This window comes from Protopterus annectens, chromosome 1.part1 (assembly GCF_019279795.1).
Source record: "Protopterus annectens isolate FY-2018-M chromosome 1.part1, PAN1.0, whole genome shotgun sequence".
Taxonomy (NCBI): Eukaryota; Metazoa; Chordata; order Ceratodontiformes; family Protopteridae; genus Protopterus; species Protopterus annectens.
The window spans coordinates 1,026,083,363-1,026,155,451 of NC_056726.1; positions in this window are offsets into that span (position 1 = coordinate 1,026,083,363).

A 72,089-nucleotide genomic window follows, 5' to 3' on the forward strand; every position below is an offset into this window, starting at 1 on the left:
AGTGTTTGCAGATTCTGTCTATACATGCCCCACTCCCCCACATCTGGGTTGTACTGCATTTGCTCTTGAACCGTCTCTAGGATTACTGAATTGGTAAGGAGACGGGAGCCTACAGTTACAATGAGTCATGTGAGTCTTTCCGTTTGGATCCGATGCATTCATCTGTGGCACAGCTGACTGGGCTCAGTGAAGAATCAATATACCTTACAAATCTCCAGATTTTCAAAAAATGTCCAGATATTTGCCTCATATTGCGGTCTGTTCCTCATAGGATTTGTGTTTTTCTGGCAAATTATTGAGGAGTGATGTAATTAAATAATGAGATATGCTTGAGTTTCAGATTTCACATCCTTCAGAAAATGGATGCCAACACACATACGCGCACACACACACACACACACACACACACACACACACACACACACACTCACACACTCACACACTCACACAAGCAAACACACACAAGCACCACACAAATATTAATCTAGCAACATCTCAAGTTTATAGAGCAATGGTGCTTTTCTCCCTCAATATTTTTGGTTTTGTCCAGATTCCTTGTGCTTAGAGGTTGAGAGGTACAGAAATCCTTCAAGGGTTATTTTCTCCATTGATTGAGTAACACCATAACATCGTCAGCTCCAGCATAGTGTCATGGGGTATAATATGTCAAACCTGTGCTACTTTGAATCTGTACTTAAGACCTACACACATACCCATATATAGAAATGTTTGTGTACAGTCTGAACAGATTACATTCATAGCATGTAGTATGTAATGTTTGACTATCTTGACCTCTGAGAAGCATGCACATATCAGCCAATGTCCTACCTGGATGAATGGGAAGGTTACCCCCATACAGTGAACCATATAGCCATTTTCTATTTTACTTGGAGGAATGTTAATCAACAGTGCTTATGACATCCACCAAGGACCACATGGTGACCATATGTTTATCTATGTGTCTGTGTACCGATGTTACCAGCAGCAGTACCACAAAACACTATGCATGAAATAAACATTGCCAGGACATCAGTGAAAACGAGGATTCTTCTAATAACATATTTAAAATGTATTATGAAAAAGATTTTTGACATGCTAATCTTTTAACTGTATAGTTGTTATATGTAAAAGACAAACTAGCACAATCTCAACTAAAAGAAAGAATGCACTGCTGTATATGGACAGTAGGCAGAAACAAATCTGTTTTTTTTTATTCTGCCACTGTCCTCGGTGGTCAGTACTGGCAGATTTGATTGCCCAACATGAGACCTGACCTGAGCAAGTTAAGCACAGAATATCCTGTGATTCATTTATTACTAATTAAGTTATACAACAAACTGCAGGTGGCTGTCCAGTGGTTCTTATCATGTTCTTTTCTTATTAGAACTCAAGATAAAATTAAGATAATTCTTGCAAGTAGACAAAATGTAGTGCTTTGTGCCACTGTCCTTCACATGTACTAGCACAGTTGTCAGTAAAAACATTGGGACTGCTAAATATTTATTTGCCTAGAAAGTCTGACTGAGGTAGTATCCCATTTTCAGAGGAGCCCTAGGGAAAAACACTCCACATTGACCTAATTTGGTTATGGTGAAATAACACAGAGAATTATGAGCACCTTACTGAACATAACCTACTCGTTGTGTGTTCAGGATATAGATGCCAAGAAATTAACTCTCTTGAGGTGAATATTGGTATCCATGTGGAGACCACATATTTAAAGGTTATAACCAGAGACCCAGTCACAATTCTTTGTTGTGCATGGAACTTTTCCTTCTACTTGCAGTACTGGTTGCAAAAAATTGCTAACTCTTTTACCAGCTTTCAAACCCGGAAAGCACTAAGCAGGCATTGTCAAAAAGTAACTCACTCTGGAATATTTGCACTCACCTTGACATGCTTCTGAACTGTACAGATTTTCACAGAACATCCAGATTTTTGCCTAAAATGTTCGGTGTGTTCCTGATAAAATCTTTGGTTTTCAGACAACTGTCTGGGGATTGAAGTTTCTAAGTTTCAGACTTTGTATTCTTCAACAAGTGCAGGTGAACACAGACATCTTGTTATGCTAGTAAATTTCTAAATTTATAACCGCAAATCAGGGACATGTTAATGGTACAATCAGGAGGCAGAAACAAATCTGTTTTTTTTTTTTATTCTGCTGCAGTCTTTCCTGGTCAGTACTAGCAGATTTGACAGCCTAGCAGAACTGACCTTAAAAAGCAGAGAACGCTTAACATTAAGATCAGGTCTCACACTATAGTAGGGTTTGACTGAGTTATCTTTTTCCAAATATTGGAGAGTAATCATCGTGCTCCATGCAATACAACTTTATTACAAAACCTAATACATAAGAACAACATATTAACTACGTAAAGAATCACAACTTCACTTTATACAATGTAAACTTATACATTTGTAGTGCAAATATTTGGACAGATATAAGGCGTCAGTAATTCAAAAATTCACAAGTTGTAGTTCATAGAAATGGTGTTAAGCATGCTGAGTACACACTTAGGAACACAGAACAGTGGATAGCATAGCCTAGGCAAAATTATGTTTCTCCTTTATCTAACAAATAGAGTGAGTATGTTGGGAGAGAAGGAATTAGCACAGTGTGCTGGGGTGGTGGTGGGAGGGACTAGTTCAGCCTAGGGTATAGCATACCTCCAGCTTATTTTTGACTGTAGCCTGAAGGTGATTTAGGATGAGTGTGTGTGTGTGTGTGTGTGTGTGTGTGTGTGTGTGTGCGTGTGTGTGGTGTGTGTGTGTATATATATATATATATATATATATATATATATATATATATATATACGTGTGTGTGTGTGTGTGTGTGTGTGGACATGCAGGACAGTTTTAAGGCTATCATCAATAATGACCAAGAAATTGTGTACTGGAGAATAGTTGAATTTAAGATTTTGATAGTGAAAGATTTTCAAATTCACTTTGTCAGAGGAAATATGTGATTTGGAGGAAAATAGCAGGAACTTTATTTTTTAGGGTTAACGTGTAGCTGGGCATTAGGGAACTTATTCTTAACTAAAGAAAAAGCTGCTTGTGTAATATGGAGAAGTTGAGGCAGTTTACTAGATGCACATATAAGCATGGAATCATCAGCATATTGTATACGACAGGCTGGACCTGCAGAGGTACAAAGATCATTGATAAAGATATTAAAGAGAACAGGATCAAGAATAGAGCTTTGGGGTATACCTGTGGAGATGTGTAGGTAGAGCATATTCTGTTATTTTACAGACTGAAACCTGTCAAATAAGTAGCCACTGAACCATTGTAATGAGGAAGGGGATGGTCCAAGTTGAGACATTTTGCACATGAGGTTAGGTTGAGAAACTTTATTCAAGGCTTTAGTCAGGTCAGAAATAGGGAGTAAACAAGTTAGTCTGAGTCATCATTGAATGTTAGTAGGGCAGCAGTTGGGCTGTGTGTTTGATTGATATTAAGAGCTGTCCTTCCAAGAGTTAGTTGGGGAGTTGTTTTCTTTCTTTTTTTAAAGATTTTTTTATTGTATATTATTACAGTATATAATATTCTATACTGTATATTTACAATATATATACAGAAATGAATAATTTCATTTTCACATAGTGTTATACAATCATAGGAATACATTGAATCAAGGTAATCTTATACAATTAACACAGTAAGAATCTTGGTATTTCAATAGCAACATTGCAAGGTTAGTCCAACCACTAAAGGTCTAAGATCTTATTCTGATCAATTCTTTTTCAATTTTACATAATATTTTTTTTTATTTAAAAATTCTTTGAATGTAGGAAGTGAGTTGGATTTCCAAATTTTTGGAATAACTTTTCTAGCACCTGCCAGGAGAGCCCAAAATATTTTTTGCTCTTTGGCTTTTATAGATACAGGAAGTGGAATGTTAATTAGTATTACTGATCTAGCTAAAGAACAATTATCAGACCATAACCCCTTAAAAATGTACTTACCTCTTCCCAATTTTTATTTACTTTTTTACAACCCATAACATGTGTGTCCAATCAGCTTTTACATCTTTACTTCATCTCCAACAAACTGAAGAAGTAATTTACTAAACTTAAAGATTATATAGGGAGTAACAAACATTCGATGTATATATTTACAGATAAAAACTTTCCAGTACAAATGTTTAGAAGTTTGACAAACTGACTTAAGATCATCATCTTCTTTCAGCTGTTACCATTAGGGGTCGGTACAGTGGATCTTCTGTTTACATTTCTTCCTGTCCTCTGCATCTTGCTCTGTCATACCATCCACCTGCATGTCCTCTCTCACCACATCCATAAACCTTATCTTAGGCCTTCCTCTTTTCCTGTTACCTGGTAGCTTCATTCTTAGCATCTTTTTCCCAATATACTCAGCATCCCTCCTCAGCACATGTCCAAGCCAACGTAATCTTGCCTCTCTGGCTTTGTCTCCAAACCATTCAACCTGGGCTGACCCTCTAATATACTTATTCCTAATCCTGTCCACACTTGTCACACCCAGTACAAATCTTAACATCTTTAACTCTGCCACATCCAGCTCAAACTCCTGCCTTTTTGTCAATGCCACTGGCTCCAACCCATATAACATAGCTGGTCTCACTACTCTCTTGTAGACCTTCCCTTTCACTCTTAGTGGTACTCGTCTGTCAGACATCACTCCTGACACTCTTCTCCACTGACTCCATCCTGCCTGTACTCTCTTCTTCACCTCTTTTCCACACTCACCATTACTCTGAACTATTGATCCCAAGTATTTAAACTCATCCACCTTCGCCACCTCTACTCCTTGTATCTTCACCATTCCTCTATCCTCCCTCTCATTCACACACATATATTCTGTCTTAGTCCTTCTGACCTTCATTCCTCTTCTCTCAAGAGCATATCTCCATCTCTCCAGGGTCTCCTCCACCTGCTCACTACTCTCACTAGAAATCACAATGTCATCTGCAAACATCATAGTCCATGGGGATTCCTGTCTGATCTCGTCTGTCAATCTGTCCATCACCATTGCAAATAAGAAAGGGCTCAGAGCTGATCCTTGATGTAATCCCACATCTACCTTAAATGCATCCATTACTCCCGCTGCAGACCTCACCACTGTCACACTACCCTCGTACATATCCTGTACCACTTTTACATACTTCTCTGACACTCCCGATTTCCTCATACAATACCACAACTCCTATTTAGGCACCCTGTCATATGCTTTCTCTAAGTCTACAAAAACACAATGCAACTCCTTCTGACCTTCTCTGTACTTTTCCATCAGCACTCCCAGAGTAAACATCGCATCTGTAGTGCTCTTTCCCGGCATGAAACCATACTGCTGATCACTAATCATCACGTCCCTTCTTAACCTAGCTTCCACTACTCTTTCCCATATCTTCATGCTGTGACCGATCAATTTAATCCCTCTGTAGTTACTACTGCTCTGCACATCACCCTTATTCTTAAAAATCGGTACGAACACACTTTTTCTCCATTCCTCAGGCGAACTGATTTAAGATACAAAGCTTTATTATTGCCATCTGTTGAGTCACTCAGTCCACCACTAGTTAAAACATTCCAGAATTTTGCATCAAAATCATTATTATTATTATTAGTAGTATTTATAATTAACTTATATAACTTGGACAAGCTTCCTTTGTATGCCAATCTACCCTTCGATAACAGCATTCATACATTCATACAATGGGGAATAATGTTCTTTTTCTCTTCACTTATTTTATCCACAAATTCATTTAACTTCTTATTGATGGATAATATTAACTGTTTAGCAGATTCACCCAACTTATATTCTTTCATTAAATATTGTGGGGATTTTGCTTTTCCTTTTTCAAAGCAATCAGGCCATAATAGTAAACTATTCTTTTTAATAAATTCATTTTAACATTGTTCTAAGTTTCCTTAATTATATCTGGAGGGATGTGCAATAGGAAAACACAAGCATTTCCATTTTGATACTAATGGAGTTTTAAAAATAACTGTTTTAAGAATTAATTTGATATATGCAGAGTTTAAAGACTGAAATGAATTTCCTTCTAAAGTATATTTTGTTAACCAGATGAAAAGATTATTTTATATTTCTAATTTATCATCTGTAATAAACTTAAACACTTTTAATTTCATCATATATACTGGGATTCTATAAATAATCTTTCATTTCCTTATATCTATAACTATATTAATACTTGCTACATTGCGGTCAGATATAGGACAAGAAATAGTTTTAAAATAATTCAGTTTATTAAGTAAATCTATAGAGGCATAAATCCTATTGATTCAAGTTTGTGTCCCACGTGCAAATGAATAATTAATAAAGATCAGTGACTTATGTTTTGATTTTACTAGTAAATCAAATAAATTATTATTACTGATGCATCTATTTAGTGCTTTAACCAATGCCAGTAATTTAGCTTTTTTCTGTTCACTTGTATCTTCTATACTACATATACAGTTAAAATCCCCTGCTAAAATTAAACTACCCTTCCAATGACTTTGTAATACGCTTGTGTGATCTTTAGCCATTCTTGCACCTATTCCAGGGATCCAATAAAAAATAACTAGTAAATAGACTTTGCCATTATATTTAATTATTACAAATGTATAAATTCCTTTAGGATCATTAATGGATTCCATGACGTTAGGCATTAAAGTGGATTTTCTCCTAAGTATAGCAGTTCCCCACCTCTTTTTGTTAAAAGAAGCAGATGATAACATTTCATAACGTAAGTTATTTAAATATTGTATACCTTTATCTATCAAGTGAGTCTCTTGCAAAATATAATGTTTCCTCTATTTAATTTTTAGATATCTAATGATTTCTTTTTGTTGCCATTATTTAGTCAATCTACATTAATAAATAATAGATTAAAACTATCCATACTTTGTATTTAATAAGATTTCTTTTAAAAGATAATATGACACATTTATCTACCTTATTAATTTAATTATATATAAGATCTAACACATTCCTCTGATACTGTCTTAATAATTCAGATGATTCTTCTGTTCTATAGGCTAAACTACTAAAATTTAAAAATAACAAAAAGAAAAGTCTGCAACTATAACTGTATATATTGCTAATAAAATGCAACCTTCCATGGATATCAAAGTTCCTGGTTGCCCTATGATATGGTCAAACACTATACTATTGCTCTACCTAGCAACACCTAAAAATTCATCATAAAACTAGCCAAAAGCAACTGTGACATACAAATAGTTATTATAATATCTATCTATATATATATATATATATATATATATATATATATATATATATATATATATATACACACATGTCAAAATAATATTTTGCCATTTAAAACTATTCCCCATTATTAAATACAAGTTTAATAATCCTCTTCTATTAATCATGAATATTAAATAATCCAACAAATAGCACACTATATGTCTATTTGTGTAATAGTATTATACATTACCCATTTAATGTTCCAAAATTATTCACTCATTCAACATTATTTTAACTAGATCTCTAAATAAATAAGTATAACAGAGTGGGACCTGGAGATATAAAGCCATCTATTAACTTTCAGGTCACATATAATCTTATCATACTAAACTATAACATGAAACAGAGATAAATGCACATAGGCTCATAGGTTCATAGGTGTGTACTAGGTTAATGGCCCTGGGAGCTTTACAAGCCTAGTCATAGAATTACCCTGGCATAGTGCCACCTGACCTATGTCCCAGTGCCTTTGTCGAGTATAGCCACTGGAGTTATCCCCAGGGTGAATTTTCTATTTCCCATCCACTCATCAAGATTTCTCTTGAAGAGTGTCAGCGAAGTGCTCTGCTTGACATGTATGGGAAGTCTGTTCCATAGCATGGGCAGTCTCTGGGTTATGAACTTGTCCCCTCCAGCATGTTCTGTTAATTGTGGCAATGAGGTTGAGGTCTCTGGAGTGTGTGGTGTGGAGAGATTGGGATTTCTTTAGATGTAGCATTTCTAACAGAGCTGGGTCAGATATGGCTTTGTAAGTCAAGCAGAGATCACCTCTAAGTAGGCGGTATGAGATAGAGAATTGTTGGAGTTTTTTGAGTCTGAACAAGTGTTTAAGGCCTAGGATCATCTTTGTGAGGTATTTTGCAGTCTCTCCAGTTGTTGCAGGTGCCTAGTGAGGTACAAGTCAAATGGGGCATTGTACTCGATGACTGGCCTAATGAGGGAAGAGTAGAGGGAGACAATGACGTCCTTCTTCCTGGATGAAAAACCTTTAGTAATGAGCTGTGCCACATAGAAGGACTTTCTGACCACAGTGGCAATGTGATGATCAAAAGAGAGGTTGCTGTCAACCTGTGTTCCCAGATCTCTTATAACACCTTCTGTGTTTAGTGGACTACCATCAATATGGTAATACATGGGAACTAGTTTTTTCCCAAATGGGATGATGACACATTTTTTTGGCATTGAGCTTAAGGCCATGGTTCTGACACCAATCGTTTGTCACAGTGAGGCCCTTCTGTAGGATGTCAAAACCACTTGGGGAGTTAATAATAGCTTCAAACTTGCAATTGTCTGCGAACTTTGTCAGCCAGAGTCCCTTCATTGTTGGCCTGGACTTCAGAGAAGTAGATACCAAACAGGAGAGGACCTAGGACTGAACCCTGTTGGACTCCACTCATGACTAATCAGCAGTCTGACTTGGAGTCAGCTACTTTCACACTGTGGGTTCTATCTGTCAGACAGTTTGTAACCCACTTAGTGATATAGGGGCTGATACCAAGCTTAGTGAGTTTTTCTATGATTCCTGAGTGGGGAATGGTATCAAAAGCCTTGGCCAGATCAGGGTAGGCTGTATGAACCACTTTGTCTTCACCCACAGCTCTGGTGACTGACTCAAATAAGTCAACCAAGTTGAGCAGGCATGATCTACCCTTCACAAAAACAGACTGTGTGGGATACAGTGTTTGGAGATTCCCTATATCCTTATTTATTAGGTCCATGATGATGCGTTCCATAGCTTTGCATATCAGGCTCATCAGGCTAATGGGGAAATAGTTCCCAGGGTCTGTAGTCACTCCTCCTTTGTGGAGAGGGATGACTGTAGCAGCTTGCCATTCAGCAGGGACAAAGCCTGAGGTGAGTGTGATTGAACAGGGCACACAGGTGAGGTGCCAGTTCACTCTGTAGCTCATGTAGAACACAACCAGGGATATTGTCAGGTCCCAAAGAAGCTGTATTCTTGTCATTGGACAGTGCTGTTTTAACCTGTGCAGCAAAAATACTGGGTGCCTGGCAATCTACTGGTATTGTGATTGGTCCTTAGGGGATAGAGGGGTAAAGTTAGCTCTGAATCTGTTGGTCAGTATACTGGCAATATCTGTTGGCTTGGTATAGGAGGTACCATTGTGCAGTAGCTCAGAGCAAATCTGGGTATTGTTGTGGAGATTCTTTACATAACTATAGAAGGCCTTGTGGTTGCCTTTACTATCTGCTGCAATTCTGTTTTCATACCTAGCTTTAGAGGATTTGATGAGGGATCTCAAATTTTTTTTGAGGCAGATAAGGGAATTTTTCCAGTCTTGGGACTTCACCTTATTCCGCATCAGTTTCCTCCTTACGTTGTATGGTTTGTTTATGGCAGGGGACCACCAGATTGGCTTCCTTTTTTTGGAGGAACGTGTCTTGGTTCTATTGGGTATGGTGAGATCCATACATTTGTTTAAGTGTTCGTACAGTGCATTGGTGTATGATTCTGCAATCACGCAACTATTCTCTATTTTCATGGGTGCTGTGAAGTTAGCCACCTCTGTTTTTAGGATCACAAAGTTAGCTTTGAAGAAGTTTTTCATGGTGATTACCTTTGCTGGGGTGGGTGGGAGGGATGTGGATTTCCAAGGTGATTAGTTTGTGGTCAGATCTAATGAGGGAGGAGCTGACTACTGGTGTAGAGCAATGGTCACCCATGTTAGTAATGACCAGGTCAAGGATGTTGCTACCTCTAGCAAGGGGAAGAACGAGCTGGTCCATGGCATTGGAATTAATTAACTCCAGGAAACGTTGGGCAAGTGTACTGGTACATGAGTAGTTTACCCAGTTAATGGAGGAGTAGTTGAAGTCGACTAGTAAGAGAGTGTTAGGTTTGACCCTAATATTCTCCAGGGTGCTTAGGAACATGGAGTGTGAGTTTTGGGACATGGGTGGGGACCTATAGCAGGCTATAACCTGAATCGCATCTTACCCAATGTTAGCTGCACCTGAAGTATCTCTAATGCATTATGTTGGGCTACCAGTCTGGAGGACTGCTCATCCTTTATGAATATGGAAACACCACTGCCTTTGGAGCTTTGGTCCAAGTTCTGGGGCTGAAAGGTGTGGAATGAGTTATAGCCTGGTAGCGCAGGGGTGTTTTCTGCTACCTTGAACCAGGTCTCTGTTACAGCACAAATGTCGTTCTCCATTTTAAGGAGTGCCTCGAGCGAAAGCATTTTGAGATTTAGACTTCTAGCATTGAGCAACATGACCCTCAGATTGCATTTGTTTGTAGCTGTTACAGTGGTAATTTGATCTTTGGAACACCGCCTAAAAAAGGCATGATAGGGGTGGCAAGAGCCTTGGCTGTATCTGGAAGCCCAAGGGAGACAGATGCAGGCCATCTCTGGAAAAGCATCAAGGTCTGTCAATCATGTTATCCCAGGCAGAAAGATACTGGATCCCCTTGGAGTGACACCAGAAACTTAAACAATTGCTGAAATCAATCATTTTCTGCTTGTACTGTGGTATCATTCTGGGTGATGGTAGGATGCTGCTCAGGGCTAGGGTCATACCTGCCAGGGCTACATAATCTGAGAGCTCCTCCATGTCACTTTTCATGTAGTCTAGGGAGGTACATCTCAGGTCATTCACACCCACATGTACAATGGCAGAGTCATATTTGTACCTGTTGTTGAGCGACCTGAGTGTGTGTGTTATGTGTCGGATCCTGGCACCTGACAGGCAGCTGACTGTTACTTTCTCCTTATTCAACCTAGTGAGTGGGATATCAGTGTGCCTCACTATTGAGTCACCTATGACTAGTGTGTTGGGCCTGGTGTTTTGCCTTAGGGGCTTTGGTTGAGTGGCACATTGTTTAGGAGAGTTATGTTTCTCATGATTAGTGTTGTGTTGTGGTGGTCGAGTGCGTTTCTGCCTTGGAGGGCTCTGCTGCTTGGGTAGATTTTTACTGAGAGCCTCCACGAAGGTGGGTATGTGGTTTGTGTTTTTATGTGAAGGCAGTGCTGGTGTGTGTTTCAGAGGGCTATGTGTTCCATGTAGTGTGGTGCAAGAGTTGACCTCCTCTTGACCAGCTACTCCGGTCTTGGCTGGAGATATATTTTTCATGCCAAAAGGTGCACACATAGTTTACAACTCTAACAAAAAGCTCTAAATTAGTTATTAAAGTACAAGTGTTTATATTTGAAAATTTTGTAACACTCAACACGTCAAATATCAAAATATTTAAAAATCAGTTAACTTATTAAACTACTTCATAAAAATATGTATATTACTGAGGTCAAAGAGAATGACTTACTGTGTCTTTGGAGTAAAGAATATTGTGGTCGACATTGTATTCAAAAGTTACAAAATGTTCAGTTCAAATACCATTCTCCATTACTGCATTCAAACATACTGAAAAATTGATTTATTTTATTTTATTTTACATTTGTTGACCGGGCTAGTCCAACTGGATACATGTCCATTTTCAGTGGAGGCCCGGGGAGAAAAGCTCCAAGGTCATAGTTAGATTAACAAAAACATTGATATTGTTACACAAGATAATATACTGGTTAATACATATACAATAATAAACCTATAACAAGTGAGTACAATTAATTCTGTCAAAATGGATGTACTGACTCATTAATAAAACACTCAAGTTTCAGCTTTAACTATAATCTCTTAAATCATATAAAATGCCTCATACAAAAATGGAATAAGTTCTTCTTTACCATGGAGGACAGATTCTACATAATTAAAATAATTATCTTTCCAAAATTATTATATTTTATGCAAGCATTTTCTACCCCCCACTTCCAAACAATATAGAAAACAGTTTACCAAGTTGATTAACAAGAAGATTACTAACCAAACTTAAACTTACTACCCTAGCAACTGATGGTATCCCTGCAAGAGTACCTTCCGTTGGCTGCTAATGAACTTGCCTACCCAGTCTATAGCCTTCTTAACAGATCTATATCCAAAAATACCATCCCACAAATTTGTAAAACCTCCTAGATTATCCCTCTACACAAAGGTGGAACATTCATCGACCTCACTAACTATCGCCCAATTGCCATTCTGTCCTCACTAGCAAAAATACTTGAAAAATGCATACACCACAAACTTAAGCCATACCTACTTAATTACCAACTTCTCTCTCCTACCCAACATGGATTCCACCCCACCCACAGTACTACCACAGCTCTACTCTCCTTCACAAACTTCATCAACCAAAACAGACAGTTAGGCAAACTAACATCTGCCATATTCTTGTACCTGTCAAAAGCCTTCGATATGGTCAACCATCCTAAACTACCCCACTCCCTTACTGATCTTGGCCTTAGTAATCATACTTTAACCTGATTCCAGAACTATCTACATGGAAGACAACAAGCAGTTTGATGGAACAACAACCTATTCTCATTGCTACCTATTACCACAGGAGTCTCTCTTCTAGGACCTCTTCTATTCTCAATTTTCATTAATGATCTCCACAGCATCTGCCAAGATGCAACTTTTATACTATATGCCGATGACTCAATGCTAGTGTGTTTAGCCAATGATCCCCACAAACTTCACCCAAAAAACTTTCCAATCTACTGAAACCTAGTTTATTAACAAAAAACTATTACTAAATCCCAAAAAGACCAAATTGTTGCTGTTCAAACCAAACAAATCCACCATAATATCCAACTCATTTAATATTGTGTCCAGAGATGGGACTATCATCTCTCAGGACACTCATGCAAAACTGCTAGGAGGAACCACTGACAACAACCTCAAGTTTGATCTACATATAAATGAAACCATTAAAAATATCCACAAAAATGGGCAGTCTTTATAAAAATAAAACATTTCTAACCCAAACTGCTAGAATAACCATAGCTCAAACTCACCTCCTCTCCACACTATTCTATGCCACACCTATCTTCACCAACCTACCCAAAATTGAAATGGCCAAGCTAAACATCTGCTACAATGAAATTGCCAAATTTGCTACAGGTGCTCCTTACCATGCCCACCACTGTCACTTAGTAAATCAACTTAATTGGCTTGAATTCCCTAATCTCCTCTCATTCCATCAGCTTTCTTTCGCCCATAAACTCCTACTACCTCCTGATAAAATTGCAGCACTGTCCAACCCACTAAAACTACTAACTAATCCCAGACAACTTTGCTCTAGTGATAAAAGACTAATCAAGGTGACCAAAAGCAATAACACAGCAGGTGAGTCCCTCTGTCCCTAATTACATAGGAAAATTTTGGAACTCATTACCTTCTTTCAGTTACTTCAGCCAACGCAATGGTTACATTTAAAAAGCTACTAAAAGAACACCTAAAACTCACATGGATATGTTCCTGCTCCCCGCCAGGTTGACCTCCCAAATCACACTCACCCCTTCCCCATTCTGTTGCTCCCTCTCACTTCTACCCCTTGATGAGGAATTGTAACTCCTCCCTATGGTATTTCACCTGCTAATACCCACCCCATAAGTCCATAAGTGTACACATTCCAACTAGCAACTCAACTTCTAGTCACAAAATATACCCTGACATCTCACCCCAACCTCCTCTTACTTATGTTTGTCTCAGACAATGCTACAACTGGAAAATCTGTACATTCTATGTAACTATTGTATTTTCCATCTTCAAAACTATGTTTTCTTGCTAAATCTTGTGTTTACCAGTGAACATTTGCATGCTGTGCATAAATCTGATTGTTATTACTCTGTGGAGCTTTTCTCCCTGGACCTCCGCTGAAAATGGACATTTATTCAGCCAGACTCTCCCAGTCAACAGATGTAAAATAAAATAAATAAAAATAAGACAAAATGTTAAACTTTCTGTGCTTAATAGTAGACCCAGAATAGTTGTTAATCATCACTTGAGTGACTGGGAAGCAGGCGGTATACTTGATATAGAGATGTATGCTTTATTATCTGTCATAAAGACCTTATCTTTGTGGTTGAACACCTCTTATAGAGCCAGAGGGAAACAAATCCATGAAAACATTTGTTTGCAATCAAGCCACTCAGTGTCACAGCAATATACTGATTTGATATCCAATAATTTCTTCAGAATAGTGAGATAATGCACAGCCTTTGATAACCTTAAATATACAAGTTCTAAATGTATAGCTGAAACATTAAAACTATTCAATGATTACCTAAACAAGACTGCAGATACTAAGGCATGGATATTTTTGTTATATCCCATTGTCTGTACTAAGGATTGTATCTATACATTTGATGTGGCCATAATTAAAGCTCTCAAGGAAAGGAATTTTTTTTGGGTCAGTTATTACATACTGGTAAACTTCTAACAATGGAAAGAGTTATGCAGAAATGTAATCTAGATAGTAGTATGTGGCTATTGATACAGTATCTAAGGCAATATATTTTAAATAAATTAGAACTAATGATTCCAACCATTAGTCAAAAGGTCCCTAAATTTATTGAATATTTTGTTTGTTTAACAAATCATGCTGTTCATGGAAAAGGCTACTTATCTAAAACTTATAAAATAGTTAAAAGAACAAAAGCATATTATCACGAGAATTTTTGGGATATGTACACATTAATTAATAATAGAGCTCCCGATGAAAATGAAAAAAAAGATGGATACTTGTTTCTCCTAAATATACATCCTTATCAATCCAATGGAAGTTATTTGCATGGAAATTTTTTCAGATTCACTAAACAATCTCAAAATACTGAAATGTCACACACACACACACACACACACACACACACACACACACACACACACACACACACACACACACACACACACACACACACCATCACGCAAACAAGCACACATGCACCTACCTAACTACACTACAACAGACAAAACAACACACACAAACACAACATAACATACAAACACACCTAACCTACCTGTAAGCAGGGGGGTATGCCCCCCTGCATCCCTCAGCCCCCCACACCCCTAGTTATATATATTAACTCAGAGGTCACAATAAACACACAGACAAACAAAACCCACCACTACACACACTCTCACACACACACACACACACACACACACACACACACACACACACACACACACACACACACACACACTAAAGTCTCTACCCAATACCCTTACGTAAACACCACTTACCTGAATTCCCAGCTAAATCCACAAACCGCACTGCATGTCATGAATGCAACACCATGACAGTGGATTTGACATTTCTGCATTCGAGATAGTGCAGTTTTGTGTAACTGCACTTTCAACTATTCAGTCTCGAAATACTGAAATTTGAGAGCATTAAGCATTTTTGTTTTGACCATCCAAGTCATCAGCACTCTGCCTGTATTCTATATGTAAGTTAGTTTAGAACTGTGTTTTCTCTTAGAAATAGCTAGAAACTAGGAAAATTAGACTAAGTGTTTTTCTGTGATGTCAGAATTTTTCTACGGTATTATTTTAAGTATTTCTCTTTGATCTCTGAACTCTTGACTAGCACTGTGGAGTAAAAAAATATTGTCTTGTGTTTTAATTATTTATTATTAAATATTTTAAACCCTTTCCACTGTGGCTGTTTTGTGTAGAGATAATTTAAGCTCTAGAGTACATTGTATGTATATAGTGATCCTGTACCAAGTCACTCTAATAAGCCTTGACTGTTTAGTTGCACTTACCATTTGGATAATAATATTGCCCAGTAATAATGGAACCCTTTTAAGGGCCTTTGGGTAGCTGATAATTATTAGCTGGGTGGTGGCACTGATTTCTACTGTATAGTCTGGGTAAAAAGGGCACAGCTGGAGAACCTGTGCCAGCCTTCCCCAGGAGTGTCTGTGTGGTTGTATAACCTCATCTCAAAGTGTATGTGTGTGTGTCAACTACTTGGGCAGGGACACAAAGCACTGTTTGGACAGAGTGGGTGCTGGAGGTTTTAGCTTGTGCAGCTAAGCTGAGATATGGACCCTATAGCTATGCCAGTTGGGAGTCTTATTGGGGATCTGAAGAGAAAGGGAGATACCAGCCCCAGACAGCCTGGGATCTCTGTGTGCTTTTAAGGGAAACTGTACTTTACTGTATGTGTATTTATTATCTTTTCCCTATATAGACACCTCTCACTGGTGTTATTGGTGAGGATTGAGGCTCCTTGGTTGATAGGCCAGTACACGGGCATCACAAATTAATTGTTTGGCAGTGGTGGGATATCCACACCACACATTAATTGGGTGGCAAATACTAATTGGCTTGTAGTGGTGTGGGTAGAGTGAATTCCTGTAGCTTGTGTACAGTGACCTCTGAAGGTGTTTTGTACTCTAAATCAGCCATGCAGTGAATACTCAGAGTTCAGATCACAATTGTTTTATTTCTTTTGTCAGCTTAGTTAGTCAGGGAGTGCAAGTAGCATGTCAGCAGAGGAGTACGGAAAGCTGACAAGGAGCCAGCTGGTTAAGATGTGCCAGGCTAGGGGACTGGTGCATGGAAACCTGACTAAGGCAGACCTGATTGCAGCTTTGGCCACAGCTGCATCAGAAAACAGCAACCAGGAAAATGATCAGACTGGCAGTGGAGATGTACCACCCTCAGAGAATGAACAGCTCAACCTTTCTGCAGAGGACTTAAAAATTTGTGGACCAGCCTCCTGGGTTGGGAGGGTGGCCTAATGGTTAAGGTGTTTGCCTTACAAACACAAGGTGCAGGGTTTGAGTCTCGCAAGGGATAATTGGCTAGGCTTAAAATGGCTCACAAGGGCAGTTAGCGTAGTACTAATCTATGAACCTATGAACCTATGAAATCCATAAGGAGACTTGAGTTGGATGCCAGTCATTTGGAAATAGAAGCAGCTGAGAGACTGAGATGTCTGCAGGCTGAGAAGAATGAGAAACTGCTATGCCTAGAAGCTGAGGAAAAGGAGCGGCAGAGGAAGCATGAAAGAGAGATGCTGACTCTTTGTTAGAGTCATGGAGGTAATGGGGAATGGAGTAACTGGTCCCAGAAGCAAAAAGAAGCTAAAAGGTCAGTAAATTTCTTCCACAGTTTAAAGAGAAGGATAATTTTGATAGTTTCATTCATATGTTTGAGAGGGTATGTAAACAGTATGGTGGTGACCAAAGGCTCTGGGTACAGTTCCTGACCCCCTTACTCCATGGTAAAGCTGTAACTGTGTTGTCTAAAATGTCTGACATTGACTGTTTTAATTACACTGTTGTTAAGCATCACTTGTTAGAATGTTTTAAACTAACACTTGAAACATATAGGAAAAGGCTTCATGAGCATAGACACAAGGCAGATGACTGTGTGTGTGAATATGTTGCTGAAGTGAGCACTTATTTTCATAGGTGGGTGAGTGGATGTCAAGTCACCACTTTTGAAGGGCTGACAGACCTTTGGTGAAGGAAAAAGCCCTTAGCTCTTTGCCTGAGGACATGAGGATATGGTTAGCTGATAGACAATGCGCTACTTCAGAGAAGTTTGGGAAGAAGGGAGACTTATACCTAGCAAGCAGGGCAGCCCTGCACAGGAAAGGGACCCTCAGTACTGCTCATGGGTCTAAAGGAACTCATGGTGGGCAGCACAGACTGCCCCAACAGAATCTGTCAAAAGCAGGGGAAGCCACTAGTCCAGGTACACGTCCAGGACCTAGGATTAAATGTTAAATGTTTTGAATGCAATCAGTGTGCCCATGTGGCATACAGATGTCCACAGAGGCAAGGTGGTGAAAAAAAGGTGAGAGAGCCAGTACATGGGAAAGACAAAATGCCAGCAGTAGGTTGTCTTGAGACAACTGGGGTACCGATCTACCATACTGCAGATGCCCTGATAGGGAAGGATTTGGATGAGGCAGTAGCATGTGCTTATGCAGTTACATGCAGTCAGGCTAGGAGACAAGCATGCAGTCCTGGTAGCCTGGGGGAGACCCAGACAGACTGCATACTTGCAGTCAGGATTGGTGAAGTTGTTACTTCAGGGAGGGCATTAATCTGTAGTGGTGAGACTGAAAGTGAGCCACAGCTGCTTGTGGGTACTGATGTTGCCTTGGACAGAGTGATTGCAAAGGTAGAGGTGAGTAGTAGTACCCAGGCTGACAATGAGGCACATCTGTCTAAGGATGCCATACGTCCTGTGGAAGGGGAGCTGGGAAGGGTTACAAAGAGAGAGTTGAGATAGGCTCAGATCTCAGACCCTGCATTGCAAGGCCTGAAGCAGGTAGCTAAGGAGGCACCTGATTTTCAAGGGAAGGGGGGGATCTGTATACTGGGACAAAGGGTTACTGTAGAGTGAGAGTGGAACCCTGAGGGAGGGCTAGAAGATGAGAGGGTACAGCAGTTGGTAGTGCCTAGAGCCTACCATCTGCTGATTCTAACCATAGCCCATGATATTCCTTTTGCAGGTTATATGGGCATAAAATGAACCAAGAGACATATTATGCAGAACTTCTATTGGCCTGAAATTTCCAGAGATGTAACAGGGCACTGCAGGACCTGTGAGCAGTACCAAAAGGTAGGCAAGGCAGGATACAAGGTTAGAGCTCCCTTGATGCCTTTGCCTGTGATTGAGGAGCCATTTCAAAGGGTAGTTATGGATATTGTGGGGCCTCTGAGTACCCCGAGTTCCACAGGGAAAAAGTATATCCTAGTGGTGGTGGATTATGCTACACTATACCATGAGGCAGTGGCTCTGTCCTCCATTGAGGCAGAAAAGGTAGCAAATGCTTTGTTAGAGATTTTCAGCAGGGTAGGTTTCCCAAAAGAAATACTGACTGATAAAGGTGCCAGTTTCATGTCAGACCTGCTGACTTGTCTGTAGAAGTACTGTGGGGTGAAGCACATGAAGACCACCCCTACCATCCCCAGACTAATGGTCTTGTTGAGAGGTTAAACTCGACAATCAAGTCCATGTTATGGGCATTTGCAGACCAGTTTAAGAGGGAGTGGGACAAATATTTGCCCCATCTGTTGTTTGCTTACAGAGAGGTTCCCCAGAAATTCACAGGTATAGGGTGAGGGGACCTCTAGATTTAATTTGAGATGAGTGGGAGGGTGAGTGTGAGTCTCACAAGGAGTCTGTTGTGGCATATGTCCTAAACCTCAGGACAAGGCTCAGGGAACTCATGGGCTTGGCCCAGGAGAATCTGGCAGAAGTCCAACAACAGAAAAATGTGTGGTATGACAGGAATGCTCAAGCTAGAGAATATGCTGTGTGGCAGCAGGTAATGGTTCTCATTCCTGTCAGACACAACAAGCTGAAAGCAGCTTGGGAGGGAACCTACAAGGTGGCAAGAAAGTTAAGTGATGTTAACTACATGGTGGAACTGCTAGGCAGAAGGCAGGGGCACAAATTGTACCATCTTAACATGATGAAACCTTACCATGACAGGGAGGGTCTTGTGCTGAGCATTTGCAGTGGACTGCAGGAGAAGCCTGAGTGAGATCTGGTGACTGACACCTCAGTGGAAGGGATAGCAATGTTCCAGCAGCTATCTCCTACCCAGGTTCAAGAAATCCGAGCAGTGCTGCAGGAGTTTGGGGACATGTTCGCTGGGAAATGGGTGCATCCACCTGATGCAGCACCAGGTGGATATAGGACCCCAAAGGTCTATTAGTCAGGTCCCTTGAAGGGTGCCTGAAAGACTCAGAACCTGAAGGAGGAGATACAGGAGATGTTCGAACTAAGGGTGATTCAAGAGTCCAACAGTCCCTGGGCCTCCTCAGTGGTGCTGGTACCAAAGAAGGATGGCAGCACCAGGTTCTTTGTGGACTACAGGAAATTAAATAGTCACACAGAGTCAGATGCTTACCCCATGCTTAGGATAGATGAGGCCCTAAAGCAGCTGGGTGGGGCTAAGTATCTTACAACCATTGAGCTACCAAGGGTTACTGGCAGGAGCCCTTAACTCCTAGTGCTAAAGAAAAGTCAGCATTTGTGACTCCTTTTGGCTTGTATGAGTTCACAAAGATGCCCTTTGTGATGAAGAATGCCCCAGCGACTTTCCAGAAGCTGGTAGATCATATCCTAGCAGGAGCAGAAGGGTTTGCCCTTGCTTACCTAGATGATATTGCCATCTAAACCCATTCCTGGCAAGAGCACCTTTGGCATGTCAGGGAGGTGCTGGGCAGACTACAGAGGGCAGGGTTGACCATTAAGCCCAGCAAATGTCAGCTGGGTATGGCAGAGGTCTCCTACCTGGGACATAGAGTGGGGAGTGGTAAGATCAGGCCAGAGCCTCCCAAATTTGAAGCCATTTAGGCATGGCCTGCGCCTGTTACCAAAAAGCTGGTGAGGGCATTCCTAGGGACAGCAGGGTACTACAGAACATTTGTCCCCAGTTATAGTACCATAGCTGCACCCCTCAAAGACCTGACAAGGAAAAACAGAGAAGAAGACCTCTGGTATTCCACCACAGCAAAAATCCACCATGATAGAGTCCTGTGTCAAACAGCAAAAAAGTTTAATGAAAAAAGTAAAAACAGCATTAAGATTCCATACTGATAAAACAATAAGCGTTTTTGGCTATTTTGCCTTCTTCAGATCATTATCTTTTGGTAGCAATGCTTAATATTTATACTAAAAACTAACCAATAAGGTTTAAAATCAATTGACTTCTAAACCAATCATGTCAATTCATTCTTATTCTTTATTAGAATATCCAATAATCTTTCTTTGCACTAAGTAGCCAATAGTTATGATTTAAAATTGGCACCAAAAATATGCTAATATACTATGTTAGCCCATTCTACTTCAGCTATATGCTAATATGCAGTCCTCTACCTGTTATTTTACTGGCTATAAGTGCCGAATGTATCATTCCAATAGATTTAGTTTTACATGGCTTCCCTGTTTCCACTTTGCTGCCATCTAGTGGCCAAAGTGTGATACTAGCTTTTTAAAGATTTTTCAAAAGCATTTGTTTCCATTATTTTTATTATTGCATGGCTTCCCTATTTCCACTTTGCTGCCATCCAGTGGGCAAAATGTAATACTAGCTTTTTAAAGATTTTTCAAAAACATTTGTTTCCATTATTTTTATTTTTCTTTGTTTGTCAAATATAAACTTACTATAATTAACTTTAACTAACAGGTCGCCTTTCTGGATTTTTTTTATATATAATCTTCTTTTGCAGTTATCTACTTCATCAGATATACAAAACAATTCTTATCTATAACTACCAAACTGTTGAAATATTACTGAGACAACCAAAAGCATAGTCACTGTGCCAACCCTGCTTCCATCAGCACAAAAATGCATAACTGCACATTACAATTTTATATCCTTCTACTACATATTAAATAGAGAGTCCATTATTCCGTAAACAATCTCTAGATATATAAATATATGGAATGACATCCCTATTCACTGCCTTGATAGGAAACAATGTCCAAATATACCTGTTATAAAACTATCACTGTTATGAAAAGAAAACATGTGCACATCCTTAGTGGAAAGCAATATTCAGATCTAAAGTACTTTCCATATCAAAATTAATAAATATATATTTTTATAGGTGAATATTATTATACTTATTAAACTTGTTAATATGCTTCTTATTTTATATTTGATAAGCCTAACAAAACTAAAAAACTTAACATATGCATTGTTATTATGTCATAATGTCAGCTAAAAGGGAAAAAAATGAATACAAATGTGGGTTTGATCTAAATCAACATGAATAAATTATAAGTCTAGTGATTCTGAGCTGTAATAGTATTCCTTCTAGTTTTTAATATAGGTTTCAATGGAACTATAGTGTTTAGTCCAGTGGACGATTTGCTATCATATTAATTATCCAAGATATTTCACGTAGTTCAGTTCGGTTATGGACCTCTCCTCCTCTATTAGTCTGGATAACACTTTCAATTGCTTTAAAAAGGAAGGAATGAGTCGGATGTTGTGTTATATACACTGCTAGTGCATTGTTTGGTTCCTTTTGTCGTATATCTCTTAGATGTTGCAATATACGATCTTTAAGCTTCTGATCCATCTTGCCTATGTAAAAGGCATTACATTGACGGCAAGTAGCCAAATGCTCTAGATGTGCTGTGGTGCAATCAGCATATACATTGAAGTGACATTTTTTTATTTCCATGAGTGGAGACAAAGACATTTGAATTGTCAATGTAAGGGCAGGCTTTGTATCTACTACATTTAAAAGTACCCCTTCTATCCGAACATATAATTTGTGTGGTGGTACCATCTCTATTGCATAGGAGTCTTTTCAAAATTTTCTTGTTTTTATACTGAAATCTCGGTTGCTCTCCTACTATATGTTTAATTTTCTCATCCATTGTTAATATTGACCAATATTTTCTTATTATATCACATATCTGTTTATTGTCTGAACTATAAGTTAAGAGACAATTTAACTGTGGAATATGGTTATCAGAAACAATGGCTTGCTGTGAAGAAGTGTTCTTCTTGGAGAAATAAGGTTGGCCTCTGCCTTTCCTTATTTCCTGAAAGTTTTGTTTGAGTCTTAAATTTTTATCTGAGTAGGTCGTTTCCTTGAGGTATCTCCGTACTTTGCATTGTTCTTCAATGAATTCCTCATCTTTAGTGCATAATCTAGATGCCCACAGGACTTGATTTTCCTAGATGTTTTTTTATAAATATGTCCAGGGTGCATACTTTGTTTATGTAAATAATGATTTCTCCAGGTATCTTTCCTATGGATGCTTGTATTTATGCCTTCCTTGGGATCCAGGTGAACTTTTACATCCAAAAAATCTATTTCTTGATATGATGAACTTGCTTTGAATATAAGAAAATTAGTACTTCCATTGATGTAATTGACATAGCTATTCAGCTCTTCCATCTTTCCTTGCCATAAAATAAAAATGTCATCAACAAAACGACCATAGTATAGTTGATGTGGGAGACATATGTTATTTTCCGAGAAGATGTTTTATTTGCTCCCATTCTGCTAATACCAAGTTTGAATAACTATTAGCACATGGAGTACCCATGGCTACTTCCCATGTTTGTAAATAGAAGTCTTCTCTACAGATAAAGATGTTGTTTTCTAGAACAAGTTCTAGCAGAGTACATGTTGGATCTGCTGCTATAATGTGTCTGCGTAGGAAAGTATTAATAGCATGCAAACCATAGTCATTAGGAATAACTGTGAACAAGCTGGTAATGTCCATGGTTACCAATATAAGATTTTCAAACACTGTCAAGTGGTTAGTTTGTTTGAAGAAATCACTCAAAAAATGGCCTGTGTCTTTCAGAACTGTCTTTGCAAACGGTAATGCCTTTTTCAGCTCATTTTCTATAAACATAGATAGCGGTTCCGTTATCCATTCTCTCCCAGAGACAATGGGTTGTAAGGGAGGATCATGTAAGTCTTTATGAATTTTGGGTATTCCACTTATACTAGGGTATAAAGGATGAGGTATATCAAAAAATTCATATTGTTCTTGAGTAATACGTCTTTCCAGTAAAAGTTCATATAAGATGCTGCGAAAGAGTGTAATTCTTGTTGTAACATCCTTCTTATTCAATTTTTTATATGTGCGTTGGTCTTCCAACATTGTTGCCATTTTATTCTTGTACCACTCAGCTTCCATTATGACTATGCATCCTCCTTTATCCGCTGGTTTTGTAACTAAATTATCTGAATGTCTAAGTTGTTTTAAATCTTCATTTTTTTGGCTGTCATGTACATTTCTTTTTATTAGTAGAGTTCCTAATTTCAAAGATCTTTTCTTCATATAATCTTGAAAAGAGCTCAACAAACGGAGGATTTACTGGAGTAAAAGTACTTTGCTTTTTAAGAGAGGGTTCATAGGTGTTGTTTTGAACAAAAAAGCATTTTAACGAGATGTTTCTACAAAAAAGTCTAATGTCTGTTTTAAATTCATTCATATCAGATGTCAATGATGGTATAAAGGTCAAATCCTTGTTTAGTAAGGTCATAGCTTCATGGCTTAGTTCTGTCTGTGAAATAATTACTACTAAATTAGATGGATTATCATTCATTTCATAAATTTCTTGCGCTTCCACTCTTGGCTCTGAGTTCTCTGAGTTTTGTAGTTGTTCTGTTTCATAAAATACGGTAAAGGCCAATTTACTGGTGTATGTACTACTCCATCCCTGGGCCTAGTTGTTGGTGTAGGGTCATTATGTCCTGTCAATAATGTATTCTCAGATGATGTTTCATGAGATGTTGAAATATTAGCATTGAATTCCAATAAGTCATTAGAAAAGATATATTTTCGTTCATGTGAACTAGTAGTTGGCATTTTCTGTATAGTCAAATGCATGCCTTCTAGCTGTATGCTTGGTCTTTCTATATAATCTCCATTTTTTTTCTCATTGATGTTGTATTTCTTCCTCCGTTGGTAATTTCCTCTTTAGGCCATTCAAAAATGTTACCATTCGCAAAATCTCGGTGGTCACGTGCCAATTTTCTGATCTTTTGTTGTTTCAATTTAGTATCATAAATGTTGAGATTATATTGTAATCATTCTAGTTCATGTACTTGTTCTTCCTTCAAATCCAATTTCTCTAGTTCTTCTTGTTTAGTTACAATAATGGATGAGTTTTTATCTTCTTCTGGTTTAAAAAATTCTATAATTAGTTCCATATATTTTTGGCTGGTCTCAAGGTTAATTGCTTGCCACTTGGCCAATAGTTCTGGGTATGCATTGCCATATGAAGGCAAGTATTTGATCTGCATTCCTCGAGGAACTAGTTTATGGTGTATACAGGCTTCCAGATGAAACCATTGCCATTGTAGTCTTTTTAGGCGAAAGGCAGCATTTTCTATATCACATAAGATATTTCTAAAACTAGAGTCATTAGAAAGCACTGTTGTCAAAGATGTGGTTTCTTGATTTAAGTTTATCTCTAACAGGGGATTCTGTGATTCTCCTGTTAGCCAAGACATCATATAAATCTTGTTTTTTTTCTTTTGTATTTGAATGAATATCAGCCATGGACAGTGTAAGATAAGAAATACAATAATTCAAGGAAAAAACTATCTTACACTTGTTAAAGGTTTACCAGTGGAAAAATGAAGCAAGCAAAGAAGAAGACCTCTGGTATTCCACCACAGCAAAAATCCACCATGATAGAGTCCTGTGTCAAACAGCAAACAAATTTAATGAAAAAATAAAAGCAGCATTAAAATTTCATAGTAATAAAATGATAAGCGCTTTCGGCTATTTAGCCTACTTCAGATCATTATCTTTTGGTAGCAATGCTTAATATTTATACTAAAAACTAACCAATAAGGTTTTAAATCAATTGACTTCTAAACCAATCGTGTCAATTCATTCGTATTCTTTATTAGAATATCCAATAATCTTTCTTTGCACTACTAAGTAGCCAATAGCTATGATTTAAAATTGGCACCAAAAATATGCTAATATACTATCTTTGTTATCTGTCTTCATTGGTTATAAATCTCATAGCGCCAACCATAACAACCAGCGACCTGTTAGTTAAAGTTAATTATAGTAAGTTTATATTTGACAAACAAAGAAAAATAAAAATAATGGAAACAAATGCTTTTGAAAAATCTTTAAAAAGCTAGTATTACACTTTGCCCACTGGATGGCAGCAAAGTGGAAATAGGGAAGCCATGCAATAATAAAAATAATGGAAACAAATGCTTTTGAAAAATCTTTAAAAAGCTAGTATCAAACTTTGGCCAATAGATGGCAGCAAAGTGGAAACAGGGAAGTCATGTAAAACTAAATCTATTGGAATGATACATTCGGCACTTATAGCCAGTAAAAAAACAGGTAGAGAACTGCATATTAGCATATAGCTGAAGTAGGGTGGGCCAACATAGTATATTAGCATATTTTTGGTGCCAATTTGGCCATGACAGCAGCAGTAGCAGGTTCCAGTAAAAGACTGCAGAAAGATAAGGAATTGCAGAGGAGACAGAAAGTAATCTGCAGCATGCGCTTAATGTGGTAATAAGAATGGGAAGTGTTATGTACTGGGGTAGCCAAAATCATGTTTTTCCTGTGGGGTGTGAACCACATTTAATCCAGGATTGTATAAGAATAAGGTTTGAGCAGTGTAGAGAGTTTGGACATTCTAGGAAAATAAACTAAACCGTATTGTAGGAAATGTGGAAGTCAGGAGCATTTTGCTGTGATTGTTCACTAACTAATGAAAAAAGAAAAAGTAAGGAAGATGAGGGGGAGGTACAAGTTTTTTTTTCCTCAAGAAATGTTAGAAGTGAATGATGAAAGGATGGTGTGGATATGTGGGGACGAGGGTGAGGAAGTACAAGATAAACATATACAAAAAGATGCACTAGATCAAGTTCATAAACTAAGAAACATGTAGAAATTGAAAACAGGTTTGAGGTATTAGAAAGGGAGGAACAAGAAGAGGGAGATATGAGCTCTGAGTCAGCAAAAGGGTAGAAGGTTTTATTTGGGAACTGGTGAGAAGGAGAAAAAAGGGGGCCAAAAGATGAACTGAAAAAAAATCTGCAAGAAAGGAAAAGGGCCAATGTAAGTATAGTACCACTGAATGTGAATGGCATGAAAAGTGATATTAGAAGAGTGATGGTGTTTGAATGGTGTGAAGAAATAGATGCAGAGGTAATTCATGTACTTGACATAACATGGAGAGATAAACAGAAAATGGTGAAATTTGAGATGATGTGGAAAAAAGTGGTGTGGACTACAGAGAATGGTATATGCTCAGGTTTTACAGTATTACTAAAATAAAAAGATTAAAATATTAGATATAATGATGGTGGTAGCAGGGAGATTTTTAGTATGGGATATAAGAAAGGGGCAGAAGGTCTTCGGAAGAGTAGAAGTATATGTGTGGATTATCACAGACCTCATTAACAAGGACATTGGCAACCTCCAAACACCCTATCCCACACAGTTTGGTTTCGTCAAAGGGAGGTTATGTCTGTTAAATTTGGTTGACTTCTTTGAGACAGTCACCAAAGCCATGGATGAGGGGAAGATAGTGTGCACTGCCTACCTTGACCTGGCAAAAGCCTTTGATACTATTTCCCACTCGGGTACAATAGATAAACTCTCTAAGGGTAATGCTGCTCAACGCCAGAAGTCTAAATCTCAAGATGCAGGCACTTCAGGCACTCCTCAGTATGGAGAACATTGACATCTGTGCAGTAACTGAAACCTGGTTCAAGGCTCCTGAGAGCATCCCAGCACTACCAGGCCATACCTCGTATCATGCTTTTCGGCCCCAAAACCCAGGCCGAACAACAAAGGGAGGGGGAGTGTCCATATTCATCAAGGACACCCACACCTCCAGGTTTGTAGCAACACATGAAGCATCGGAGACCATACAGGTGCAACTAACCATAGACAAAACTGCTATACAACTGGTAGCATGTTACAGACCACCCTCCCAATCTCAGGAACCCCACTCAGCCTTCCTGAAGACATTGGAGGATATGAATGTATCACAAAATACCATCATACTGGGAGACTTCAACTACCCTAACATAGATTGGGTACATTATTCTAGCCCTAACACCCTAGCCCAAAGGTTCCTGGAATTCATAAATTCAAATGCACTGGAACAACTAGTCACCTCTCCCACTAGGGGAGATAATATACTAGACCTGATCATCACAAACATGGGGAAAAATGCTCCACACTGGAGGTATACCCCTCACTAGTGAGATCTGACCACAAACTAATCACCCTGGATATACATATCCCACCTCCACCCCCAGCACAAAAGACCACAGTGAAAAATTTCTCAAAAGCAGACTACACTCTTCTTAAGACTGAGATGGTATCCTTTAAGCCCACTGGGCCAGTGGAAACCACATCCCACAATGCTGAATCCTTCACAAATGCTTTCTATGGACATCTCCAAGAATGCATGGATCATGCAATCCCAAATAAATCCAAGACCCTCTCCACCAAAGGCAAGCATCCTGTCTGGTGGACCTCAGCCATTAACAAATTGTATAACAAAAGAAGGAAGCTACTGCACGACAGAGCAAAATCCCATAAAGGGAAGACATCTCTAATCAACACTAGCAGAAAACTACGTTCTCTCATAAAAACATCCAAGGCCAACTTTGAGAGAAAAATTGCTAAGGACACTAAAGATAACCACAAAGCCTTCTTCAGCTATGTTAGAAACCTGGGCGGAAACCCTCAGATATGCTCAGAGTTAGTTCACAATGACAAAAATTACACTGAACCCACAGATATTGCCAACATTCTGGCTGACAGGTTCAGTGCAAATTTCTCCCCTCCCTCACCCCCAAAAGAAGAAATACTTATCCCAGCTGAATGTAATCTCCTTGTCATCTCAGATGTCCAGGTGAGAGCCGCCCTCAGCAAAGCTAAAAACACAGCATCAATGGGACCTGGCAGTATCCCGGGTTGCGTGCTACGTGAACTCCAAGAGGAGCTAAACCCGCACATAAAAATGCTATTTACCTTAGCCTTACTACAGGATATGCACCTGAACACTGGCGTACAGCAACAGTGGTCCCACTCCACAAAGGGGGTACCTCTACAGACCCTGGGAACTACCGCCCCATAAGCTTAACCAGCCTGGTCTGCAAAGCTATGGAAAGAATCATTATGGAACTCATAAACAGAGACATTGGGGACCTACAGACACTTGATCCCACCCAGTTCGGCTTTGTAAAGGGAAGATCCTGCCTTTTGAACCTGGTTGACTTTTTCAAAACAGTCACTAGAGCCATTGATGAGGGCAAAGCAGTCCATACAGCCTACCTGGACTTGGCTAAGGCCTTCGACACAATACCCCATTCAGGCATCATAGATAAGCTCAACAGCTTAAATGTAAACCCTTATGTCACTAGATGGGTTGCAAACTGGCTAAAGGACAGAACCCATAAAGTCAAAATCGCTGGAGCCATGTCAGACTCAAAGCCAGTCACAAGTGGTGTCCCACAGGAATCTGTCCTGGGACCCCTCTTGTTTGGCATTTATTTCTCAGATGTTAAAGCAAACATGGGAGGGTTGTGGCTGACAAAGTTCGCAGATGACTGCAAACTAGGTGCCATAGTTGATACACCAGCTGACACATACATCCTACAAAAAGGCCTCACAGAAACGGACAACTGGTGCCGGAGTCATGGCTTTAAACTAAATGCCAAAAAATGTATAGTCATCCCCTTTGGGAAAAACAAAGTACCCACAAATTATCACATCGACAGTAACCCACTGAGTATGGAAAAAGTAATCAGAGACATAGGGACCCAAGTCGATAGCGACCTCTCATTTGACACCCACGTTGCCAAAGTGGTTAGAAAGACATTCTACCTTGCACACCTTATCATGAAGGGATTCACATCCAGATCCAAGGATGTCATTGTACCCCTATACTCCTCTCTCATCAGACCCATGATTGAGTACAATGCCCCATTTGGTATGTACCTCACCCGGCACTTGCAGCAGCTGGAGAGACCATAAAAGTACCTCACCAAGAGGATCAAGGGTCTCCAACATATGTCATATTCTGCCAGACTAAAGAAACTCCAGCTCTATTCAGTAGCATACCGCCTGCTCAGAGGTGATCTGTGCCTGACGTACAAGGCCATGTCCAATCGGGAACTGATGGACATGCTCCACCTCAAAAAATCCAAATCCATCAGAACCACGAGAGCTAAAGACTTAAACCTCTGCACAAGTATGAATAGGACATGCTGGAGGGATAGATTCATAACCCAGAGGCTTCCCATGCTCTGGAACAGAATCCCAGTTCATGTTAGGCAGAGCCCCTCACTGACTCTCTTCAAGAGAAATCTTGATGAGTGGATGGGAGATCATAAGTTTACCCCAGGGGTCACCTCTGTGTCACTACTAGACAGGGGCACAGTAAACTAATTCTATTATATAAGGGGACCTTCACTGTGTCACTACTAGACAGAGGCACAGTATTCTAAATCTATTCTGTACATTTTTGTACCATTTCATGGGGTGGCAAAAGCCACATCACTATGGCTAGGCATACAAATGCCCCAGGGCAGATAGCCTAGTACTAAACTATGAAACTATGAAACTAGACATCAGTCCATGTTTTACTAGATGGGTAACAAACTAGGTCACTGATAGAAACCACCTATTCAAAACAGGGGAAGCCACCTCAAGCAGTAAACCCATAATGAGTGGTATACCCCAGGGATCGGTCTTGCGGCCTCTGTTGTTTGGGATATACTTTTCTGAGGTGCAGGCCAAATCCAGTGGGCTTTGGCTGGCCAAGTTTCCAGATAGCTGCAAGCTGGGTGCTGTCATCAATTCCCCTAGTGATGTGCACATCCTCCAAGTGGGTCTCACCCAAACAAATGACTGGTGCCAGAAAGATGGCCTTAAACTGAATGCCAAGATATGCATCATCATCTCCTTTGGGGAGAGTGATGTCCCCACAATTTATCACATTAATAACAAAGTCCTAAGCACGCAATCAGTCTTGAAGGACTTTGGTACCCAGGTTGATAGTAAACTGACTTTAGACCACCACATTGCCTCTGTTGTATGGAATGCTTTTTATGTGGTCCACCTCATTAATAAGGGTATCTCATCCAGGAACAAGGAGGTCATAACATCCCTGTATTCTTCCAAAACCCATTATTGAGTATAATGCCACTTTCAGCTTGTACCTCACAAAGCACCTGCAACAGCTGGAGAGGCCACAGAGGTTCCTCACCAGGATAATACAGGGCCTCAAATATCTACCCTACACAAATAGGCTAAAAGCTTTGCCCTCTAGTCAGTCTCATACAGACTCCTCACAGGTGACCTGTGTCTGGCATTCAAAGCAATCTCAGACTGTGCCATGATGGGACTGCTGCATATCTTCAAGTCAAGCTCCTCTCAAGTAACCTGCACGTGCAACCACACCCTGGTCTGTGACATCAGTAGGACTTGTTGGCGGGACAGATTTGTGTTCCAGAGACTCCCCCTTCTGTGGAATAGACTCCCTCTCCACATCAAGCAGAGTACCTCATTAGCCTTGTTTAAGCTCAACCTGGATAACTGGATGGGGAACAGAAAATACACCCCTGGGATTCCATCTGTGTCCCTGCTGGACAGAAGTATTGGGTGCTGACTTGTCAGAACATAGGCTAAATTCTTGGCTAGGCTTGTAAGGCCCTCAGGGCCAATAACCTAGTAACTTCCTATGATCCTATTTAATAATCAAAAATAAATGTGAAATAATAGTAGAGAAAGGGGCAGGAGGAAGTCTTGAAGAAGGAAAGAAATATAAATACAATAAAGAAAAAATAGAATGATATGTATACAAAATATTATTTGAAAGAGAGAGTGTAGGTATAGCAGAGAAAGAGGGAGAGAAATTTTTGAAGAAGAAAAGAAAGTATATAACTATAATACTGAAAAGTAGGAAGAATAATATTTAGACAAAATATTATTTGAAAAGGAGACAATAAGTTTCTCCATTTTTGAAGTAAGTGATTGAGATGTAATGAGAGAAAAATGAATGTAATGAAGGATGAAAAAGGACAGTTAAATATAAAGAGGAAATTATGGCTATGATTGAAAGTTGTGTGTAGAATAAGACTGAGGAAAGAATGTAATGGGGGTGTATGGAAAGTAAAGAAGATGAAAAAGGTGGTAGTGGAAGAAACAAAAAGAGTTAAAAGGAAGGTAAAGACGAGTCTGTCCCATGTCCAGATGGTTTAGGGTATCATTTGCACCATGCCTAGATGGATTAGGGTATCATTTGCATCATGGCTGGATGGATTAGGGTATCCTTTGCACCATGCCTGGATGGATTAGGGTATCATTTGCATCATGTCTGGATGGATTAGGGTATCATTTGCGTCATGTCTGGCTGGAGTGGATTAGGGTATCATTTGCGTCATGTCTGGATGGATTAGGGCATTATTTGCACCATGTCTGGATGGATTAGGGTATTATTTGCACCATGGCTGGATGGATTAGGTATCATTATTTGCACCATTTCTGGATGGATTAGGGTATTATTTGCACCATGCCTGGATGGATTAGGGTATAATTTGCACAATGCCTGGATGGATTAGGGTATAATCTGCGTCATGTCTGAATGGATTAGGGCATTATTTGCACCATGTCTAGATGGATTAGGATATTATTTGCACCATGGCTGGATGGATTAGGGTATCATTATTTGCACCATTTCTGGATGGATTAGGGTATTATTTGCACCATGCCTGGATGGATTAGGATATAATTTGCACAATGCCTGGATGGATTAGGGTATCATTTGTGTCATGTCTGAAATGATTAGGGCATTATTTGCACCATGTCTAGATGGATTAGGGTATTATTTACACCATGGCTGGATGGATTAGGGTATCATTATTTGCACCATGTCTGGATGGATTAGGGTATTGTTTTTATAGAGAAATGTCAGATGATGAAAAGGCATTTTTCTATAAGTACTGAATGAGTGGATGGAGGAAGGTAGAAAAGAAGAAAAAAATCTGTAAGGAGTTATAAAATTTATGATGTGACTAGGGGTTGTGTTACTTACTGATCATGGGAAAAGTTGAACATTTTGAACGAAAATGATGTAAGTAAAAAATAAGGATAGTGAGGATGGCTTTTGAAAACTCTTGTGTGTCTGTGATGGTGAATGGATGAGTAGGAAAAAATAAGACAGGGAAGAGGGCAAAGCAGGGTTGTCCGTTGAGAATGTGGGTGTTTGCAATTATAATGAATGCAGTTATACAACCATGTCGATCAAGGTTAGAGGATCGTCCATGTGAAGTTAAGGCAGGGATAAAGTTACTAATAATGTTAAAATACGGAAATTATTTTGTCTTAGTAGCCAGGAATAACCATTGGGTGAAAGAGATAATTTATTACAGAACTGAACATATGTTATTGTACAGTAGAATTACAGTTAAATAAATCAGATATTAAGGGGTTGGAAAATGTGGTAAGAATAGTATGAATTTATTTTGCCAGAAGTGAAATTGATGATCTATAGGTTATGTTTGGAAGGGAAAAGTAGTAATATAACAATGGAGAGAAGTTCTAAAAAATACAGAAGTTGCCAGATAGGGACAACTAACACCCCCCCATAGAAAAAGGTATATATATTTTAGGAAAGCTAATGTATTTGGGTGGTATGTACCTGTTTACAAGCTGTATGAGGGCAGAATTACTGGGCATCTTTTTTGGCTTTCTGTGGGGAACAAGGCTGAATCCATTCAAAAGAGGGATAATTTATAATATAAAAAGGGGATCTTGGATTTAATAAATCCAGTTGTTTTGTTGCATCAGTCCATTTGTTTTGGGTATTAAAAATTACCTGAAGAAAAAACAGTAAAAAATACAAGGAAAATATTTTATTTGAAAACTATAAAGGTAAATGGATGGCAGGGGTAACAAAAGGAAAAGAGAAGCAAAATGTTTGGTAGAATTTGAAAGGAAAATAAAGACCTAGATAATTGCTATAAATGAAATAGAGACTGGAATGAAAGGGTGGTATAAAAACATAATGAAAGCAAACTATTGTATTGATCTTTGGGGAAATGGAATGTGATTACAAGAAAGCAATAAGGCAAAAGCAGGAAACGTTTGAATCTTTTTTTGAAGCAAATGCTTTTCTGTTACATTTATTATTGGACAGACCACCAGTGAAAAGAAACAAGAAATATAAACTGACAGAAAAAAGGGATGTGTAATAGCTGTAATTCTGAAGAAACTTCACAGCATTGTTTTTTGGAATGTAAGAAAAATGAACATTTTGGACATTATTCAGAGAAATTTATGACTACAAAGTATTTAAAAACAATACGGACATGGTGCTGTATGGCAAATTTAAAGATGAAGTGAAAAACAAATTGAAAATGGGATAAAATTGTATGCATTGTTGTTTGTGGTTATGGAAAACAAGATGTGTAGAGTTGCTGTATGACAGAAAAAAGATAATGTGGAAGTAATACATGATATAAAAATGGTAATGGTGTTAAAAGTTGTGCATATATTTAGGAAAATAAACTTTTAAAGTATTTTATTGCGATGTAAACAGTGTAATATAAAGGGGAAATATAATGACTGTGTAAATAATGAAATAAAGATGGAAACATTTTAAAATAATAAAGTGACCCCTACTCCTTTCAATAGATGCCTTAGGATATTTTCCATCCACCTGAACTGCCTCCAGCTCAAGCAGATGAGGCCTGGGTTTTGCATCTCATCTGAAAGGACAGCACTCCCTATGTTATGCTGCATTGCAGTATCAGCAAACAATCTGCCGGGTGTGGGATTAGAACCCACAGCCTTTTGCCCTAAAAAAAGTGTTTTACCTGTTACACCACTGACACTGCAATGCAAGTGGAATGCAAATACATGCAGCTACCTTAACCAAACAAGCCCAAAACTATCAATGAATATCATGAATAGTTTTTATAACAACTATATCAGGATATCATTCCAGCAAACATAAGAATATGTAGTCAAATAACACAGCTGAAAAAATAGGGTCTATATTATATGCTCGAAGTCTGAAACTTTGAATCTCATATGATCGACTCCATATGAGTTAAGCTTCCAAACATCGAACATAAAATATAAACCAAATAAAAAAAAATACCTGAAGACTCTATGCAGAGGGGCAAGCTCCCCTGCACCCCCACACCCCCGCTACTTAAATATACCAACTCTGAGATTGCACTGCATTGAAGTAAAGGGAAATATTGCCTACAGCAGTCTCCGATTCAATGTTTGAAATTTCTCTCATATGATGTTGATCATATGAGATTCAAAGTTTTCAGACTTCGAACATATGATATAGACCCTAAAACATTGTTGTTAATTTTCTTAATGTATCAGAGTTCATGCAGAACATTAAGTCAGATATGCTAGGATGTCGTGAGTGCATTGTAGAATCATCCTGTCTCAGTCTGACTTATAATTACACTTAAGAAAAAACATACAAAATCTATTTTGAAGAAAGAGATGCAGCTCACATAGAAATAATATTCTGTTCATCAGTACCTAACAGTGTGCACTCCATCCATTGGATTCACTCTCATCTATAATTATGCTAAACAGAGGTGTGACTAGAACAGTAGATTTATATTTATAGACCAAAAACAGAAGCTTGTGAACTTTTGCAATTAATATTAACTCCTTATGTAATAATGCTTCTGAAGAAGTCAAGTGCATTTTATCTGTGATGGCCACCACAAAAGGACAATGCCATGTGAGTCAGGTGATAGTTTGAGTGTGGTAGTGTGGCATTGAGCCAGAGAATAACAAAACCAGTGCAGCAAGTGACTAAGGAGACAGCTTCAGTCATTACTTAAATGATGAGACTGTAATTGGAGAGGTATGAAGGTCCTGAAGATTAAAAATGTATGATTGTATAATAGCAACCTGGGGTGTTACTATCAGAGATTAACTACAGGACCAAGTCATACCTCCATGAAGAGATTAAGCAGTAATTATGTTCAGAGCTCTATATTCAATAGCATTTTATGTCTGAGTGGCATGTAAGCAGATAGCAGCAGTCAAAGGGAGATTCCTTTTACACAATGAAGGAGCAGACATACCTGGAAGTAGTTACAGGTAAATGAAGGTGATGCTGAGTGGACCATCTAGAAAGAATGATGTGCAATACAGGAGGGAGCATAAAGGTTGCACACTAGAGGAGTTGGCTGGGGATGGGGGCAACAGGTGAGTAAAGTGGGCACCACCCAGGAGCAGCACAAGTGAATCAGCTCACACAGGCATTGTAGCTCTATTTTGGCAGTGAGGGGTAAGCAGTGAAGTAAAGAGTTGTTAAACCAAATGGAAACACACTATGTGAAGGAGAAATCTGACAAAGAAATATGGTGAATCAAATGGGGTAAATAAAATGAGCCTTGGTAGAGACTTAACCAGTAATACTAGGCAGTAAGACACATATATTTTTACCTGTATCTATCTATCTAGATATGTACATATAGAACAAAGGGAAGTTTGTGTGAAAATAACACAGGATAGAACAAAGTAAGTCACCTAGCAAAGAGGAAGGTCAGCGGGGCATAAGTCTAAAGACAAGGACAATGTAAGACAGGAAAACACTTTCAGGGAACTGATAGCAAAGGTAAATGCAACAAAGTGCATATGAGAAGGACAAGTGCCATAACCTAAGAGGCAGAGGGCTGTGAATTCTTAATGTTCAAATAGGGAAAAAGGAAAGAAAGAAAGAAATATTACATGCTAGTGTGAGAGAAGACTAAATATGTAACAATAAGCGATGAAACTGAGACAGAGAATACCAACTGATGTAAAACTTAGAAACTGGGTTTGTATAACTATGGTATACCATAACAGGAAGACCCAATACATGATTAGTCAGGAGGTACCTTTTTAACACAATATTTAACTTAAATGCTCAGTAAGAAAAGGATAAGGAATTGACTTGTAGCTTCACTTATAATACAGTGACTACTGCCTATTTGGTTATCTCCAGAAAGGGGTAAAGATACATTTAAAACAATTATATAAGCAAACAGAGAATAAGCTGGTGCATTCAGTTTGACAAACAGTAATATTTATTTATTCTTATTTCATTGACAGGAATGTCCATCTGGGTAGGTGCCCGTTTGCAGCAGTGACCATAACGGAAAGCTCCTAAGTATTACAAAAACATTTTAAGAAAATAATTTTGTAAGCTTTAAAAATAGTACAAAAACATCTACAGTCAAATAATTGTTCCAAATTAGACATGATGTGACAAAAGTAGATCTAACTTATATGACAATAATTTAATATTTAGAGTAATTTTAACCAGTTTAGAGAAATTAAAGGTAAATTAGAGTAATCTGAACAGGAATTACAATGTGAAGTGAGAGAAAAAAAAAACGGGATTATGGCCTATTTAGATATAGAGTCAGGGAGAAAAACTGAAGTTAAGGAGTTAAGTAAACAAGAGGAGTAAGGAGGTGTAAGGTATGAATAGGTACTTGTTCATATTTAGGGTTAAACCTTATATTGGGGTTGAGCAGGAACAGAGCCTGATTTTGTTTAGGAAGTCTTTGATAGGTTTGTGGACAGGGAGACGTTTTTGGTCACTGGATCATAGGGAGTGAGTGGGAACATAGCTGTGTTAAATTCCCTTCAGAAGCTCGAAGTTTCAAAACTTCAAACTTCAAAAGGCCAGGACCAGAGACTCAATGTTTTGAAACTTCAACCATTCTGAATGGAGCTCACCATACAGTGCAGAATGCTATATTCACCGTTTTCCTCACTGTAGTGAGATCTCAGAGTTGGCATATTTATTTAGCAGGGGGTATGAGGGGTGCAAACGTAAAAAAAAATGTTTTTATTTTATTTATTTATTTGTTATTTCGTTTTTGAAGTTTCAAAACTTCGATCTTCTGGTCTTTGCCTTTTGAAGTGTGAAATTTTGAAACTTGGAACTTTAGAAATAGATCCATGTAAAATAGCATTAAGTTTTGGGAAAAAAGTGCATTTTGCCTTTCATTGTCTGGTATACTGATTTATTTGTTGTGAATTCATTCCCCGGGATTCATTAACCTTGCGCCAGGCGCACGCATAGCGTAGGCATTACAATGCCAAATATGGCCGCCGAGCGATTCAGGTACGATCCAATTCCACGTGCACTACCGGCATGCGCCGGATCTGCGCCGCCCCCGGCGTAGGTATGCTAAACACCCCATGTGCGGTGTTGCACCATGCAAATGAAGGCATATAGCGATCCACGAAGTGGCGCAGGTGTAGCATAAGGCCACGGCAATGTAAACCAAAAAAAACGGTTTACATTTTCACAAACACAACATAGGAGTAACGGAAGGCTGTCAGCCTCAGGTATCACACTGTTACCATATGCCAATGGCGAAATACACAGAGAATGTCAAAAGAAAACATGCACAACATGTAAATAATAACATAAATGGTATGTCCACAGAAACTCACAGCAGAACCCCAGGACATGTTTGCGGAAGGTGCAAAACAATGAAATAATATGACAATGTCATAAAACAGCAGCATAATACACATCAGCTACACAGCCATAATACACCATGGTATGCATGGAAAGCCACAACCATGGTGCAAGGGTTGCCAAGGATTCGTGGCAGTGTTCGGCATGGTAACTATGAATTAGTAGTCAATGCCATGCAAATGAGGCAGATAATACTGAATCGCAAAACCCCTGCCGGCGTAAGGCTGTACCAAACGGCGCAGCGGTAATACACCGAGGAGTGGCTCAGAGGGAATACATGTCACCTGCAGAGGGGTGTGCCACTGTAGGAGGAAACACATTGGAGCTCAGCAAACCTGGGCTGTACATTGCACATCACAGCTGCAGGACCGGCGTGAGGGGAAATAGCTGAGCTGAGAGCACACAATGCGCGCAGAGGTGCATGTACATGAGGATGACTACGTTCCCTTAACACAGTCATGTGACGCTCACCCCGCAAATAACATCGGAAACAGGAAGGTGATGTTGAGAATATGAGGAAATGCGGAAGAAATGTAATTGGAGTAATAATGAGCAATCAACACTAATCAACCCACGAAGGCCAATCTGCGGCAGCTGACAACTCTGCATGCAGAAACCTGCAAAACGGGATAGGGGAGGCATATGAATGCAAAGAAAGTAGGGGAGGTAGCAGATTGCAAAGAGTGAAGACCTGACACAGCAGAGCCAAGCAGACAGGCAGCACAACGGCGGCGGCACACAAAACGCATGATATGCCATGTCCCAGAAACTAAACATGACAGGGCTCAGCAGGATGCATGCCAGGAAATAGTAGGTGCAACGTGCAGAAATAGTAAGTGAAGGTCGAAAGGTAATCCATTGCAGGCAAGAGTAATGCAACACCAAAGGCAACAGCGTTGCAGTGCCAATGGTAAAACACGGAAGATAATCCCCAGATACGGCCGTACAGACACACCCTATGACAACACCGGGTGTACAGCACAATAGTATAAAGTGTGAATGCACACAACACACAGCCGTGTATTCCCAAACGCCGCACCATAGGTGTAAACACACGGGGAACTTTTAAAATGTACATGTTGGGCACTGCTGTGGCCGTGATCCATCAGCATGTGCTAGAGACAGACGATGTTGTGGAGGAGGGTGCCGACAACTACCGTAGGCCTCAGAGGAGAAGGAGAGTGTTCAGACCAAGGGTAACCTACCAGGGGCTACAAGACCTGGAGATAGTAGAGCGTTACAGGGTGGATAGGGACACGTTACAGCAAATAGTGGAGCTGTACCGGCCACGCCTGAGAACAAGAAACAACAGAGGGGAGCCCATCCCAGTGGACACAAAGGTATGTGTAAGCTTGCGAATACTGGCCACAGGTACCTTTCAAAGGCCAACTGGGGATATAATGGGTATCTCACAGGCATCAGCATCCAGGGTACTACACCAGTTTCTGGATGCCATGTTACCACATGCCAATGAGCATATATACTTCCCCAGATCTCAGGAGGAGTTGGCTAGCAATATGCGCCACTTCCACCGTGTGGCACAATACCCGGAGGTACTGGGTGCGATAGACTGTACGCACATACAAATCAAGTCACCACCTGGGGAGCAGGGTAGACGCTACATAAACCGCAAGGGATTCCCCTCCATCAATTGCCAGGTCATGTGCAATGCGCAGGGCATTATTATGGATGTGTGTGTTGGCAGCCCTGGAAGCTACCACGACTCCCATATCTGGCATGCCTCACAGCTGTACCAGGTATTCGCCAGGGGGGACATCCCACAAGGCCACCTTGTGGGGGATGCTGGCTATGCACTGGAGCCGTGGATGATGACTCCCATCAGAAATGCACACACACACATGCAAGAACGCCATAATGAGGCACACGCACAAACCAGAGTAATCATAGAGCGTGTGTTTGGGATGCTCAAATCACGGTTCCGGTGCTTGGATACATCTGGTGGAGCCCTGCAGTACTCTACAGGCACATGTGCCCACATATTCATAGTATGTGCCATGCTACATAATATGATCCTGCGGAAGCAGCTGCTGCAGGGACATAATGGTGAAGGGCCACAAAGCCCACCACAACTGCCAAGGCCAGTCCAGGCACAGAGGGTTCAGGACCATGAACACACTGTGCCAGCCCCAGTAGGCAGACGGAGGCGTACCCAATATGCCTATGCCCTGGCAAAGAGGAAACGTATAGCATATACTCTGACAGCGTAGGCCCCATGGACTGACACCTCCCCACCTGTGCACACAGTGAAATGGACGGCACACAAACATGACCACCCATAAAGTGTACCGTATGGGTGGCCCCATGTGTGACTCCAACATAGGCAGCCCCCAAACACTGTACACCCAACAGCCAGTGGAGCATGGAACGCCAACACCTGAACAGTACGCGGGTCCTACAGCAGACGGCGTTGCTGTATGCTGCCACGTTCACCGCAAGGTGTATACATATAAACATATATACATGTGCATATACACATATGTAGATAGATATAATTACATATATAGAAATATATGTACACATATACACAAAGTACTACAGTTAAGACAGGGAATCAGAGGGATGTAAGGTGACTGAGATGTAACACGCGACATCTGTACATAGTATACATAGTGAAACGACAACCTGAGCATCCGGGAGGTTTAACAGAAGAGGATACCGCCAACCATGGAACGGGCAACATACCGAAATGCATATCCGCGAGTCGGAATGATCGCCAGACCACAGTACTGCAACAGTACATGTGCGGGTAATAGTATGATGATATGAGGGGGGAGGTAGACCCTGCCACCGGTGTCGCGGCCCACGCAGGTACTGTGTGCAACCATCACCGTGAGTGCCGTAGTATGTGTATGTGTGCGGTGAGGGTGCCGTGTGTGTTGCTGTGCGAGTGTAATGTGTGTGTCTCCGTAATATGTGTATGTTGGTGCCATGTAAGAGGCAGAGTGGAATAATATGTGTAGGCATATGGTACACTAGCCACAGTCATATGTACACCAGTAATCCCAAAGTAGTAGTGAGAGCCCCACCCCGGCTAGGCGTGTGGCGACGTAGAATGATACAAAGTGACAATGTCCCAGATTGTAGCACAAGAATATACCTCACAGGAAATGGAAAGGACGTATGTACTACTCATGCCCGTATGTACGACACCGATATGCTAATTTCAAAATGATACGTCGGCAAAGTCACACAGCAATAGGTATGTACCGTGGAAATACGTATGTGCTACCCCAGTACTGACCGTGGCCACGTCTCGGCCCGTAAACACCGCTGTGTGTTCTACAAGTGTCAAACAAGCAATCCCCACCTGAATAGGTGGCAAACAGGCCATCCCAAGAACAGGACCACAATGACTGTAAATATCTGGGACAGAATGACAAGGGATAGTCATCACGTACAAACAACTGCTGATATACCACAGATGTGACGGAGGAATACATGCATGAAGCACACACGCAGGTGATACCAACACCACATGACAACAACACAACCAACACTCCCATACCAACAGACAATTAACTGTCAACTCTCCAGGCAGGGATGGAGCACACAGACAACCATACCGTGTATGTAGAGATGCAAGGCCCACAACCCGTATCCGTCACCTACAACCTCCGATATCCCCCATCGTACATATTAAAGGGATACAAACCGTAATAGCAGCACAAACATACAGGCAGTCAATGACATCTGCATAACCGCAACATCTCGCGTGGGAAACACAATCAAAGGCGGATGCATACTTGCATGCGTTGTTTAAAGGAATACAACAGCCATGTTACACATCCGAATGCAAAACGCCATCAACAGATGTCGTCAGGACAGGGACACACACATGTCAAACAAAATACTATACCCAGCACACACAATCCACGGCTAACACCACTGCGAAGTGTACCTGTCGCCACACATAGCGGCTGCAGTAACACATAACATAACACAATACAGACCATCTCCATGAAGGTAGGGCAAATAGCCAACGCCCAGGTGAGGAATCCAACCATACCCCAGTTATGACGCGTAATGTCCGAATGGAGTAGATGCACAGGTGATATGCACACAATTACTCATGGAGGAACAGCAATTGGTGGGATGAACCCACATGTTGCAGGTATCGACGGATATAAGGATGACTCCCAGGATATTCAAACCGTATGCTCATACCAAACCAGCAGTGTACAACCAAAAGAGAAATAAAAAGGAAAACCGATACACGGAACGAAACACGGAACGAAACACCGACAAGGTATGTAGAACACACAATATGTACGTGTGTGTAACGCATGATGTGTATGACGAAGCTGTACTGTATGTGAATGGTGTTTGTAAGTAATGACACTTGTCCATAATGCAGAGAGTGGTGAAAGGTGGTTATGTAGTGCTATCCTGCTGAGCATACCAACGACTGTGGACACCGTGTGCACAGCAGTGGGACATCATGTACACAGCTGAGACACCACAAGGGCTGCCACAGGGGGGCATTACAGAGAACAATGCCAGACCACACGCTGATGCTGGCAGTGGATGTCCAACAAGGAAGTGTCATATCAGGGGATAGGACATGAATGTATACTGTCACAGCACACATGTGTATGGGCATATACCGTCGATGTCATATGTAATGTGCAGCCAACGTGCACGTATGCCTTGCAGTAGGGGATACTATGTCAACTATGTGTAATGTAAAGCTGTCAGGGTGGATATGACAGACATTATACACAGTATCACAGGCATATCATGCATAATGGAGGTATTGCCTATTGGTATGTACAATAACAGGATACATATGGCCTGTAGGTATGGGACGGAGTAGTAGCATCATAGCCATCCGAAATGGAAGGTACAGCAAGTAACCATGCCCAAAGGATCTGTAGCAGGTGCACTGTGGGCAACAATGAAGTCTGGCAGGTCCATGTGTAAACACATGTGCAGTGTACACAGTAGTGTCACCTCCCCATGGTAGTGTCCTGTGAACAGCAGAGGCGGGTGTCAACTGCATGTCTACACAGTCCCGCTGCTGTGGTGGTACCATGACCACGTGTCACCCAAACAGCAAGGGAGGTATCACATGAACAGTGCCACTGTGTGTCCCTGTGGGATGTGCACAGGACCTATGTTCCACAGCATGGTGTGTGTTGTGTCTGTGGAAGTAACACAGAAGCCCATCCCATGCAGTGTGGCATGTGTGCACATATCCATGAGCAGTCCGTTCACACTGCCCACCGCAACTGTCATGTATGAGTAGTATATGCATCAGTAATGCGGAGGACATGGTCCGTGTCAGAGCCGAAGACACCCCTGCATATGTGGTATGCAGATGTGTACAGATGTGTATTCTGTCTGTCATCCACATATGTAAACCGTCCGAGCCTGGTACACATCGTGGCATGACAATGCTGCGCCATGTAAAGTTGTAGCCGTTGTGGAAGGTACACCATAAATGTGGTATTGTACCCTTGACCGTGTGTAGATGTGTGTATGCCACAGGTACAATGGCTACCTATGTACCAGCATCACACACAGTACAGATAGGTGTGGCCCTGCAGAAGTGTATCCATGCCACAGTGGAATACGGTAACCACAGGACTGTGAGGGGCATATGTGTGTACAGCAACCATGTACAATGTGATATGTATGTACGGGGCCAGTATCCATGTGATAGTCAGTGGGTGAATGTTGCTATGCAAAGGTGATGTGCATGCACCATGTGTCATGCATCCTGATGCCATGACACCCACAGGATGTATCCGCCACACTGACACCCGTATGGTCGGTATCGGTATGAGCTGGTGGAGCAATAATGGCACCAGGTATGTAGGTGTGGGATATCTAGGCATGGACAGTACTCTGTGACAGCATGTTGTGTATGTAAGCAAATAGTGAACATGAGGGGCCCCATGACTGAGGACTGTGTAACGCCATATGTACCTGACATGTAGTAGGTACTATGATATGCTTGCACTACTGTGTGTCCTGTCCATGAGTCATATAGCCTAACATCCTGGGATACAGGGTATGATGTGCAGGTGGATGTGTACGTTGCCAATACCAGAATGTGGAATGCTGCTGAAGGGCAATGTGAGGACAACGTCCGATGTGTTGGCCTCTGTACCACTCCAACCGCCCATGCAGCGGTACGACAGGTGGCCAGCAAGTGTATGTGGCATGCTGTGGCACACACAAGCCCAACAAGGGTGCCAGGTAAGGCATGGAGGCCATCAATGTGTGCGTGAAGCATGTTTGTGAGGATGTGCCCCAGTGCCATTCAGAACGGTCCAATCATAGGTGTATGACTGCAGTCCCACACGTGCAACGCAGTGCCACCCATGGGTAGTGTGAGAGATGCGGCTGCAATGCAATGCAATTGTACACAATGTCCGACAACAGGCTAGCAGTGAATATAGTGGGCTGGTGCGGAGACACATACCAAACAGGTTGGTGGGACATAACAGCCAGGGACATCGGAAGGTGACATCGGGCCAGTGTCCCAGGACATAATGTGTGCATGTCAGTACCATGTATGTGTCCACAGGGACACTACGATGTCCATGTATGGATTGCGACCCTGTAGTGAGTGAGAGTGTGTATTGTTGGTAAGTACACCATCGCCTGGCACGTTGCCAACAATATCATGGTCTGCAATGCCTGGGTGACTATTGTATGTGACATTGAATGTGGATGTAGCCAAACAACACAGACATACCACCACTCTGCCTGAGGCCCCACACTGCAATGTGCGGCAGTCATGTTTAGGTTGCTAGCCTTGGAGCATGTGATGGACCTCGAGGACCCACCACGGCTGACAAGTGATGCACCCCACACATGTGAATATACACCACCGTGCAACAGTCTGCACATGTGCTTGTGCATCAGATGTGCATGGAACATGACCACCACCGTGGCGTCTGTGAAACGGGCAGTACCACCATGTCTCTGTGTGGAATAGCATGGTCCCTACCATTGTGTACATGCTACGTAAGCACACTGTGGTATGTGTCAGCATATGTATGTACACTGTCCATCTGCCAGGGTGTCATGCCATTAACAACTGCTGTCAGCAGACATCAGTAGTACTGGCTGTAGTACACATGTTCTGTGTATGCTGCGATGGGTGTGTTTCCAGGGTGTGGCTAGCAGGGCCGTGATGCATATGTGTTCATCCACCAAAGGGGGGATAACCCCAGGTGCAACACACCAGACACATGGAGGTATTGTGCATGCTGAGGGTAGTGTAGGTATGGTATGTGTCGTGTAATGTGTCATCCAGATGGGTGGAGTGCACGCCTCAAGCATGTGTAGGTACATGGGTGTCTATTCTAGGGAAGTGTGGGTTGCTGTCAGCACATGGCAGTATCAGCTGTCTGAGGCCCAATGTGCAGTATAACAACACAGACAGCATGTAACCTGTGGTGTACAATGTCAACTCTGTTGCGTGTTACAATGTGTGTAGCAGTCACAAACACGGGTATCTGCACATTGAGCACCTATGATGCATTGTGTTCGGCAACTATCCAGGATGTGTGCAAATCACTGTGTGATGTCGGCTCCTCTCACCTGTGGGTGTTGCAGGCCAGGGATGTGGCTGGGAGGTGCGATCCGTGTACAATCTGTACTGCAGGCATGCTGCAGAGCATGGAGGCAGGTCCCAGTCACTGCAGATAAATGTGAGTGGTGCAAAAGTGTGTGCCTTGCTTGTGTGCAGCACAGTGGAAGATGCAAGCATTGTCCCACATGACCCCATGCCTTGCCTGCCTGTTACAGCCCTGCCGGAGACAGTTATGTGACACCGCCACAGAGGCAGTATAGCATGTGAAGATGTACATGTGTGCTCCACACCCCAGGCAGATGGCTGCAGGTCATGTGTGCCACAGCAGTGTGGTCGACCAGGACTGTCATAGTGGTCAGATACCACATGCCTGTATAATGACAGTATGAGCATAGGCAACAGTTGCAGTGACACAGTAGGTCAATGTACAGTGTCCCTGTGTTCAGACCACTGCCTACTGTACACTTGGCTAGACACACACCCAGAGGGGATGACACCAGTGAGCCATCACATGTCCCAGTAGATGTAGCCTGTGTAATGCCATCACAGGGCGGTCACAATAACACGTTGTATGAGAGATATATTGTAACAGGTGATGTGTCATGTGTGCATATGTTGAGTTGCACAGCTGTTCACACGTCCACAACATAGCAGTGCATGATGCCTAGTGTAACATGATGTGTGGAACTGCACTGTGATCCACAACAGGGTCATCCGAGACAGGTGTGTTGTGAATGGTGTAACCCATGGTTCCACGGGATATACACCGGTGCTGTTGGCTGCCATGCTGGGGGCCACCAGTGGTGCCTACAGTGGTCACACAGACATACTGCACACATTGTTCTGGCAGGAATGTCTATTGTTGTAGATGATGTGTTACTACGTGAAGGTAGGTGTGTGTTGTGAATGTTACCCATCCAGATGTGACCATCAGGTGCAGTTATGGTTGTCGAAAGCATCACACCCATCCACAGCTGTCAGCACCCTGTCCCCAGACTGGGTATCAGCCGCCCTCGTACCGTGTGACTAATGTGCAGATGGCAGAACACCTACTACTGGCTGGCTAACACTGTCATCTAGGAAGGCTATGTGATGGCTGGGATACACTGTTCTAATGTATAATGATGGTATCCCAATGAAGTACATGGAATCACATATAGTAAGCCATGGCTGGCATGTAATCCGTGTACAACAATGACTGCTTGACAGACACAAACAATGTGGAAACTTGTTAAACATGCACCCGTGAGAACACCAAATGGGGTATGTTGCACGTATCGATGTACAACTGTCAGCTATGGGCACAGCATGGATGCAGATGCACATCCCCCACAGGCAGTACCGCTCCATGTTGGTAGGGGGACATTGCACGAGTACATGTGACAGTTGATGTACCGCCACATGTACTGCATATCCATCATATAGGGGTAGCAGTGGTACGTGACTGTCAGACATGCCTGTACATGCGACCATGTCCCACAGGATATGTGTTAGATGTGTACAACACCTGTTGTACCGTCATCAAGCTGTGAAGTGTATGGCTGCCAGTGTACCCGTGTGGCATGTTGTGCAATGGGTGCAAAGGTACACAGTAGCGCACTGCATGCCCACATGTCCCACACAGGTGCATAGCCTGAACATACAATACAAATAGGGTGTCGGATGATAGCAACACGCAAGAGGTGATGGGTACGGGTGGCAACCCACTACCACCTGTCCAGGTAAGGTGTGCATGTCCATGACACATTAGCACCTGAGATGTTAGCAGTACAGCTGTACAGGGCGGCATGCATATTCAATCACTGATACCCTTGTGTGTTCCACCACTGGCCCATTGACAGACAGACAACAACACAATGTGCAGCATTGACATGTGCACAGCACATCACCGCTGGCCACAGTAGAACAGGGTTACCGTGTAGACACGTGCACAGAACATCTGCGCCAGCCACAGTCAAACATGGTATGTGTTGAACCCCACTGTCATTGTAGCCCATGCCACAGACAGATGTTCATGCATCTGTGTATGTACGGCTGGGAATGTCCCTGGCCTAGCAGTATAGCTGTGTCAGTGTTGCGAACAACATACTGAATGGGCCGGGTGTGTGAGGTGTGCGTCATACGTGTATGGCCCGATGGATGACACCACCAGTGCCCTCGCTATGTGAACATCCCTGTCCCCATAAATGGATACCTATGCTGTGCCCAACACCACGGTCCCTGTGGGAGGGATGGTGCTGTGTGGTGCACCTGCCTACATGGCGGTGGCAGCAGGCACTGGATGTAGACATATGTGGTACCCATATCAGGCCAGGGTACCATCCATGTGCACGGGATATCATTGTGCGGGCACATACAGCACTGTGTTGAACAATATCACAGCACATAGCACCTGTCAGGGGTAATGTGTATGCATGGATGTGCGATTCCAGCATGCACCATACACACCCCCACCAAGCAGCATGCTGCCTACCTTGCAGAAGACCATTGTCCACACCATGATGATAGACATGTGTAATGTCCATATACACATAGCAATGACATATGGAATGGACAGCCACCCTCCCAATACCAGTATCCCCCAGGTGGGACACATCTCTGTGCCATGTATGTGACATACCCTGCCATACCATGCAGCCGTGTCCAGCAAGGCTGCACGTGCCATCACAGTCATACATGGTGCGATGGCCAAATGGCACTTGCACTATCAACAGTCCAGAGCAGTAATGTGGCACTGATGCACCTTGTGGTGTCACAGGTGCTGTGTGTTGCCGTGTACAACGTGCGTGAGCACATGCTATGTATGACCATCCCTGCCAATGTCATATGATTACACAATGTCCCATGTGTATCACATGTGCAATACAGGCGAGCTGTGGCAGGTTGTCCAACACCTGTACAGTGCTCTGTAGATGTACATGGCACAACACATGCATGTACAGGTGTCCACGTGTATGTGTGCAGTGCCACCGCTGGCGTCCATAATGGCTGCGTCTGTGAGGCCTAGCGACATATTCACAGCATCCAGGTGAACAGTAGAACTGTGTGCACATCGGGACACGTGCCAACTGGTATGAACACAGGTGCAGGAAGGTACACATGTCCACAGCAGGTTACCATCAACATGGTGTGTGTACAGTGTGATGAGTTGACACACAGATATGATATGATACCCACTGCCTAATGGTGTGACAGCAATACGTCAGCTGTGTCAGTGCCATGATGCATCACAGAGATTACTGTGCAGATGTCGTACATGTCATAGCAATGTATGTCCAGTGGTATGCCAGTACAGCAGTGTAAATGTGACCTGTCACCATCATTATGTCTTACAGATAATGCCACGTTCACGGCTTCCAGCCTTCAGCCGCCAGGAGGATGACATAATCATACCGTTGCTCCATGACAACTATGACCTGCTATCCAGCCATGTTCCACAGCAAGCACAGCAGCGGGATGACCTGTGGTAGGATATGCGCAGGAGGGTGAACGACGTGGGTGGCAACAACCGCACCTACCAGCAGATATGCCGACACTGCACGGACCTAATACGGCACGCGAAACAGCGTGCCACCGCAATCACCAGAGAACAAGGTGGAACAGGTGGTGGGCCACCAACCCAGCCCCCACTCACACACACGGAGGAGCTCCTGGCCAGTCTGGGGACACCCAGGGAACACCATGCAGAAACACTAGCTGCCATTGTGGAGGTGGGTGTCTCCCAACCAACAAGCCTGGAGATGCCTGGTAAGTCAGTCTTGCATATGTGTATGATATCTGCCGTAGGTGTGGGTGTCACAGTACACCACATAATGTACCAACACATGCCACGTATATGGGCACACAAGCTGCATACTACAGTATGCTACGTTGTGTTTGCAGACGTGTGCATACCACATGCTATCACACACAGGTACACGATGTGACATGCACAGTGCTTACTGTGTCTACAGTCATGGATAATGTTTATACTGTTGTGTCGCCCCTATACAGGTACCTCTGGCATGTCGCACAGACATGGGTCCGTCGCAGGTGAGACTGTTGTTTGTAACAGGCATGTAACAGTGTATGGATATTTGCCATGTGGCCAGGTATAACATGCACACCTGGGTTCTGCTCCAGTCACGGTATACAGGTTGCACCACCAGACACACACGCCACCCATGTACAGTAGATACAATCATTAGTATACACCGGCATGAAACCACGGTACCTGTCAGTGTGATATGTGCAGTCAGCTATGCATACAATGGTGGAGGTGTTCTACAATGGATGCATATGTAGTATGCATTGGAACACCATTTGTGGTACGCACACAGTACCACATAGTGAGCTGTGATCTGGCCAGCACATAGGTGTTACCAATGTGACATATGCCCCTGCATTGTGTGCACACGTTGTGACACGGCACATGACATGTCCCACGCCCATGGTGTTCTGTCTGCAATATTGTCACACCATGACATGACCTACGCCCGACATAGCAAACATCCTGTTGTCTGCATAGCCCTCTGGATTGTGACACCTCCGACCTGTATGGGTGTATGTCACATGGGCCACCACAGGGATGGGTACACGATGGCCATCACACACAATTGTCCATGACCCAGTCAAACATGGCCATGGGTGTCAGCCACAGGCATGTTGCCACACAGTACGCCTGGACTGTATAGACACCGTTGCACATTGTCCACACATAGTGCGATCATAGCTGTAGTGGACCACCTGTACATGTGATGTGGTACACCAGACAACCGGAATGCCTGTCTGCAGCCACCGGAGGTGCCACCAATGTCTACCATATACGTGCTGTGGAACAGCATGACTGTGTTGCAGACATGGCAATGCAATGCATCCATGTTAAGCATCGCACAGAAACATACCCGTGTCCTGCTGCCATGCAGTGGCACAGTGCCTGTACTCCCCACTGTATAGCTATGTACACAGCTCACACCAACCACACCTGCACAGACATCTTTGTTACATATGCAACCTATCTGTAGCCTGTACACATAACACTGCACTGTGACACCCAGTATGATGTGGTGCATGTGGTGGAACACCATTGACACATGTCCACATGTTATCGCACATGTCGGCAGATTACATGTCAAAGTGACGCCAGCCATGTGTACTGTTAACCTACCTGTGGCCACACGGTGTATCACGGTGATGCATGCAAACTACCATGAATGTGTGTACTGCATGCCTACTGAAATGACACCTGCTTGATGTAGTGTGCACCACAGGGCAGTATGCATACTACCACTATTAATGTCTGGCCTGCATTCTCTGAGCTGTGGTGTGGGAATGCTGCATGCCATCTGCAATATCACATGCATGATGTGTCTGCGTGTGTGTGTGTGTCTGCGTGTGTGTGTGTCTGTGTGTGTGTGTGTGTGTGTGTGTGTGTGTGTGTGTGTGTGTGTGTGTGTGTGCGTGTGTGTGTGTGCGTGTGTGTGTGTGTGTGTGTGTGTGTGTGTGTGTGTGTGTGTGTGTGTGTGTGTGTGTGTGTGTGTGTGTGTGTGTGTCTGCGTGTGTGTAATGTATCTTACAGTATGTCTTTGTATTCACAGGTGGTGTAGGTGCGTTCCCCTCCTGTGGTCCATCTGATGCTAGAGTCCCCACAGATACTAGTAGTGATGACCATATGCATGAGGTACAGGCAGGGTTGTCAGGGGTGGAAGCTGTGCCATTCATTACCATCCCACCTATGTCCCCCTCATCCCTGCACACGGTTCTGATGCCGACACATACCACATCACCGTTGCCCATAGAGGAAGGACAGTCAGGGTCTGTTGGCATTGAGCAGGAATGTGTGGTGGCTACAGAAGGTGCGCATACACACCATGTTGCCAGTGTAATGACTGGTGATGTGCCACACAGGCATGTGGCTGGCGCTGCTCGGAGGAGGACCTCTGGCAGACATGCACCTGCTGTACAGGGTGCAGCAGCTGGTATCACCAGATGCATGTTCCAGACTGTAATGGTGGCACAGGCACATGCCGAACGGCAGAACCAAGAAGGGCAGAGGCTGCAGAGGGCCGCAATCCATTCCCTAAATGAGAACGTCCAGTCATTGGTGAATGCTCAACAGCAGATTGCTAATGTACTGGATAGGCGATTAGGTGAGATGGTTGGAATCCTCGACCGAGGCATGTCCATCCACGAGCGTGAGCTGTCTGTGCTGGAAAACCTGGTCGGGGTGAGGCGTAGGACACGTAGCCATAGGCCAGCGACACCACCTAGTGTAGGTCAACGTGTGCGTGCCACCTCTCATGCCCACTCACACAGTGCCGGTAGCAGCAGCAGTGCAGCTGGTGCTACACCGACCACACCAGGACACAGCAGGCCTCATGGACGTGGCCCTGGCGGGTCCCAGCGTGGACACGGTTCCAGCGGACATGTGTCATCGGAGAGTGGCCACTCCATACCTCCACCCGGTAGTGCCCGTGCGACCCCAGGCAGGCACGGGTCACGTGGCCACAGATGGACACAGTGAGCCATACAACCTGCACTGTACAGTCTGGGGCTGCCAAGTATACCCCGTGTAGGCATCACGTATGGCTGAACTGTGTACACACATACCCACACACGGCAGACACAACTGTAGGGCTCCACCACAACCACATGCATTCTGCACAGTCATGCCCAGTAAATGCACCGGCCCTTACACACACACATGATGTCATCCATTGGTACAGACTATGCCTCTGGCACACATATCACCCTGTGCATATGATGAAGCCTCTGCCACATCACTGTCATCAACACCATTGGTGCACGGTTATGCAAATATATTCTGATGCACAGGGTGGACAAGATAGTGAGAGGTGCATGTGATACCTGTGTACGCATAGCGTGTGATGTGTATGTTGCAGTGGTTGTGTATGATAAGTGACAGGTGCGTATGTGACGTGGGTGTGTACTGTCATCATGCAGCAGATATACCATGTAGTGCAGGTGCAGCATGCATTGAGCTGTGTACACGGTATGTGTGATGGTTACATGTGTAGCACCATGTTGGTTCTGTTAACCTGTATGCCTCATATGGTGTACTCGCATGTGCCTACTGGGAGCACTGTTATCAGTCCCCCACGTGTAGCTGTGGGTTACCCACAGGCACATCTGGCAATATCAGCATACCACATGTACCCGCAACCTGCCTGGACACCTACATAGGTACATAGGTGCATGGGTACATACTAGGCTATGTGCCCTACGGCATGTGTAAGCCTAGCCAGAGTGTGTGTGGCATTCACCACCCCTTAGGATGAGGATACTATATCCATTGGTCTGCTGTCCCTCTGTCCAGCAGTGACACAGAGATGATTCGTGGGGCATACCTACGATCCCCCATCCACACGTCAAGATTACTCTTGGACAGAGTCAGTGAGGGGCTCTGCTTCACAAGGGCTGGGAATCTGTTCCATGGTGTAGGGAGTCTCTGGGCGATGTACCTGTCCCTCCAGCACGTCCTATTTATATCCGTGTTGAGGTTTGTGTCTGTTGCTCTTGTGCCTGTGGTTGTTTGGATCCTAGGAGGTGGAGCATGTCCATGAAACCCAGGTTGGACATGGCCGTGTATGTCAGGCACAGATCACCTCGGAGCACACGGTATGAGATGGTATAGATCCGGAGTTCCCTCAGTCGGGCAGCATGTGACATATGTTTCAGCACCTTTATCCCTGTGTTGGGGAACGTTTGGGGTCCTTCCGACTGCCGCAGGTGTCGGTTTAGGTACATTCCGAATGGGGCGTTGTACCCAATCATTGGTCTGATGCGTGAAGAGTACAGGGGTACAATGACCTCCCCTGATCTGGATGTGAATCCCTTCATGACCAGGTGGGCACTGTGGAATGTCTTCCCAACCACATTGGCAATGTGAGTGTCAAGAGAGGTTACCGACAAGTTGGGTCCCCAGGTCCCTGATCACGTCTACCGTGTTTAATGGATTACCACCTATGTGGTAATTCGGGGTTAACTTGTCTTTTACAAAGGGTAGGTCTATACCTTCCATGGCATGTTGCTTCAGGCCATGACTCTGGCACCAGTTATCCATTACTATGAGACCTCAGGTGGATGTCTGTGTCTGATGGGGTGTTGATTATGGTGGCCGTTTTGCAGTCATTTGCATACCTTGTCTGCCACAATCCCCCTATGTTTGCATGCACATTGGAAAGTTGAATGCCAAACAGGAGGGGGCCCAGGACTGAGCCCTGTGGCCTACCACTCAGGACTGGCCGGGAGCCTGACATGGCAATAGGAACAGTAACCCTGTGGGTTCTGACCTTCATCCGGTTGGCAACCCATCGTGTGACATATGGCTCTACATCTACGCTGGTGAGGCTTTCTATGATGCCCGTGTGGAGTTTGGTTCGAACGCTGTCGCCAGGTCACGGTAGTCTGTGCGAACCAACGTACCCCCATCAATGGCCTTAGTGACTCTTCCGAACAGGTCGACCAGGTTCAGGAGGCAGGATCTGCCCTTGACTAAGCCGATGTGGGTATGTTCCAGTATTTGTCGTTCCCCAATGTCTTCATTTATGGGCTCCATTATGGTCCCCTCCACAGCTTTGCAGACACGGCTCACCAAGCTTATAGGGCAGTGATGTCCAGAGTCCGTAGGAGCACTGCCTTGGTGGAGTGGGACCACAGTTGCCATATGCCATCCATCAGGTACGTAGCCTGTAGTAAGGCTAAGATTAAACAGCAGCCTTATGCGCAGGTTGAAGTCCTCATTGAGGTTGTGTAGCACTCAGCCGGGGACACCGTCTGGTCCCAGTGATGCTGTGTTCTCTGCTTTGCAGATAGCAGCTCTCACCTGGCCATTCGGGATGTTTGGGAGGCTAGACTCTAGTGAGATAGATACCTCCCCTCTTGGGGGGGGGAGGGTAGATGTATGCACGGTACCTGTCTGCCTGTTTCTTGGCAATGTCTGTGGGTTCAGTGATCATTGTACCATTCTGGACTAATTCCGAGCATAACTGTGAGCTTCCACCCATGTTCCTACCATAGCTAAGGAAGGCCTTATGGTTGTCTTATGTGTCCTTTGCAAGTGCTGTCCCACAGGTGTCCTTGGATGATTGTATGACTGAATGTATGTTACCGCCAGTATTAATCAGTGATGCCTTCCCTGGTAGTGATATTGCTCTGTCATGTAGTAGCTTTCACCTCTTGTTGTACGGTTTGTTTATGGCTGTGGTCCACCAGACCATGTGCCTGCCTTTGGTGGACAAGGTCCTGATGTTATTAGGGATTGCTTGATCCAGACATTCCTGTGGGTGCTCATAGGAGGCATTTGTAAGGGTTTCAGCAGCGTGGCCTGTGTTTACCACTGGCATGGAGGCCTTGTAGGGTACCACACCAGTCCTATGACGTGTGGGTTTCGCTGTGGAGAGGTCTTCACTGTGGTCTCCCTTGCCGGTGTTGGGGGCGGGATGCGGATCTCCAGTGAGATCACTATATGGTCTGACCTCACCGTTGAGGGATGTACATCCTGTGTGGAGCATGTCGTCCCCATGCGTGATGATCAGGACTAGTACAGTTCCCCCCCTTGTGGGTATGGTGTATAGTTGTTCCACAGCATTCAGGTGTATGAACACCTGGAACCTTTGGTGTAGGGTGTTGTGTCCTGGGTAATGTTCCTGGTCTATGTATGGGTGGGTGATGTCACCTGATATGATGGTGTTGTGAGAGCATTCATACTCCCCAGTGTCTTCAGGAAGGCTGTGCGGATATCCTGGGTGTGGGAGGGTGGTCTGTAGCATGCAACAAACCGTAGGGCAGTCCTACACATGGTTAATTGCACCTGGATGGTCCCCACTGCTACGTGCATTACTGCCAACCTGGAGGTGTGGGTATCCTTCATGGAAACGGAGACTCCCCCTCCTTCTGTGGTTCGGTCCGGGTTAGGGTCCTGAACGCATGATATGAGGTATGACCTGATAGTGCTGGGGTGCTCTCAGGAGCCCTGAACCAGGTTTCAGTCACAGCACTGACATCGATGTCCTCCATACTGAGGAGGGCCTTTGAGTGCAGCTTGGGCGTAGACTACTGGCACTGAGCAGTATTACCCTTAGTTTTTTCCAGGTTTGTAGTCTAGGGCGGTGGGTTTATCATTTCAGCCTTGCCTGCAGTGGGCACTGTGGGGGTGGCAGGAGCCTTTGTGAAATGCTTGAAGACCAGGGGCGACAGGTGCAAGCCATCCCTTGCGAAGGAGCGTGGCGTGTCAAGCATGTCATCCCAGGCAAGAGGACATTGGATCCCCTCAGACTGACACCGGTATTCAGACAAATTATCAAGGGCGATCAGTCGGACCCAGTATTGTTGCATCATTCTTGGTGAGGGTGGGATACTGCTCAGGGTCAGGGTCATGCTGGCCTGGGCTACACAATCTGAGAGCCCCTCTGTGTCTCCTTTCATGTATCCCAGGGTGGTATGTCTCTGGTCGTTGACACCAGCATGGACAATGACCGCGTCATACCTGTACATGCTGCGGAGTGACCTGAGTGCGTGTGTTACATGGCGGATTCCAGCACCCGACAGGCAGTCTACTGTGATCATTCCCTTGTTCAGTCAGGTAGGTGGGATGTCGGTGTGTCTGACTATGGCGTCACCTATTATAAGTGTGTCTGGCATTGTGTGTGGCCTTAAGGGCTGTGACTGTTTAGCACACTGACGTTGAGAACTATGTGTTGCATGTCCTATGTCTTGTGGAAGCAGTTGCTTGGGTGTCTGCTTCGGAGGCCTCGTTAGGTCCGTTACATGTTTTAACAGTGCCTCCGAGTATGTCTTTGTGTGTTCATGTGTTTGTTTAGCATTTGTGATAGTTCCATGTGACACCGGGTTTGTGGTGTGCGTGGTGTCCTTCCCCTCCCATTTGGTCTTGCCGGTCGTGGTTTGATAGACCTCAGCCTCCTGTCTGGCTATATAGTTGCATCTCCCACATGTATTATGTTTAGTGGGGGAGGTGCGGCTTGTCCGTGTCCATGAGGCACCTGTGGCATTGCCTCAGGATGCCCAGATTCACCATCTGAACAGGAGAGGTCGCTATCAATTGACCCTTCGACATGCCAGAGAACATGAATGCGTTTGCTGTGTAACTGGGTCAGAAGGGACCTATAGGGAAGTGGGTACTCAAGGGGATTCTAGGCTAGTGTAGTACTCCGTCTAGTATACATGTACTTTACCTATGTAGGAATACCGTGGGAGCAGGTGCTGAGCCTTTGTGATAGAGAACAGACAGTTTAGATTGCAAGTAGAGATGTTGTACGTGTAAACCTGTGGAGCACGGAGCCAGATGTAGTGTAACGTTGTTTACACGGTACATGACACACATGTCCACACATATACTGCACCTGACGGCTGTGGTCGGTGCCACAGGCTACGGTGGACAGAGACATCACATACATGGCATGACACAGTACAGGTATGGTGACAGTCTGCAGGTGTCGTACACAGTGTGCTGGCGACTGACCGCAGGTGTCACCTGTCAGCTGTGGTGAACGCTGTGCAGCAGTAGGACACTGTACCGGTACAGGAATATGTCCGCATTCGCGGGGTGTACACCACTATGGCGCACACCCCATTGTGTGCAGATGGGGACACCTGCCTGTGTGGTCAGCACCCTCACAATACAATGCACCCACACGCCATGTCACAGGGGGTGGACTTGCACAGGTGGCCAGCATGGCTCACAACTATGGCATTGACAGGGTCGTACAATGCAGCACCAGTACAGGATGGTCACCCTGTGTGGTTAGTGTCCATTCACAACACTATATCTGCATACACCCTCACAACGGGCAGCAGACATACACACATGTTGACACACTGACATGGTGGTGACCACACATGTCTACACAGAGGGACGAAGTGTTGCATGTACTGCACCATCCACATCCATGCACCCCACACTGGGGTATGTACAGATCTCTACCATGGTGTACAGTGATGTGTGGCACGTGGCACATAGTCCCCCAATCTGTGGCATACATGGGCACACATTCCTGCACACATGTCGGTGCTTGCTATGCCACACCCGCTGTATGGGATATGTGCAGGCGTGCAGTGGTATGTAGTGCATCATGCGTACCAACACTGTATCCGGCAGCTGTGCCAATATATGCACTTGGGAGGTGGTACTGGTTACAGTGGCCATGTGACATATCGTCGTTGGCACCCGACCGATGGATATGCATTATGGCAGCACTGTCATGTAACATGGCAGGGTAGGATGGTGTGTGACACACCTGTGACCACCACCTGCACACATGTATGTGGACAGGTGTTTAAACACATGATGTACACACATACCGCCATGCGTGCTGTTACTATGCCACCATATGACAGCCCCCATGATGGGTATGCATGTGGTAGGGGGTTGCAACTGTGTTATGGACATCGGACACCGCTCATGCATGGCTGCACCATGCACAGTACATGTGTCACATGTATCCCCTGTTGCCATGTGTGCGTGCATTGCTACGTTGTGACATGTGTGTCGACATACATGGAACATGGACTGTGGTATGGTATCACAGCTGTCACAGGCAAACTGTACAAGGGTATGTGTCCCAGTCAACACTGCTACACCCTGTAGGGGGAGCATACCACAGACATGTGTCCACCTTTCACTCATGTGTGTATTACCATGTACGCCAGTGTTATGCATGTGGTACATCACAGGCTTCGTATGTGTCCTGTGTGCAGTCCATGCACACAGCCAGACAATCACATATATGACATATCCGGACTTTGTTTCACTGTGGTACAGCTGCAGTCATGTGTCATATCTGTGTCAGGCCCGTGGTTGTGTGGAGCACGCCTGTCCATGTATACCGATATGGGCAGACTACATCACACCTGTGGGATCATTGATAGTACATGTGTACTCTGCATGACGGGCGTACACCACCATATAGACCTGTGGACATATGTCACTTGCTGTTGCTGGACTGTGAGGCATACTGCTGCACCGATGACATGGTGCTGGCATGGCAGTTACAGTGTTCACTGCAGTGTGTACATGTTCAGCCTGCACCCGTGACTCCTGTGATGTCATCTGTGTGTGTACGTGTAACTGCATGTGTGTCCACCCTGTGCGTGTGTACGGGTTTACCTGGCCATGACTTGCGGTGTGTACACTCCGTCTGCATGCCGGACAGCGCGTAGCACATACTATGTGTGTGGGCATGCCCGGGTTGCTGTTGTGTAGGTGGACACACACAACGGTCCACACTCTGCCCTTCCATGTTTCCACCCCATGTGTATGCATGTCTGCACTCTGCAGATTCTAAGTGTGTGAGCATGCCCAGTAAGCAGCTGTGTAGATGGACACACAATACAGTGCACACCGCGCCCGTCTGTGAAGATACCCCGTGTGCATGTATGTTTCCCCTTTGCAACCGCCATGTATGTGAGCATGCCCGGGTTGCTATTGTGTAGGTGGACACACACAACGGTCCACACTCTGCCCTTCCATGTTTCCACCCCATGTGTATGCATGTCTGCACTCTGCAGATTCTAAGTGTGTGAGCATGCCCAGTAAGCAGCTGTGTAGATGGACACACAATACAGTGCACACCACGCCCGTCTGTGAAGATACCCCGTGTGCATGTATGTTTCCCCTTTGCAACCACCACGTGTGTGAGCATGTCCGGGTTGCTATTGTGTAGGTGGACACACACAACGGTCCACACTCTGCCCTTCCATGTTTCCACCCCATGTGTATGCATGTCTGCACTCTGCAGATTCTAAGTGTGTGAGCATGCCCAGTAAGCAGCTGTGTAGATGGACACACAATACAGTGCACACCGCGCCCGTCTGTGAAGATACCCCGTGTGCATGTATGTTTCCCCTTCGCGACCGCTAGGTGTGAGGGCATGCCCAGTACGCCATTCGGGGGTACACAGTACAGTCGGCACCGATGTCTGCTACTAGGCGTGTAGCCATGGCCAATGACATCCTGCATAGCCATGGTGGCCGTCAGGGTGAGTCATATGTGGTTGATATGCCACAATGGCTGCCTACATCATGCACGCCGGTTGCCCCCTCATAGGGTATGCTGTCTGTGGTGCATCCCGTATCCATGTCATGATGTTGTGCTCTGTAGTTAGTTGGTATTCCCGTGTGCAGCACTACCATGTTACTGTACGCCCACCTTGGGATGGTAACATGCTGTGTGACTGCGCACTCTGTCTTCATTCCCTATCGGCTGCCTTGCCTCTGCAGATGATATCACCAGCCTAGAAGTATGCTTCTGACAGCGCTGTGCTCAGTAATCTCGGTAGCGCATTCTGTAAATGCATCATGCTGTAGTGTGTTCATGTAGGTAGGCGTAGGTTCAACTCCCAGCCCTTCCCTGTGTGTGTGTGTGTGTGTGTGTGTGTGTGTGTGTGTGTGTGTGTGTGTGTGTTTCCAGCTGCCTCTGCAGATGGTCATGCTTTTAGACACTTTGCAACACATACCTTGGCTATTGTCAGCTCTTCCTTTACGGATGATGTCACCCACCTAGAAGTATGCCTCTGACAGCACTGTGCTCAGTAATCTCGGTAGCACGTTCTGTAAATGCATCATGCTGTAGTTTGTTCATTTAGGTAGGCGTAGGTTCAACTCCTGGCCCTTCGCCGTGTGTGTGTGTGTGTGTGTGTGTGTGTGTGTGTTTCCAGCTGCCTCTGCAGATGGTCATGCTAGACGCCGCACATACCTTGGCTATTGTCAGCTCTTCCTTTACGGATGATGTCACCCGCCTAGAAGTATGCCTCTGACAGCGCTTTGCTCAGTAATCTCAGTAGCGCATTCTGTAAATGCATCATGCTGTAGTGTGTTCATGTAAGTAGGCATAGGTTCAACTCCCGGCCCTTCCCCGTGTGTGTGTGAGGTGTGTGTGTGTGTTTCCAGCTGCCTCTGCAGATGGTCATGCTTTTAGACGCTTCGCAACACATACCTTGGCTATTGTCAGCTCTTCCTTTATGGATGATGTCACCCGCCTAGAAGTATGCCTCTGACAGCACTGTGCTCAGTAATCTCGGTAGCGCGTTCTGTAAATGCATCATGCTGTAGTGTGTTCATGTAGGTAGGTGTAGGTTCAACTCCTGGCCCTTCCCCGTGTGTGTGTGTGTGTGTGTGTGTTTCCAGCTGCCTCTGCAGATGGTCATGCTTTTAGATGCTTCGCAACACATACCTTGGCTATTGTCAGCTCTTCCTTTACTGATGATGTCACCCGCCTAGAAGTATGCTTCTGACAGCACTGTGCTCAGTAATCTCGGTAGCGCATTCTGTAAATGCATCATGCTGTAGTGTGTTCATGTAGGTAGGCATAGGTTCAACTCCCAGCCCTTCTGTGTGTGTGTGTTTACAGCTGCCCCTGGGGAGAGTAGTTCTTTTAGACGCTTCGCAACACATGCCTTGCCTATCGGCGTCTATTCCTTTACGGATGTTGTCACCCACCTAGACGTGTGCCTCTGACGGTGCTGTGTTCAGTGGTCCACGTAGCGTGTTCCATACCTGTGGCATACTGTCGTGTGGTTGGGTAGGTGGGGGTAAGGTCAATACCCATGCCTGCCAGCTGTGTGTGTGTGTTTATGCTCCCAGCCGCATGGGTTCATAGGTTATGGCTTTAGAGGTTCCGCAGAACACCTATAGCCTGCCGACATCTCTGTGTTTGTGGATGGTGAGACGCAGCTCGTGGACTGCCTGTGTGCCTGCTGTGGTTGGCGACCTCCGTAGCGTGTTCTCCACGTGCGCCCTGCTGTGGTGTGGTGGGGTGGTGCTGTGTACATTACACTCCCGGCCTTGCCACATGTGACCGTCTGTATCTCTCTCGATGCTCATAGCGCTGCTCTTGCATGGACAGCTGTCTGTCCCATGTATCGCATATTTGCACGGCTGACACATAGAACTGTGGTACGATGCATATCCACTCATTGTCCATGCAACGTCCGTATTCCGGCACCCCCTAGAGACATCTGCTGGATATCGTGGCAGACAGCTATCCTTGCTGTACTGACACTGTACCCGTACATGCCATAAACCTTGTGTATCATTGCCTGTTTATGGTGTGTGTATGTCTATCTGAGCTGTGTGCATGGTCGTGTGTATGTCCCGCTATAGCCGTCTGTGCAGGTGTCGCCACTATGGGTAATCCTTGTAGACCGCTGTTTCATGTGCACTTCAGCACATACCTGCAGACCGTACTACCCCTCCTACGGCAGCACGGGAGCAGCCTTAGATCAACCGCTGCCCTAGGCGTTAGGGCTCCATGGCGGCCACCTCCACAACACATGGTGCCCCCATCCTGGTGTACCTACATGACATAACTACTAGAAAGGTGGCCCTGCTAGTGCGGCACCCTAGGCAGCCATCGGGTTGGCCTATGCCTATGGCCGGCTATGAGCACATCCCAAGGCATACTTTTACATTCAGTGTTTTACGAAGGCTAGATTTTAATCCCAGAGGGGGGGACCTTACCAACTATACTTTAGAATGCGAATTGAGATGGATTATTAGGTGGAGAGCTGACCAAACACCAAGGTTGAATGATGAAGCACAGATTAAGCCTCTTTTGAGAAGCAGGTGGCTTAAACCCAACTAACAGGGATGTAGTTTAGGTACAGCTATACATTTAACACCTATTAGTGCACTCTTTCAGTTGTTTACCACTGTTTTACATTGATATAATATACATATCTTCTATATATATAGTTAGATTTATAATTGATGAGAATTAGGCATAGTACAAGATAATATTATACATGTTTTAATATGATGTTTTTATGGATGTTAATATATGTGTGAGTATTTCACATTGCGTTTGCGCTTTATAGGTTGGGGTTAATTGTTCATTGTTTGATGTGAAATTGACCAATGACAATGTAAGGAGGGATATTTCAAGCCTGAATGCTTTTATGTTATGTGTAAGTCTGTAGGAGCCTACGGGTGAAAGCGCTTACTTGTATATGAAGGAACCTGTTTATACCATTTGGGCACTGTGCTGGACAATTTCTACGTTGACTGTTTCATCTACCTATGTGTTTTTTGGATTGTGTGCCAGAAGGTGCCAGTGGTTATTTTATGTTGATTAGGTGTACTCCATGGTCAATTGACATTAATCATATTAATTCACTAAAGGATCGTCTTTATAGGTGGGAACGGCAGAGTTTAACCATCCTATGACCTTCCTAGTTGAAGTTGTTAGTGAGCCATTAGTATGTGTTCCACAGGTCGCCCATTTGTTCCGCATTATGGAAGCGAGTGATCCACAATTTGGTGATGGATGATTGAGAGCTGTGTACGCCGGTATTCGCACGACGGTCTGACTTTGTATGGGGAATGTGTAATGTAGTCCCTATCTGTATTTCCTGTGCTATGCCTTACTGCAGCTGTGTAATTCCACCAGGTTTCCAGTTATGGGTGCCATCTTGGTCGTACGCTTGTCCATCCATGGAAATCGCCTACTGGACACTGCTATAGGGCTGTACACATTTCACACCTGCTTTCAGCAGTATCCGGTGGATGCTTTGTATCATTAGTGGGGAGTAGGGCATGTGCTATACCCACATCCCTCCCACGGGGCGGGCCAACGGATTATCTGCCAAACAACACCGAGCCCCATTTCTGCATACCCAGGATCCCATGGCTGCAACCCTCGACGGTACACATTCCACATCCTTCATGTGTGCGGGACTGGGATGTGGACGCACGTCTGTGGACTCGACGATCTGGGGATTTCTGTTCATATGTCCTGCATTTCATGGACACTTGTCATCAACCTTAAACATGCTGGTGGTGCATATGTCTAGCTGTGCCGTAGTCACGGCTGTCATTTCTTCTGGGTCGATCGCAGCTGGTTGATATTGCGATAGGATCAATTTTTGGAGTCCTACAATGGACACCAGTGTGCATATGTAAAGTGTAGAACTTGTTGGACTGTCACCATCTGGCCAGTGGTTTTGACTGATGCTGTATGTTCCCCATTCGCGGATGTCTGTTTGACTACCCATATTATGTATTACTTGGCATATCTATATCCATGTGCCAGTAGGCGGAAATACAGCAGACCTTGAGTCCTGGTCATCTTCATGAAAGACATTAATGAACATAAACCAGACCAAAACAAACGATGACCAAAACGATACACTCCACAGTCCACAGATACTGAGCGCTTTCACCCACTAACATGGGCCATCGTCAGAGTACGAAATACATTAGATTGTCATCCCTTATATACTTCCTTCAGAGTCAGTTTAAAGACAGTTAATCAATAAACCTGCTCGTAGTTAAGTGGACAGTGCTCCAAGTCTTAAAGATAAAGTGACATATAATTATCAGTGTTGCATACATTACTTAATGGAAACATTAATACAACAACAATGTGTTAATATAAATACAATATTGGTCAATACAATCAGTATATTGAGACATAATTGATAATTGCTGTGAGTAAACCTTAGAGTGTAGTGTGTTGATAATGATATTATGTATATGAATGTGTATAATTGTTGTATTAAGATTCAAAATCATTGAATAAATAAGTACAATTAAATGCATATTTTGTATAAATGTGAATGTAAATAAGAGTCACAATGTTAAATATAAATATGACTGTATATAACTATATAAATATGATATGGAATAAACTGTAGTTGTTTACATCTTGTTTTTGAGTGACATATCTATGTCCATGTGTCATATATACGGGCCGTCGGACTGCTGTGTGTAGATATGTACATGTGAACCCCTCGTTTCATACCTTGCTTTGTTACTGTCTGTGGATTACCTGTGTACACACATCTATTACCATACCATACCTTTCCACTGTACAGGTTCTGGCATGGTGTACGGCTGGTTGGCCCTTAATCTTGCTGTGTGTTACATTGACCTATGTCTATCTGGCAATTCACTGGCGTGTCATGTGAGACCTTCTTGCTTCTATAGGGACCTGATCCCATAACTGTGATGTGCTTCCACTGGCCATATATTTCTCTGTCATCTGGGATCTGTATGTAACTAGTCCTTTCAGGACACTTTCTATTGTTGTTCTTTTTCGGTTACATATATGAGTACTTTGGTATGTTGTGCTATTATTGTGTGTGGAGCATTTCTCCACGGGCCTCTGCTGACACTGGACATATATCCAGCTAGCCTAGCCCGGCCAACACGTGTGAGTCAACTAAACACAATTCGTACGGTGGCACCTTCTGACAAGTGGGTCGGGTTACAGATGCATAACCGTCGTCAATCCACACTACTAACACACACGTTATTCTATCCACATTCTATGTTTGTCTTATCACATAGCATGTGTTTTCACTATTTCTACCGGTACTTTACATGGCATTGTCCGATTCCATACTTTCAGAGGCTGACAGTTTTGAGACATGTATAACTGACGTGGAGGACACAGCATTAACTTTCCCTGCTGTGAGCGGATCACACACGCACACGCGCACTTGCATTTCCTAATTGTGGGTTACGCGCAGGTGCACATGCATATCCGTATTCTGGTTACATATGTTTACTGGGTCTGTGTGGTTACATGGTCTATATTAGTTGTGACTGTTCCGGAAACATATCTCTGATCCAGTTGACGGACGTGTGCGTAACACACCTTCGCCTTTACACATGTAACTGTCATTGCGGCATGGACGCATTACGTACACGTTCACGTTTATATGTTCTATAGTCGTAATTCAAACGGGACTGCATCCACGTTTGCCGGTTGCTGTGACCACTGCACATTAGCTGTTCTGTCTCATTTATATGCATACCCATGGTACTTAGCTAAATTTACATATCCCCCCACCCCACCCCACCCCCGCACTCACGTACGTCACAGGCATCCATTCTCCTGCTGGGAAAAGTGCGGTACTACATGTTACACATTCCTTATTCCCTACCGCTCATAGCCCGGGATGCATGTGTCGTGACCGCAGGGATATTCAGATCACAGGGGCTTATAGCCCCTATGCATACAGGCCTTCGGTTGTCAGGATGTTCCTGTAGTGCTTTGGGTTTGGTCTTGTCCGCCTAGTGTACGGAACTGCCCTGACCGTGTACGAATGTCAGATGAGTCACATGGGCACAGTTTGTCCGTGTCTATAATACCATACCCCCCCATTATTCCTAACCGTGTGCGCTGATTGGCCGGCGTGCCCGTTGTGGATCGTGTTATAGTAATTGCACACAGTCTGGTCAACCGGACCTATTTCCATTACTATACCTTGGTATTTATGACCTGTGTCGCTCTGTTACATGGGTTTAACATTGTGTAACAGCTTTCACTGAGCCACGGACATGTCCGTTGCTTACTTTGGGGCAGTCCCGCTCTGCTACACACATTTAACATGGCGGAACAGGTTGAACAGCACAGCAACGGGATCATCGGGCTCTCCGCTGTTTTGTATTGAATCGCTATGTTGACTTTGTTTCACATAGCAAGACAGTGTCGACATTGGCAACGGACATCTCACGCAGTACGTCCGCACCGCCGTGGGTGCCATATGTCTGCGGATGGGCGGCGGACAGGCATTATGCTGTGCCATTATGTCTGGGAATATATGGTTTCTTTCCCTAGATGATATGGCATACTAGCAATGACCCGCGTCTGGGTGTGGGTACTGCTGTATTTACCCATGGTTGCCTTTGTGTGGTCCCTCGGGCATCGGCCTCTGGACCGCACTACGTCTACCGTGGGTATGTCTAGCATTACCCACATCCGGGTGTGGGTTATTGCTATGATATTCCGTGTGTGCGGACACGTGTGTTTGGACAACCTACAATAGCTTCTGCTATTGGCATACAATGCTGTGGGTGGTGCCGGTTACCATACATATGCCTTTCTCAAAAGCCAACTTCACACTTCTACACACTAGTGTGTGGTCTCCTTTAAGGCCCCTGAGCCGGTGGTAATCATTACTCATACTGCTGAATCACTTACATATGCCTTCTACCAGCACCTACGGGACTGCATGGATCAGGCAATCCCAAACAAAACTGAGACTCTTTGTACCAGAGGCAAGCGTCCGGTCTGGTGGACCCCAGCCATTAACAAGCTCGACAACAAAAGGAGGAAGCTACTACAAGATAGAGCAGAATCCTTGACAGGTACGACACCCTTGCTCATTATACGTGCAGAACTACGAGCTCTCATAACATCATACAAGGCAAATTTGAGAGATACATCACCAAGGACTCATAAGACAATCTTAGGCCTTCTATAGCTATGTTAGACACCTAGGAGGAAACTCCCAGATATGCTCAGAATTGCTTCAAAATGATGTGAAGATTACTGAACCTTCACACATTGCCAACATACTGGCTGACAGGTTCAGTGCAGACCTCTCCCACCCCTCCCCCCCAAAAGGAGGGTTATCTATACCAGAGGATTGTAGCCCCTGGAACATCTCTAACACCCAGGTGGGAACTGCTCTCTCCAAGGCAGTATACACAGCATCCATGGGACCAGATGGTGTCCCCAGCTGTGTACTGCAAGATCTCAATGAGGAATTAAACCCACAGTTAGGACAGCTGTTTAATCTTAGCCTCACCTCAGGATACGTACCCAAGTAGTGGCGCAAGGCGACTGTGGTCCCACTTCACAAGGGCGGTGCCTCCACTGACCCTGGAAATTACCGTCCCATTAGCTTGACAAGCCTTATCTGCAAAGCCATGGAGAGGATCATAATGGAACTCATAGATAAAGACATAGGGAACTTGCAGACTTCGGATCCAACCCGGTTTGGCTTGGTCAAAGGCAGATCATGCCTTTTAAGCTTTGTTGACATTTTGGGAACAGTCACCAAGGCCATTGATGAGGGTAAGGCAGTCCATACAACCTACCTCGACCTGGCAAGGCCTTCGACACAATACCCCCCTCAGGTATCATTGAAAATCTCATCAGCTTGAATGTAAACCCAGACATCACAAGATAAGTTGCAAACTGGCTAAGTGACAACCCACACGGTCACAGTTGCTGGCGCCATGTCAGACTCAAAGCTGGTCACAAGTGGTGTCCCACAGGGCTCAGTCCTGGGTCCACTCTTGTTCGGCATCTCCTTTTCAGAAGTACAAGCAAACACAGGAGGGTTATGGCTGACAAGGTTTGCAGATGACTGCGAAATGGGTGCCATAGTCGAACACACATCTGACACAGATATCCTTCAGATGGGCCTCACAGAAACGGATGACTGGTACCAGAGACATGGCCTACAGCTAAATGCCTAGAAATGCATAGTCATACCCTTCGGGAAGTTCAAGGTTACCCCTGGCTACCATATAGGTGGCAATCCACTGAGCACAGATGAAGTTACCAGGGATCTGGGGACCCAGGTTGACAGTAACCGTTTGTTTGACACTCACGTTGCTAAAGTAGTTAGGTAGACCTTCTACATTGCCCACCTGATCATGCAGGGATTCACATCTAGATCATGGGAGGTCATCATCCCCCTGTACTCATCACTCATTAGACCTATGATTGAATACAATGCCCCATTCAGAATGTATCTGACCCGACACCTGCAGCAGCTGGAAAGGCCCCACAAGTTCATCACCAGAAGGATACGGGGTCTCAAGAATATGTGTTATGCTGCCCGACTGCAAGAACTCAGGCTCTATTCAGTAGCATACCGCTTGCTCAGAGGTGACCTGTGCCTGACATACAAGGCCATGTCACACCCAGATTTGATGACTATGCTTCACCTAATGAATCTAGATCCCTCAGAACCACATGGGCGGGAGATGTAAACCTTGACATGGTCATTAATGGAACATGCTGGAGGGACAGATTCATCACCCAGAGACTCACTATGCTGTGGAACAACATCCAGGTACATGTGGGGCAGAGCACCCCGCTGGCCTTGTTCAAGAGGAATCTTGACCAATGGATGGGAGATCACAGATATGCCCCAGGGATTACTTCAGTGTCACTGCTTGACAGAGGTACAGCAATATAATAGGCATAGTTTTCTTCAACCTGAAGGGGTGGCGAAGGCCACATAACTATGGGCTAGGCTTATAAATGCACTTGGGCAGATAGCCTACTATGAACCTATGAACCTATGAACCTATGTTCATAGTTTGTCCCATTCACACTTGTCTATCCCCTGTCCTCATTCGTACATGGATATTTCTGTGTCACATGATTGCACTCTGTATTACCTGCAGGTATGCTGTGTACAGTGCACATATGTCACGGTTGATTACAGTGTATCTGTGTACCTACCTCTGTGATACTGAGGACTACCACACATCCTTTGCAGCATTACATACGTATGTCCATGCTATTATGCATTGGCCTGTGGGGGGTTGTCAGAGCGACAGTTACACGTGTCCCTGTTTGTGCACGCATCATGGTGGTCTTTGACCAGCCTCCGTTGCTATCGTGGGATGGACGGTGGTGTTGGTGTGTGTTTGGGTTGTGTTTCCACTGCCGATACATCAGTGGGGGGTGGGGTTGTCACGTGTTCCTCTTTGCAGGGGGCCCCATCCTGGACATTTGTATCATGCATCGACACTTGGCACGTGCCATATGTCCTGTGATATTCCCACAGTCGTGTATGCCTTCCTGCATTACTACTGCATGTTACTGGCAGTTTGTATCTGGTACGCATGGCTATTATGTTGGATAGCTTAGGCTATTCCCATGATATGACATACCCATTCATCCGGGCATATATGTGTTATTCAATCCTTTGCATTGGCCGTGGGTGTTTGGCCATCCGGCACCACTATTATCTACACGTGATGTCCCACCTTCACCTTCTGTGCATGTGGCACCCTGCTGGGGTGTCCTGCTTGGTTAGCGGATGTTCCGCCCTATGTGTTGTGTTTGACATGTCTGCATAGCTAATCATCAGTACAGTGGCTGCACATACTGCTTTGTCCAGATGTGTACAGTTATGGACACCATGGCGTGTGAATGCCTATGGGGTTTTGACAGGTCCATACCACATGAGGGATGTACGCATTCTGCAGACACATTCACATGCAGCCATTTGGATATCAGTACCTGCGGTGGGATGTTGACATGTGGGGTACATATTTGCATGCGTGGCACTGTCTAGGACAATGCTTCATACTACATTTGAGGTATACCCACTGTGTGTAGGTGTGCAGCTGTGCAAGGCTGCTAGCTGGATTGGGTGGACGGTCGTACATGTGTGCGGGTTACGTGCTATGACAGGGCTGTTGTGTATTACATTTGCATGCATGGGTTCTGCTTCTGGATATTCCGCTTCGGCATACGCCGTCCTATGTGTATGCGACGGGGACGTTGCTGGGTGTAGTACATGTTGCTATGCACATGTTTGTCTGTGTTTAGGGTATCTGGTATCCTTCTGGTTGTTATATAGACACGGCTGCCCGGCTGTGTACTCTCACTACCACTGTGGAACTGCTGGTGACCATGCCCATGGGGCTACTTGTGTGTAGGTGCGGCGCGCTGACATGCTGCGGTACACCTTCACTGGGTATGCCCACTGACAGTGCATTGCGTGATGGACACGGTATTATGCGTATCCTTTGTTCCTTGGACGGGTACAATTTGGACTTCGTGGGTTGATGTTTGGTTCTCCGTTTTGTGTAGACGGGTACTATGTTGCATACTCTGCGTACGTTTCAGTATCCACGGACACTGGCTGGTGCGGTTACTATTGCAGGCGGCCTGTGACAGTCAGCACTTTAGGTTGCTCCTCGCCTGCCGGCTTGGCCACGCCTACGGGCGCATCCTACTTGGGCTCGCGCACGTGGTTGTGGTTGTGGCGCGCACTCATTACTATGCATGTGGCGCTACTACGCCGGTTATACACTGCACTGCCGGCGCATGCCTTACACCGGCCTTGCGCCGAGCTTCATGAATCCGGGGGATTATCTAGCTAGCTGTTGGATAAAACATTGTATTTCAACACTCTAGCAAGCACTTTTCTATGTTTTTACATAAGTAGGAATGATGATTTTCCATCATGTGGGAGTGGGTGGTAGCCTGGTCTGTATATGTTGGAAAAACACACTAGAAATTCTTACATGTAGTTGTTTTATTGGCTTACCTTTTTTAGTGTCTTTATGAATTCTGCACAATTGAGTGGCTCTTGGCTAATTTCTATAAAGTGAAGTACTTTTATTGAATAATCACTTTTATACTACTGTTATTATCTTGAATTACTTATTGCATTTCCTTAAGTTTGTTTGTGGCAGCGTGTAATTCCAGACACTCATTTACTGTGCTTTTACATTAGGAGGACTGGGATTATTCATCTAGTGGCAGTACGTATTTGCGTGGTCTAACTGATTTGGAAGCACACAAAAGGGCTCTAAGAGTAGTTGTTTTATTGGCCAGAAGGCTCATTTTTCAGTTTTAATTATTTCCAGTGCTGGTTTAAATTTGACACATTTGCACAGAGCTGCTCATTGTGCCAGTGCATTGTACAGATGATCTAGAAACATTGCTTATTCCATTATACTGTGAAAGTTGTGTTATTCATTGCTTTTTTTTTGCACTTCTTTAAAGTTGCATTTCTAACTGCTGTAAGGGTTGCTGTTCTGCATTAAAATACATTGTATCTCATGTTTCTTAGTTTGCATTAGGCATCTAATTATGGTTCCTAACACTTCAGCTTTAAACCAGTCATTTTACATTAACAGGGTCAAAGTCTGCACTCCTGTGGCAGGAGAGGGCTGATTTCACTTATCTGAGCTGGGAATAGCTGGTAGAATTCTCACTGTGTGCTTACCTGATTGGCCTTAGGGCACAGTTAGTATAAAACTTGATTTTTTCTGATTGTATATAAGCTTTGCATTTGTGCATGTCTTGGCTCATTTATCCAGATTCTCTTCACTTGGTGATGACGGCAAAGACTTTGAGAAATTTTACTAACGTCTGAAGCCATCATTGGCAAGACAAATGAAATTTAGTATCATTTTACACTTTCTTTGCTTATTTTCATTATACTGTGAAAGTTAACTGTGCTATTTATTTTTTGTACTTTTTTAAAGTTTAAAGTTGCACTTTCTAATTGCTATAAGGGCTGCTATTTTGCACTGAAATACATTGTACATTGTGTTTCTTAGTTAGTTTTAGGTATCTGTTTGTGGTTCCTTAACACTTGGGCTCCATTTTACATCATGGTCTTGAGAGGAAAAGGCTGATTTCACCTATCTGGAATTAAAGCTCACTGTGGCCTTATCTGATCAGCCTTGGGCATAGTTAGTGTAAAACTTGTTTTTTTTTTTGTTTCTGATTATATATAAGCCTTGTGTTTTCCAAAACTGCTCTTTGCACAGTGGCAGTTACTGGTGCTTTGTATATGCACAATCACCAGAAGGTGAAATGTCCTTATAAAAAGACACCTTAGAACTTTACCTCAGTCCCACATTACTCACAGAACAACTAGTTTGTGTGTTGGGAAGTATTTACAC